The sequence below is a fragment of the Schistocerca gregaria genome, unplaced genomic scaffold, assembly GCF_023897955.1.
Source record: "Schistocerca gregaria isolate iqSchGreg1 unplaced genomic scaffold, iqSchGreg1.2 ptg000156l, whole genome shotgun sequence".
In the NCBI taxonomy this organism is placed as follows: Eukaryota; Metazoa; Arthropoda; class Insecta; order Orthoptera; family Acrididae; genus Schistocerca; species Schistocerca gregaria.
Window position 1 is genome coordinate 2,487,651 of NW_026061720.1, and position 72,089 is coordinate 2,559,739.

A 72,089-nucleotide genomic window follows, 5' to 3' on the forward strand; every position below is an offset into this window, starting at 1 on the left:
ACCCGTGGAGGAAAGTGCGCATGGTGACTGTTGTATTCAATCCCGATGCAATTTCTATTTTTTATCAACACTCTGATAGTCCACAGATTACAGAATGACTTCAGATGTGCATTTTAAACTACTACTGGTCTTCCAGGTAACGATCAAAGCGTAGACTGTATGAGACACTACTCCCATGGAGGAAAGTTCGCATGGTGACTGTTGTATTGAATCCCGATGCAATTTCTGTGTTTCATCAACACTCTGATAGAACACAGATTACAGAATGCCTTCAGATGTGCATCGGAAAATACTACTGGACTTCCAGGGAACGATCAAAGCGTAGACTCTTTGAGACATTACTCCCATGGAGGAAAGTGCGTAAGGTGACTGTTGTATTCAATCCCGATGCAATTTCTGTGTTTCATCAACATTCTGATAGTCCACAGATTACAGAATGCCTCCAGATGTGCATCGGAAACTACTTCTGGTCTTCCAGGTAACGATCAAAGCGTAGACTGTTTGAGACATTACTCCCATGGAGGAGAGTGCGCATGGTGACTGTTGTATTCAATCCCGATGCAATTTCTGTGTTTCATCAACACTCTGATAGTCCACAGATTACAGAATGCCTCCAGATGTGCATCGGAAACTACTACTGGTCTTCCACGGAACGATCAAAGCGTAGACAGTTTGAGACATACCTCCAGTCTAGGTAAGTGCTCATGGTGACTGTTGTATTCAATCCGGATGCAATTTCTGTGTTTCATCAACACTCTGATAGTAAACAGATTACAGAATGCCTCCAGATGTGCATCGGAAACTACTACTGGTCTTCCAGGGAACGATCAAATCGTAGACCGTTTGAGACATTACTGCCGTGGAGAAAAGTGCGCATGGTGACTGTAGTATTCAATCCCGATGCAATTTCTGTGTTTCATCAACACTCTGATAGAACACAGATTACAGAATGCCTCCAGATGTGCATCGGAAGCTACTAGTGGTCTTCCAGGTAACGATCAAAGCGTAGACTGTATGAGACACTACTCCCATGGAGGAAAGTTCGCATGGTGACTGTTGTATTGAATCCCGATGCAATTTCTGTATTTCATCAACACTCTGATAGTCCACAGATTACACAATGCCTTCAGATGTGCATCGGAAACTACTACTGGTCTTCCAGGGAACGATCAAAGCGTATACTGTTTAAGACATTACTCCCATGGAGGAAAGTGCGCTTGGTGACTGTTCTATTCAAACAAGATGCAATTTCTGTGTTTCATCAACACTCAGTTAGCCCACAGATTTCAGAATGCTTCCAGATGTGCATCGGAAACTACTTCTGGTCTTCCAGGGAACGATCAAAGCGTATACTGTTTCAGACATTACTCCCACGGAGGAAAGTGCGCTTGGTGACTGTTCTATTCAAACAAGATGCAATTTCTGTGTTTCATCAACACTCAGTTAGCCCACAGATTTCAGAATGCTTCCAGATGTGCATCGGAAACTACTTCTGGTCTTCCAGGTAACGATCAAAGCGTAGACTGTATGAGACACTACTGCCATGGAGGAAAGTTCGCATGGTGACTGTTGTATTGAATCCCGATGCATTTTCTGTGTTTCATCAACACTCTGATAGTCCACAGATTGCAGAATGTCTCCAGATGTGCATCGGAAACTACTACTGGTCTTCCAAGGAACGATCAAAGCGTAGACTCTTTGAGACATTACTCCCATGGAGGAAAGTGCGTAAGGTGACTGTTGTATTCAGTCCCGATGCAATTTCTGTGTTTCATCAACATTCTGACAGTCCACAGATTACAGAATGCCTCCAGATGCGCATCTGAAACTACTTCAGTTCTTCGAGGGAACGATCAAAGAGTATACTGTTTGAGACATTACTTCCGTGGAGGAAAGTGCGCATGGTGACTGTTGTATTCAATCCCGATGCAATTTCTGTGTTTCATCAACACTCTGATAGTCCACAGATTACAGAATGCCACCAGATGTGCATCGGAAGCTACTACTGGTCTTCCACGGAACGATCAAAGCGTAGACAGTTTGAGACATACATCCCGTCTAGGTAAGTGCTCATGGTGACTGTTGTATTCAATCCGGATGCAATTTCTGTGTTTCATCAACACTCTGATAGTCCACAGATTACAGAATGCCTCCAGATGTGTATCGGAAACTACTAGTTGTCTTCCTGGGAACGATCAAAGCGTAGACTTTTTCAGACATTACTCCCATGGAGGAGAGTGCGGATGGTGACTGTTGTTTTTCAATCCCGATGCAATTTCTGTGTTTCATCAACAGTCTGATAGTCCACAGATTACAGAGTGCCTCCAGATGTGCATCGGAAACTACTACTGGTCTTCCAGGGAACGATCAAAGCTGAGACTGTTTGAGACATTACTGCCGTGGAGGAAAGTGCGCATGGTGACTGTTGTAATCAATCCCGATGCATTTTCGGTGTTTTATCAACACTCTGATGGTAAACAGATTACAGAATGCCTCCAGATGTGCATCGGAAACTACTACTGGTCTTCCAGGGAACGATCAAAGCTTAGACTGTTTGAGAAATATACCCGTGGAGGAAAGTGCGCATGGTGACTGTTGTATTCAATCCCGATGCAATTTCTATTTTTTATCAACACTCTGATAGTCCACAGATTACAGAATGACTTCAGATGTGCATTTTAAACTACTACTGGTCTTCCAGGTAACGATCAAAGCGTAGACTGTATGAGACACTACTCCCATGGAGGAAAGTTCGCATGGTGACTGTTGTATTGAATCCCGATGCAATTTCTGTGTTTCATCAACACTCTGATAGAACACAGATTACAGAATGCCTTCAGATGTGCATCGGAAAATACTACTGGACTTCCAGGGAACGATCAAAGCGTAGACTCTTTGAGACATTACTCCCATGGAGGAAAGTGCGTAAGGTGACTGTTGTATTCAATCCCGATGCAATTTCTGTGTTTCATCAACATTCTGATAGTCCACAGATTACAGAATGCCTCCAGATGTGCATCGGAAACTACTTCTGGTCTTCCAGGTAACGATCAAAGCGTAGACTGTTTGAGACATTACTCCCATGGAGGAGAGTGCGCATGGTGACTGTTGTATTCAATCCCGATGCAATTTCTGTGTTTCATCAACACTCTGATAGTCCACAGATTACAGAATGCCTCCAGATGTGCATCGGAAACTACTACTGGTCTTCCACGGAACGATCAAAGCGTAGACAGTTTGAGACATACCTCCAGTCTAGGTAAGTGCTCATGGTGACTGTTGTATTCAATCCGGATGCAATTTCTGTGTTTCATCAACACTCTGATAGTAAACAGATTACAGAATGCCTCCAGATGTGCATCGGAAACTACTACTGGTCTTCCAGGGAACGATCAAATCGTAGACCGTTTGAGACATTACTGCCGTGGAGAAAAGTGCGCATGGTGACTGTAGTATTCAATCCCGATGCAATTTCTGTGTTTCATCAACACTCTGATAGAACACAGATTACAGAATGCCTCCAGATGTGCATCGGAAGCTACTAGTGGTCTTCCAGGGAACGATCAAAGCGTAGACTCTTTGAGACTTTACTCCCATGGTGGAAAGTGCGTAAGGTGACTGTTGTATTCAATCCCGATGCAATTTCGGAGTTTCATCACCACTCTCATAGTCCACAGATTGCAGAATGCCACCAGATGTGCATCGGAAACTACTACCGGTCTTCCAGAGAACGATCAAAGCGTAGAATGTTTGAGACATTACTCCCATGGAGGAGAGTGCGGATGGTGACCGTTGTATTCAATCCCGATGCTATTTCTGTGTTTCATCAACACTCTGATGGTCCACAGATTACAGAATGCATCCAGATGTGCATCGGAAACTACTAGTGGTCTTCCAGGGAACGATCAAAGCGTAAACTCTGTGAGACATTACTCCCATGGAGGAAAGTGCGCATGGTGACTGTTGTATTCAATCCCGATGCATTTTCTGCGTTACATCGACAGTCTGATAGTCCACAGATTACAGAATGCCTCCAGATGTGTATCGGAAACTACTAGTTGTCTTCCTGGGAACGATCAAAGCGTAGACTGTTTCAGACATTACTCCCATGGAGGAAAGTGCGCTTGGTGACTGTTGTTTTCAAACAAGATGCAATTTCTGTGTTTCATCAACACTCAGTTAGCCCACAGATTTCAGAATGTCTCCAGATGTGCATCGGAAACTACTTCTGGTCTTCCAGGTAACGATCAAAGCGTAGACTGTATGAGACACTACTCCCATGGAGGAAAGTTCGCATGGTGACTGTTGTGTTGAATCCCGATGCAATTTCTGTGTTTCATCAACACTCTGATAGTCCACAGATTACAGAATGCCTTCAGATGTGCATCGGAAACTACTACTGGTCTTCCAGGGAACGATCAAAGCGTATACTGTTTCAGACATTACTCCCATGGAGGAAAGTGCGCTTGGTGACTGTTGTATTCAAACAAGATGCAATTTCTGTGTTTCATCAACACTCAGTTAGCCCACAGATTTCAGAATGCTTCCAGATGTGCATCGGAAACTACTTCTGGTCTTCCAGGTGACGATCAAAGCGTAGACTGTATGAGACACTACTCCCATGGAGGAAAGTTCGCATGGTGACTGTTGTATTGAATCCCGATGCAATTTCTGTGTTTCATCAACATTCTGATAGTCCACAGATTACAGAATGCCTCCAGATGCGCATCGGAAACTACTACTGTTCTTCGAGGGAACGATCAAGGAGTATACTGTTTGAGACATTACTCCCGTGGAGGAAAGTGCGCATGGTGACTGTTGTATTCAAACAATATGCAATTTCTGTGTTTCATCAACACTCAGTTTGCCCACAGATTTCAGAATGTCTCCAGATGTGCATCGGAAACTACTAGTGGTCTTCCAGGGAACGATCAAAGCGTAAACTCTGTGAGACATTACTACCATGGAGGAAAGTGCGCATGGTGACTGTTGTATTCAATCCCGATGCATTTTCTGCGTTTCATCGACAGTCTGATAGTCCACAGATTACAGAATGCCTCCAGATGTGCATCGGACACTACTAGTGGTCTTCCAGGGAACTATCAAAGCGTAAACTCTGTGAGACATTACTCCCATGGAGGAAAGTGCGCATGGTGACTGTTGTATTCAATCCGGATGCAATTTCTGTGTTTCATCAACACTCTGATAGTAAACAGATTACAGAATGCCTCCAGATGTGCATCGGAAACTACTACTGGTCTTCCAGGGAACGATCAAATCGTAGACCGTTTGAGACATTACTGCCGTGGAGAAAAGTGCGCATGGTGACTGTAGTATTCAATCCCGATGCAATTTCTGTGTTTCATCAACACTCTGATAGAACACAGATTACAGAATGCCTCCAGATGTGCATCGGAAGCTACTAGTAGTCTTCCAGGGAACGATCAAAGCGTAAACTCTGTGAGACATTACTCCCATGGAGGAAAGTGCGCATGGTGACTGTTGTATTCAATCCGGATGCAATTTCTGTGTTTCATCAACACTCTGATAGTAAACAGATTACAGAATGCCTCCAGATGAGCATCGGAAACTACTACTGGTCTTCCAGGGAACGAGCAAATCGTAGACCGTTTGAGACATTACTGCCGTGGAGAAAAGTGCGCATGGTGACTGTAGTATTCAATCCCGATGCAATTTCTGTGTTTCATCAACACTCTGATAGTCCACAGATTACAGAATGCCTCCAGATGTGCATCGGAAACTACTACTGGTCTTCCAGGGAACGATCAAAGCGTAGACTCTTTGAGACTTTACTCCCATGGTGGAAAGTGCGTAAGGTGACTGTTGTATTCAATCCCGATGCAATTTCGGAGTTTCATCAACACTCTCATAGTCCACAGATTGCAGAATGCCACCAGATGTGCATCGGAAACTACTACCGGTCTTCCAGAGAACGATCAAAGCGTAGAATGTTTGAGACATTACTCCCATGGAGGAGAGTGCGGATGGTGACTGTTGTATTCAATCCCGATGCAATTTCTGTGTTTCATCAACACTCTGATAGTATACAGATTACAGAATGCATCCAGATGTGCATCGGAAACTACTAGTGGTCTTCCTGGGAACGATCAAAGCGTAGACTGTTTCAGACATTACTCCCATGGAGGAAAGTGCGCTTGGTGACTGTTGTTTTCAAACAAGATGCAATTTCTGTGTTTCATCAACACTCAGTTAGCCCACAGATTTCAGAATGTCTCCAGATGTGCATCGGAAACTACTTCTGGTCTTCCAGGTAACGATCAAAGCGTAGACTGTATGAGACACTACTCCCATGGAGGAAAGTTCGCATGGTGACTGTTGTATTGAATCCCGATGCAATTTCTGTGTTTCATCAACACTCTGATAGTCCACAGATTACAGAATGCCTTCAGATGTGCATCGGAAACTACTACTGGTCTTCCAGGGAACGATCAAAGCGTATACTGTTTCAGACATTACTCCCATGGAGGAAAGTGCGCTTGGTGACTGTTGTATTCAAACAAGATGCAATTTCTGTGTTTCATCAACACTCAGTTAGCCCACAGATTTCAGAATGCTTCCAGATGTGCATCGGAAACTACTTCTGGTCTTCCAGGTGACGATCAAAGCGTAGACTGTATGAGACACTACTCCCATGGAGGAAAGTTCGCATGGTGACTGTTGTATTGAATCCCGATGCAATTTCTGTGTTTCATCAACACTCTGATAGTCCACAGATTGCAGAATTTCTCCAGATGTGCATCGGAAACTACTACTGGTCTTCCAGGGAACGATCAAAGCGTAGACTCTTTGAGACATTACTCCCATGGAGGATAGTGCGTAAGGTGACTGTTGTATTCAATCCCGATGCAATTTCTGTGTTTCATCAACATTCTGATAGTCCACAGATTACAGAATGCCTCCAGATGCGCATCGGAAACTACTACTGTTCTTCGAGGGAACGATCAAAGAGTATACTGTTTGAGACATTACTCCCGTGGAGGAAAGTGCGCATGGTGACTGTTGTATTCAATCCCGATGCAATTTCTGTGTTTCATCAACACTCTGATAGTATACAGATTACAGAATGCCACCAGATGTGCATCGGAAGCTACTACTGGTCTTCCACGGAACGATCAAAGCCTAGACTGTTTGAGACATACCTCCCGTCTAGGTAAGTGCTCATGGTGACTGTTGTATTCAATCCCGATGCAATTTCTGTGTTTCATCAACACTCTGATAGTCCACAGATTACAGAATGCCTCCAGATGTGCATCGGAAACTACTGGTGGTCTTCCAGGGAACTATCAAAGCGTAAACTCTGTGAGACATTACTCCCATGGAGGAAAGTGCGCATGGTGACTGTTGTATTCAATCCCGATGCATTTTCTGCGTTTCATCGACAGTCTGATAGTCCACAGATTACAGAATGCCTCCAGATGTGTATCGGAAACTACTAGTTGTCTTCCTGGGAACGATCAAAGCGTAGACTTTTTCAGACATTACTCCCATGGAGGAGAGTGCGGATGGTGACTGTTGTTTTTCAATCCCGAGGCAATTTCTGTGTTTCATCAACAGTCTGATAGTCCACAGATTACAGAGTGCATCCAGATGTGCATCGGAAACTACTACTGGTCTTCCAGGGAACGATCAAAGCTTAGGCTGTTTGAGAAATATACCCGTGGAGGAAAGTGCGCATGGTGACTGTTGTATTCAATCCCGATGAAATTTCTGTGTTTCATCAACACTCTGATAGTCCACAGATTACAGAATGCCTTCAGATGTGCATTGGAAACTACTACTGGTCTTCCAGGGAACGATCAAAGCGTAGACTGTATGAGACACTACTCCCATGGAGGAAAGTTCGCATGGTGACTGTTGTATTGAATCCCGATGCAATTTCTGTGTTTCATCAACACTCTGATAGAACACAGATTACAGAATGCCTTCAGATGTGCATCGGAAACTACTACTGGACTTCCAGGGAACGATCAAAGCGTATACTGTTTCAGACATTACTCCCATGGAGGAAAGTGCGCTTGGTGACTGTTGTATTCAAACAAGATGCAATTTCTGTGTTTCATCAACACTCAGTTAGCCCACAGATTTCAGAATGTCTCCAGATGTGCATCGGAAACTACTTCTGGTCTTCCAGGTAACGATCAAAGCGTAGACTGTATGCGACACTACTCCCATGGAGGAAAGTTCGCATGGTGACTGTTGTATTGAATCCCGATGCAATTTCTGTGTTTCATCAACACTCTGATAGTCCACAGATTACAGAATGTGTCCAGATGTGCATCGGAAACTACTACTGGTCTTCCAGGGAACGATCAAAGCGTAGACTGTTTGAGACATTACTCCCATGGAGGAAAGTGGGCATGGTGACTGTTGTATTCAATCCAGATGCAATTTCGGTGTTTCATCAACACTCTGATAGTCCACAGATTACAGAATGCCTTCAGATGTGCATCGGAAACTACTACTGGTCTTCCAGGGAACGATCAAAGCGTATACTGTTTCAGACATTACTCCCATGGAGGAAAGTGCGCTTGGTGACTGTTGTATTCAAACAAGATGCAATTTCTGTGTTTCATCAACACTCAGTTAGCCCACAGATTTCAGAATGCTTCCAGATGTGCATCGGAAACTACTTCTGGTCTTCCAGGTGACGATCAAAGCGTAGACTGTATGAGACACTACTCCCATGGAGGAAAGTTCGCATGGTGACTGTTGTATTGAATCCCGATGCATTTTCTGTGTTTCATCAACACTCTGATAGTCCACAGATTGCAGAATGTCTCCAGATGTGCATCGGAAACTACTACTGGTCTTCCAGGGAACGATCAAAGCGTAGACTCTTTGAGACATTAATCCCTTGGAGGAAAGTGCGTAAGTTGACTGTTGTATTCAATCCCGATGCATTTTCTGTGTTTCAACAACACTCTGATAGTCCACAGATTACAGAATGCCTAGAGATGTGCATCGGAAACTACTACTGATCTACCAGGGAACGATCAAAGCGTATACTGTTTCAGACATTACTCCCATGGAGGAAAGTGCGCTTGGTGACTGTTGTATTCAAACAATATGCAATTTCTGTGTTTCATCAACACTCAGTTTGCCCACAGATTTCAGAATGTCTCCAGATGTGCATCGGAAACTACTAGTGGTCTTCCAGGGAACGATCAAAGCGTAAACTCTGTGAGACATTACTCCCATGGAGGAAAGTGCGCATGGTGACTGTTGTATTCAATCCCGATGCATTTTCTGCGTTTCATCGACAGTCTGATAGTCCACAGATTACAGAATGCCTCCAGATGTGCATCGGACACTACTAGTGGTCTTCCAGGGAACTATCAAAGCGTAAACTCTGTAAGACATTACTCCCATGGAGGAAAGTGCGCATGGTGACTGTTGTATTCAATCCCGATGCATTTTCTGCGTTTCATCGACAGTCTGATAGTCCACAGATTACAGAATGCCTCCAGATGTGTATCGGAAACTACTAGTTGTCTTCCTGGGAACGATCAAAGCGTAGACTTTTTCAGACATTACTCCCATGGAGGAGAGTGCGGATGGTGACTGTTGTTTTTCAATCCCGATGCAATTTCTGTGTTTCATCAACAGTCTGATAGTCCACAGATTACAGAGTGCCTCCAGATGTGCATCGGAAACTACTACTGGTCTTCCAGGGAACGATCAAAGCTTAGACTGTTTGAGACTTTACTACCATGGAGGAAAGTGCGCATGGTGACTGTTGTAATCAATTCCGATGCATTTTCGGTGTTTTATCAACACTCTGATAGTTAACAGATTACAGAATGAATCCAGATGTGCATCGGAAACTACTACTGGTCTTCCAGGGAACGATCAAAGCTTAGACTGTTTGAGAAATATACCCGTGGAGGAAAGTGCGCATGGTGACTGTTGTATTCAATCCCGATGCAATTTCTGTGTTTCATCAACACTATGATAGTCCACAGATTACAGAATGCCTTCAGATGTGCATTGGAAACTACTACTGGTCTTCCAGGTAACGATCAAAGCGTAGACTGTATGAGACACTACTCCCATGGAGGAAAGTTCGCATGGTGACTGTTGTATTGAATCGCGATGCAATTTCTGTGTTTCATCAATACTCTGATAGAACACAAATTACAGAATGCCTTCAGATGTGCATCGGAAACTACTACTGGACTTCCAGGGAACGATCAAAGCGTAGACTGTTGCAGACATTACTCCCATGGAGGAAAGTGCGTAAGGTGACTGTTGTATTCAAACAAGATGCAATTTCTGTGTTTCATCAACACTCAGTTAGCCCACAGATTTCAGAATGTCTCCAGATGTGCATCGGAAACTACTTCTGGTCTTCCAGGGAACGATCAAAGCGTAGACTCTTTGAGACATTACTCCCATGGAGGAAAGTGCGCATGGTGACTGTTGTATTCAATCCCGATGCAATTTCTGAGTTTCATCAACATTCAGATAGTCCACAGATTGCAGAATGCCACCAGATGTGCATTGGAAACTACTACTGGTCTTCCAGGTAACGATCAAAGCGTAGACTGTATGAGACACTACTCCCATGGAGGAAAGTTCGCATGGTGACTGTAGTATTGAATCCCGATGCAATTTCTGTGTTTCATCAGCACTCTGATAGTCCACAGATTACAGAATGCCTCCAGATGCGCATCGGAAACTACTACTGGTCTTCCAGGGAACGATCAAAGCGTAGACTCTTTGAGACATTACTCCCATGGAGGAAAGTGCGCATGGCGACTGTTGTATTCAATCCCGATGCAATTTCTGAGTTTCATCAACATTCAGATAGTCCACAGATTGCAGAATGCCACCAGATGTGCATCGGGAACTACTACTGGTCTTCCAGGGAACGGTTAAAGCTTAGACTGTTTGAGAAATACTCCCATGGAGGAAAGTTCGCATGGTGACTGTTGTATTGAATCCCGATGCAATTTCTGTGTTTCATCAATACTCTGATAGAACACAGATTACAGAATGCCTTCAGATGTGCATCGGAAACTACTACTGGACTTCCAGGGAACGATCAAAGCGTATAGTGTTTCAGACATTACTCCCATGGAGGAAAGTGCGTAAGGTGACTGTTGTATTCAAACAAGATGCAATTTCTGTGTTTCATCAACACTCAGTTAGCCCACAGATTTCAGAATGTCTCCAGATGTGCATCGGAAACTACTTCTGGTCTTCCAGGTAACGATCAAAGCGTAGACTGTATGAGACACTACTCCCATGGAGGAAAGTTCGCATGGTGACTGTTGTATTGAATCCCGATGCAATTTCTGTGTTTCATCAGCACTCTGATAGTCCACAGATTACAGAATGTCTCCAGATGTGCATCGGAAACTACTACTGGTCTTTCAGTGAACGATCAAAGCGTAGAATCTTTGAGACATTACTCCCATGGAGGAAAGTGCGCATGGTGACTGTTGTATTCAATCCTGATGCATTTTCTGTGTTTTATCAACACGCTGACAGTAAACAGATTACAGAATGCCTCCAGATGTGCATCGGAAACTACTACTGGTCTTCCAGGGAACGGTTAAAGCTTAGAATGTTTGAGAAATACTCCCGTGGAGGAAAGTGCGCATGGTGACTGTTGTATTCAATCCCGATGCAATTTCTGAGTTTCATCAACACTCTGATAGTCCACAGATTTCAGAATGCCACCAGATGTGCATCGGGAACTACTACCGGTCTTCCAGGGAACGATCAAAGCGTAGAATGTTTGAGACATTACTCCCATGGAGGAGAGTGCGGATGGTGACTGTTGTATTCAATCCCGATGCTATTTTTGTGTTTCATCAACACTCTGATAGTCCACAGATTACAGAATGCCACCAGATGTGCATCGGAAACTACTACTGGTCTTCCAGGGAACGATCAAAGCGTAGACCGTTTGAGACATTACTGCCGTGGAGAAAAGTGCGCATGGTAACTGTAGTATTCAATCCCGATGCAATATCTGTGTTTCATCAACACTCTGATAGTCCACAGATTACAGAATGCCACCACATGTGCATCGGAAGCTACTACTGGTTCCAGGGAACGATCAAAGCGTAGACTGTTTGAGACATACCTCCCGTCTAGGAAAGTGCGCATGGTGACTGTTGTATTCAATCCCGATGCATTTTCTGCGTTTCATCGACAGTCTGATAGTCCACAGATTACAGAATGCCTCCAGATGTGCATCGGAAACTACTACTGGTCTTCCAGGGAACGATCAATGCGTAGACTCTTTGAGACATTACTCCCATGGAGGAAAGTGCGTAAGGTGACTGTTGTATTCAATCCCGATTCAATTTCTGTGTTTCATCAACACTCTGTTAGACCACAGATTACAGAATGCCTCCAGATGCGCATCGGAAACTACTACTGGTCTTCCAGAGAACGATCAAAGAGTATACTGTTTGAGACATTACACCCGTGGTGGAAAGTGCGGAAGGCGATTGTTGTATTCAATCCCGATGCAATTTCAGTGTTTTATCAACACTCTGATAGTCCACAGATTACAGAATGCCACCAGATGTGCATCGGAAACTACTACTGTTCTTCCAGGGAACGATCAAAGCGTAGACCGTTTGAGACATTACTCCCGTGGAGGAAAGTGCGCATGGTGACTGTAGTATTCAATCCCGATGCAATTTCTGAGTTTCATCAACACTCTGATAGTCCACAGATTGCAGAATGCCACCAGATGTGCATCAGAAACTACTACCGGTCTTCCAGGGAACGATCAAAGCGTAGACTGTTTGAGACATTACTCCCATGGAGGAGAGTGCGGATGGTGACTGTTGTATTCAATCCCGATGCAATATCTGTGTTTCATCAACACTCTGATAGTCCACTGATTACAGAACACCACCAGATGTGGATCGGAAACTACTACTGGTCTTCCAGGGAACGATGAAAGCGTAGACTGTTTGAGACATTACTCCCATGGAGGAAAGTGCGCGTGGTGACTGTTGTATTCAATCCCGATGCATTTTCTGCGTCTCATCGACAGTCTGATAGTCCACAGATTACAGAATGCCTCCAGATGTGCATCGGAAACTACTAGTGGTCTTCCTGGGAACGATCAAAGCGTAGACTGTTGCAGACATTACTCCCATGGAGGAGAGTGCGGATGGTGACTGTTGTTTTACAATCCCGATGCAATTTCTGTGTTTCATCAACAGTCTGATGGTCCACAGATTACAGAGTGCCTCCAGATGTGCATCGGAAACTACTACTGGTCTTCCAGGGAACGATCAAAGCGTAGACTGTTTGAGACATTACTCCCATGGAGGAAAGTGCGCATGGTGACGGTTGTATTCAATCCCGATGCATTTTCTGTGTTTCATCAACATGCTGATATTAAACAGATTACAGAATGCGTCCAGATGTGCATCGGAAAATAATACTGGTCTTCCAGGGAACGATAAAAGCGTATACTGTTTGAGACATTATTCCCATGGAGGAAAGTGCGCATGGTAACTGTTGTATTCAATCCCGATGCAATTTCTGTGTTTCATCAACACTCTGATAGTCCACAGAGTACAGAATGCCTTCGGATGTGCATCGGAAACTACTACTGGTCTTCCAGGGAACGATCAAAGCGTAGACTGTTTCAGACATTACTCCCTTGGAGGAAAGTGCGCTTTGTTACTGTTGTATTCAATCAAGATGCAATTTCTGTGTTTCATCAACACTCAGTTGGCCCACAGAATTCAGAGTGCCTCCAGATGTGCATTGGAAACTACTTCTGGTCTTCCAGATAACGATCAAAGCGTAGACTGTATGAGACATTACTCCCATGGAGGAAAGTTCGAATGGTGACTATTGTATTGAATCCCGATGCAATTTCTGTGTTTCATCAACACTCTGATAGTCCACATATTACAGAATGCCTTCAGATGTGCATCGGAAACTACTACTGGTCTTCCAGGGAACGATCAATGCGTAGACTCTTTGAGACATTACTCCCATGGAGGAAAGTGCGTAAGGTGACTGTTGTATTCAATCCCGATGCAATTTCTGTGTTTCATCAACACTCTGTTAGACCACAGATTACAGAATGCCTCCAGATGCGCATCGGAAACTACTACTGGTCTTCCAGAGAACGATCAAAGAGTATACTGTTTGAGACATTACACCCGTGGTGGAAAGTGCGGAGGGCGATTGTTGTATTCAATCCCGATGCAATTTCAGTGTTTTATCAACACTCTGATAGTCCACAGATTACAGAATGCCACCAGATGTGCATCGGAAACTACTACTGTTCTTCCAGGGAACGATCAAAGCGTAGACCGTTTGAGACATTACTCCCGTGGAGGAAAGTGCGCATGGTGACTGTAGTATTCAATCCCGATGCAATGTCTGAGTTTCATCAACACTCTGATAGTCCACAGATTGCAGAATGCCACCAGATGTGCATCAGAAACTACTACCGGTCTTCCAGGGAACGATCAAAGCGTAGACTGTTTGAGACATTACTCCCATGGAGGAGAGTGCGGATGGTGACTGTTGTATTCAATCCCGATGCAATATCTGTGTTTCATCAACACTCTGATAGTCCACTGATTACAGAACACCACCAGATGTGGATCGGAAACTACTACTGGTCTTCCAGGGAACGATGAAAGCGTAGACTGTTTGAGACATTACTCCCATGGAGGAAAGTGCGCGTGGTGACTGTTGTATTCAATCCCGATGCATTTTCTGCGTCTCATCGACAGTCTGATAGTCCACAGATTACAGAATGCCTCCAGATGTGCATCGGAAACTACTAGTGGTCTTCCTGGGAACGATCAAAGCGTAGACTGTTGCAGACATTACTCCCATGGAGGAGAGTGCGGATGGTGACTGTTGTTTTACAATCCCGATGCAATTTCTGTGTTTCATCAACAGTCTGATGGTCCACAGATTACAGAGTGCCTCCAGATGTGCATCGGAAACTACTACTGGTCTTCCAGGGAACGATCAAAGCGTAGACTGTTTGAGACATTACTCCCATGGAGGAAAGTGCGCATGGTGACGGTTGTATTCAATCCCGATGCATTTTCTGTGTTTCATCAACATGCTGATATTAAACAGATTACAGAATGCGTCCAGATGTGCATCGGAAAATAATACTGGTCTTCCAGGGAACGATAAAAGCGTATACTGTTTGAGACATTATTCCCATGGAGGAAAGTGCGCATGGTAACTGTTGTATTCAATCCCGATGCAATTTCTGTGTTTCATCAACACTCTGATAGTCCACAGAGTACAGAATGCCTTCGGATGTGCATCGGAAACTACTACTGGTCTTCCAGGGAACGATCAAAGCGTAGACTGTTTCAGACATTACTCCCTTGGAGGAAAGTGCGCTTTGTTACTGTTGTATTCAATCAAGATGCAATTTCTGTGTTTCATCAACACTCAGTTGGCCCACAGAATTCAGAGTGCCTCCAGATGTGCATTGGAAACTACTTCTGGTCTTCCAGATAACGATCAAAGCGTAGACTGTATGAGACATTACTCCCATGGAGGAAAGTTCGAATGGTGACTATTGTATTGAATCCCGATGCAATTTCTGTGTTTCATCAACACTCTGATAGTCCACAGATTACAGAATGTCTCCAGATGTGCATCGGAAACTACTACTGGTCTTCCAGGGAACGATCAAAGCGTAGACTCTTTGAGACATTTCTACCATGGAGGAAAGTGCGTAAGGTGACTGTTGTATTCAATCCCGATGCATTTTCTGTGTTTCATCAACATTCTGATAGTCCACAGATTACAGAATGCCTCCAGATGCGCATCGGAAACTACTACTGGTCTTCAAGGGAACGATCAAAGAGTAAACTGTTTGAGACATTACTCCTGTGGAGGAAAGTGCACATGGTGACTGTTGTATTCAATCCCGATGCAATTTCTGAGTTTCATCAACACTCTGATAGTCCACAGATTGCAGAATGCCACCAGATGTGCATCGTAAACTACTACCGGTCTTCCAGGGAACGATCAAAGCGTAGAATGTTTGAGACATTACTCCCATGGAGGAGAGTGCAGATGGTGACTGTTGTATTCAATCCCGATGCTATTTCTGTGTTTCATTAACACTCTGATAGTCCACAGATTACAGAATGCCACCAGATGTGCATCGGATACTACTACTGGTCTTCCAGGGAACGATCAAAGAGTAGACCGTTTGAGACATTACTGCCGTGGAGAAAAGTGCGCATGGTAACTGTAGTATTCAAACCCGATGCAATATCTGTGTTTCATCAACACTCTGATAGTCCACAGATTACAGAATGCCACCAGATGTGCATCGGAAGCTACTACTGGTCGTCCAGGGAACGATCAAAGCGTAGACTGTTTGAGACATACCTCCCGTCTAGGAAAGTGCGCATGGTGACTGTTGTATTCAATCCCGATGCAATTTCTGTGCTTCATCAACACTCTGATAGTCCACAGATTACAGAGTGCCTCCAGATGTGCATCGGAAACTACTACTGGTCATCCAGGGAACGATCAAAGCTTAGACTGTTTGAGACATTACTCCCATGGAGGAAAGTGCGCATGGTGACTGTTGTATTCAATCCCGATGCATTTTCTGCGTTTCATCGACAGTCTGATAGTCCACAGATTACAGAATGCCTCCAGATGTGCATCGGAAACTGCTAGTGGTCTTCCTGGGAACGATGAAAACGTAGACTGTTTCAGACTTTACTCCCATGGAGGAGAGTGCGGAAGGTGACTGTTGTTTTTCAATCGTGATGCAATTTCTGTGTTTCATCAACAGTCTGATAGTCCACACATTACAGAGTGCCTCCAGATGTGCATCGGAAACTACTACTGGTCTTCCAGGGAACGATCAAAGCGTAGACTGTTTGAGACATTACTCCCATGGAGGAAAGTGCGCATGGTGACTGTTGTATTCAATCCCGATGCATTTTCTGTGTTTTATCAACACGCTGATAGTAAACAGATTACAGAATGCCTCCAGATGTGCATCGGAAACTACTACTGGTCTTCCAGGGAACGGTTAAAGCTTAGACTGTTTGAGAAATACTCCCGTGGAGGAAAGTGCGCATGGTGACTGTTGTATTCAATCCCGATGCAATTTCTGTGTTTCATCAACACTCTGATAGTCCACAGATTACAGAATGCCTTCAGATGTGCATCGGAAACTACTACTGGTCTTCCAGGTAACGATCAAAGCGTAGACTGTATGAGACACTACTCCCATGGAGGAAAGTTCGCATGGTGACTGTTGTATTCAATCCCGATGCAAATTCTGTGTTTCATCAACACTCTGATAGTCCACAGATTGCAGAATGCCACCAGATGTGCATCGGGAACTACTACCGGTCTTCCAGGGAACGATCAAAGCGTAGAATGTTTGAGACATTACTCCCATGGAGGAGAGTGCAGATGGTGACTGTTGTATTCAATCCCGATGCTATTTTTGTGTTTCATCAACACTCTGATAGTCCACAGATTACAGAATGCCACCAGATGTGCATCGGAAACTACTACTGGTCTTCCAGGGAACGATCAAAGCGTAGACCGTTTGAGACATTACTGCCGTGGAGAAAAGTGCGCATGGTAACTGTAGTATTCAATCCCGATGCAATATCTGTGTTTCATCAACACTCTGATAGTCCACAGATTACAGAATGCCACCAGATGTGCATCGGAAGCTACTACTAGTTCCAGGGAACGATCAAAGCGTAGACTGTTTGAGACATACCTCCCGTCTAGGAAAGTGCGCATGGTGACTGTTGTATTCAATCCCGATGCAATTTCTGTGCTTCATCAACACTCTGATGGTCCACAAATTACAGAATGCCTCCAGATGTGCATCGGAACCTACTATTGGTCTTCCAGCGAACGATCAAAGCGTAAACTCTGTGAGACATTACTCCCATGGAGGAAAGTGCGCATGGTGACTGTTGTATTCAATCCCGATGCATTTTCTGCGTTTCATCGACAGTCTGATAGTCCACAGATTACAGAATGCCTCCAGATGTGCATCGGAAACTACTACTGGTCTTCCAGGTAACGATCAAAGCGTAGACTGTATGAGAGACTACTCCCATGGAGAAAAGTTCGCATGGTGTCTGTTGTATTGAATCCCGATGCAATTTCTGTGTTTCATCAACACTCTGATAGTCCACAGATTACAGAATGTCTCCAGATGTGCATTGGAAACTACTAGTGGTCTTCCAGGGAACGATCAAAGCGTAGACTCTTTGAGACATTACTCCCATGGAGGAAAGTGCGTAAGGTGACTGTTGTATTCAATCTCGATGCAATTTCTGTGTTTCATCAACACTCTGTTAGACCACAGATTACAGAATGCCTCCAGATGCGCATCGGAAACTACTACTGGTCTTCCAGGGAACGATCAAAGAGTATACTGTTTGAGACATTACACCCGTGGAGGAAAGTGCGGAGGGTGACTGTTGTATTCAATCCCGATGCAATTTCTGAGTTTCATCAACACTCTGATAGTCCACAGATTGCAGAATGCTACCAGATGTGCATCGGACACTACTACTGGTCTTCCAGGGAACGATCAAAGCGTAAACTCTTAGAGACATTAGTCCCATGGAGGAAGGTAAGCATCGTGACTGTTGTATACAATCCCGATGCAATTTCTGTGTTTCATCAACATTTTGAAGCTCAACTGATTACAGAATGCCTCCAGATGTGCTTCACAAACTACTACTGGTCTTCCAGGGATCGATCAATGCATAGACTGTTTGAGACATTACTCCCATGCAGGAAAGTTCACAAGGTGACTGTTGTATTGAATCCCGATGCAATTTCTGTGTTTCATCAACACTCTGATGGTCCACAGATTACAGAATGCCTCCAGATGTGCATCGGAAACTACTACTGGTCTTCCAGGTAACGATCAAAGCGTAAACTCTTAGAGACATTAGTCCCATGGAGGAAGGTAAGCATCGTGACTATTGTATACAATCCCGATGCAATTTCTGTGTTTCATCAACATTTTGAAGCTCATCTGATTACAGAATGCCTCCAGATGTGCTTCAGAAACTACTACTGGTCTTCCAGGGATCGATCAATGCATAGACTGTTTGAGACATTACTCCCATGCAGGAAAGTTCGCAAGGTGACTGTTGTATTGAATCCCGATGCAATTTCTGTGTTTCATCAACACTCTGATGGTCCACAGATTACAGAATGCCTCCAGATGTGCATCGGAAACTACTACTGGTCTTCCAGGGAACGATCAAAGCGTAGACTGTATGAGACACTGCTCCCATGGAGGAAAGTGCGCATGGTGACTGTTGTATTCAATCCCGATGCAATTTCTGTGTTTCATCAACACTTTGATAGTCCACAGATTACAAAATGCCTCCAGATGTGCATCGGAAACTACTACTTGTCTTCCAGGGAACGATCAAAGCGTAAACTCTTGGAGACATTACTCCCATGGAGGAAGGTAAGCATCGTGACTGTTGTATACAATCCCGATGCAATTTCTGTGTTTCATCAACACTCTGATGGTCCACAGATTACAGAATGCCTCCAGATGTGCATCGGAAACTACTACTGGTCTTCCAGGGAACGGTCAAAGCTTAGACTGTTTGAGACATCACTCCCGTGGAGGAAAGTGCGCATGGTGAATGTTGTATTCAATCCCGATGTAATTTCTGTAATTCATCAACACTCTGATAGTCCACAGATTACAGAATGCCACCAGATGTGCATCGGAAACTACTACTGGTCTTCCAGGGAACGATCAAAGCGTAGACTGTATGAGACACTACTCCCATGGAGGAAAGTGCGCATGGTGGCTCTTGTATTCAATCCCGATGCATTTTCTGTGTTATATCAACACTCCGATTGTAAACAGATTACAGAATGCCTCCAAATGTGCATCGGAAACTACTACTGGTCTTCCAGGGAACGATCAAAGCGTAGACTGTATGAGACACTACTCCCATGGAGGAAAGTGCGCATGGTGACTGTTGTATACAATCCAGATGCAATTTCTGTGTTTCATCAACACTCTGATAGTCCACAGATTACAGAATGCCTCCAGATGTGCATCGGAAACTACTACTGGTCTTCCAGGGAACGATCAAAGCGTAACCTCATAGAGACATTAGTCCCACGGAGGAAGGTAAGCATCGTGACTGTTGTATACAATTCCGATGCAATTTCTGTGTTCATCAACATTTTGAAGGTCAACTGATTACAGAATGCCTCCAGATGTGCTTCAGTAACTACTACTGGTCTTCCAGCGATCGATCAATGCATAGACTGTTTGAGACATTACTCCCGCGCAGGAAAGTTTGCATGGTGACTGTTGTATTGAATCCCGATGCAATTTCTGTGTTTCATCAACACTCTGATGGTCCACAGATTACAGAATGCCTCCAGATGTGCATCGGAAACTACTACTGGTCTTCCAGGGAACGATCAAAGCGTAAACTCTTGGAGACATTACTCGCATGGAGGAAGGTAAGCATCGTGATTGTTGTATACAATCCCGATGCAATTTCTGTGTTTCATCAACACTTTGAAGGTCAACTGATTACAGAATGCCTCCAGATGTGCTTCAGAAACTACTACTGGTCTTCCAGGAAACGATCAAAGCGTAGACTGTTTGAGAATTACTCCCGTGGAGGAAAGTGCGCATGTTGACTGTTGTATTCAATCCCGATGCAATTTCTGTGTTTCATCAACACTCTGATAGTCCACAGATTACATAATGCCTCCAGATGTGCAGCGGAAACTAATACTGGTCTTCCAGGGAATGATCAAAGCGTAGACTGTTAGAGATATTATCCCCATGGAGGAAAGTGCGCATGGTGACGGTTTTATTCAATCCCGATGCATTTTCTGTGTTTCATCAACATGCTGATATTAAACAGATTACAGAATGCGTCCAGATGTGCATCGGAAACTAATACTGGTCTTCCAGGGAACGATCAAAGCGTATACTGTTTGAGACATTACTCCCATGGAGGAAAGTGCGCATGGTAACTGTTGTATTCAATCCCGATGCAATTTTTGTGTTTCATCAACACTCTGATAGTCCACAGAGTACAGAATGCCTTCGGATGTACATCGGAAACTACTACTGGTCTTCCAGGGAACGATCAAAGCGTAGACTGTTTCAGACATTACTCCCTTGGAGGAAAGTGCGCTTTGTTACTGTTGTATTCAATCAAGATGCAATTTCTGTGTTTCATCAACACTCAGTTGGCCCACAGAATTCAGAGTGCCTCCAGATGTGCATCGGAAACTACTTCTGGTCTTCCAGGTAACGATCAAAGCGTAGACTGTATGAGACACTACTCCCATGGAGGAAAGTTCGAATGGTGACTATTGTATTGAATCCCGATGCAATTTCTGTGTTTCATCAACACTCTGATAGTCCACAGATTACAGAATGTCTCCAGATGTGCAACGGAAACTACTACTGGTCTTCCAGGGAACGATCAAAGCGTAGACTCTTTGAGACATTACTACCATGGAGGAAAGTGCGTAAGGTGACTGTTGTATTCAATCCCGATGCATTTTCTGTGTTTCATCAACATTCTGATAGTCCACAGATTGCAGAATGCCTCCAGATGCGCATCGGAAACTACTACTGGTCTTCAAGGGAACGATCAAAGAGTAAACTGTTTGAGACATTACTCCTGTGGAGGAAAGTGCACATGGTGACTGTTGTATTCAATCCCGATGCAATATCTGTGTTTCATCAACACTCTGATAGTCCACAGATTACAGAATGCCACCAGATGTGCATCGGAAGCTACTACTGGTCGTCCAGGGAACGATCAAAGCGTAGACTGTTTGAGACATACCTCCCGTCTAGGAAAGTGCGCATGGTGACTATTGTATTCAATCCCGATGCAATTTCTGTGCTTCATCAACACTCTGATAGTCCACAGATTACAGAGTGCCTCCAGATGTGCATCGGAAACTACTACTGGTCATCCAGGGAACGATCAGAGCTTAGACTGTTTGAGACATTACTCCCAAGGAGGAAAGTGCGCATGGTGACTGTTGTATTCAATCCCGATGCATTTTTTTTCTGCGTTTCATCGACAGTCTGATAGTCCACAGATTACAGAATGCCTCCAGATGTGCATCGGAAACTGCTAGTGGTCTTCCTGGGAACGATGAAAACGTAGACTGTTTCAGACTTTACTCCCATGGAGGAGAGTGCGGAAGGTGACTGTTGTTTTTCAATCGTGATGCAATTTCTGTGTTTCATCAACAGTCTGATAGTCCACACATTACAGAGTGCCTCCAGATGTGCATCGGAAACTACTACTGGTCATCCAGGGAACGATCAAAGCGTAGACTGTTTGAGACATTACTCCCATGGAGGAAAGTGCGCATGGTGACTGTTGTATTCAATCCCGATGCATTTTCTGTGTTTTATCAACACGCTGATAGTAAACAGATAACAGAATGCCTCCAGATGTGCATCGGAAACTACTACTGGTCTTCCAGGGAACGGTTAAAGCTTAGACTGTTTGAGAAATACTCCCATGGAGGAAAGTGCGCATGGTGACTGTTGTATTCAATCCCGATGCAATTTCTGTGTTTCATCAACACTCTGATAGTCCACAGATTACAGAATGCCTTCAGATGTGCATCGGAAACTACTACTGGTCTTCCAGGTAACGATCAAAGCGTAGACTGTATGAGACACTACTCCCATGGAGGAAAGTTCGCATGGTGACTGTTGTATTCAATCCCGATGCAAATTCTGTGTTTCATCAACACTCTGATAGTCCACAGATTACAGAAAGCCTCAAGATGCGCATCGGAAACTACTACTGGTCTTCGAGGGAACGATCAAAGAGTATACTGTTTGAGACATTACTCCTGTGGAGGAAAGTGCACATTGTGACTGTTGTATTCAATCCCGATGCAATTTCTGAGTTTCATCAACACTCTGATAGTCCACAGATTGCAGAATGCCACCAGATGTGCATCGGGAACTACTACCGGTCTTCCAGGGAACGATCAAAGCGTAGAATGTTTGAGACATTACCCCCATGGAGGAGAGTGCAGATGGTGACTGTTGTATTCAATCCCGATGCTATTTTTGTGTTTCATCAACACTCTGATAGTCCACAGATTACAGAATGCCACCAGATGTGCATCGGAAACTACTACTGGTCTTCCAGGGAACGATCAAAGCGTAGACCGTTTTAGACATTACTGCCGTGGAGAAAAGTGCGCATGGTAACTGTAGTATTCAATCCCGATGCAATATCTGTGTTTCATCAACACTCTGATAGTCCACAGATTACAGAATGCCACCAGATGTGCATCGGAAGCTACTACTGGTTCCAGGGAACGATCAAAGCGTAGACTGTTTGAGACATACCTCCCGTCTAGGAAAGTGCGCATGGTGACTGTTGTATTCAATCCCGATGCAATTTCTGTGCTTCATCAACACTCTGATAGTCCACAAATTACAGAATGCCTCCAGATGTGCATCGGAACCTACTATTGGTCTTCCAGCGAACGATCAAAGCGTAAACTCTTTGAGACATTACTCCCATGGAGGACAGTGCATAAGGTGACTGTTGTATTCAATCCCGATGCAATTTCTGTGTTTCATCAACACTCTGTTAGACCACAGATTACAGAATGCCTCCAGATGCGCATCGGAAACTACTACTGGTCTTCCAGGGAACGATCAAAGAGTATACTGTTTGAGACATTACACCCGTGGAGGAAAGTGCGGAGGGTGACTGTTGTATTCAATCCCGATGCAATTTCTGAGTTTCATCAACTCTCTGATAGTCCACAGATTGCAGAATGCTACCAGATGTGCATCGGAAACTACTACTGGTCTTCCAGGGAACGATCAAAGCGTAAACTCTTAGAGACATTAGTCCCATGGAGGAAGGTAAGCATCGTGACTGTTGTATACAATCCCGATGCAATTTCTGTGTTTCATCAACATTTTGAAGCTCAACTGATTACAGAATGCCTCCAGATGTGCTTCGCAAACTACTACTGGTCTTCCAGGGATCGATCAATGCATAGACTGTTTGAGACATTACTCCCATGCAGGAAAGTTCGCAAGGTGACTGTTGTATTGAATCCCGATGCAATTTCTGTGTTTCATCAACACTCTGATGGTCCACAGATTACAGAATGCCTCCAGATGTCCATCGGAAACTACTACTGGTCTTCCAGGGAACGATCAAAGCGTAGACTATATGAGACACTGCTCCCATGGAGGAAAGTGCGCATGGTGACTGTTGTATTCAATCCCGATGCAATTTCTGTGTTTCATCAACACTTTGATAGTCCACAGATTAAAAAATGCCTCCAGATGTGCATCGGAAACTACTACTAGTCTTCCAGGGAACGATCAAAGCGTAAACTCTTGGAGACATTAGTCCCATGAAGGAAGGTAAGCATCGTGACTGTTGTATACAATCCCGATGCAATTTCTGTGTTTCATCAACACTCTGATGGTCCACAGATTACAGAATGCCTCCAGATGTGCATCGGAAACTACTACTGGTCTTCCAGGGAACGGTCAAAGCTTAGACTGTTTGAGACATCACTCCCGTGGAGGAAAGTGTGCATGGTGAATGTTGTATACAATCCCGATGTAATTTCTGTAATTCATCAACACTCTGATAGTCCACAGATTACAGAATGCCACCAGATGTGCATCGGAAACTACTACTGGTCTTCCAGGGAACGATCAAAGCTTAGACTGTTTGAGACATTACTCCCAAGGAGGAAAGTGAGCATGGTGGCTCTTGTATTCAATCCCGATGCATTTTCTGTGTTATATCAACATTCCGATTGTAAACAGATTACAGAATGCCTCCAAATGTGCATCGGAAACTACTACTGGTCTTCCAGGGAACGATCAAAGCGTAGACTGTATGAGACACTACTCCCATGGAGGAAAGTGCGCATGGTGACTGTTGTATACAAGCCAGATGCAATTTCTGTGTTTCATCAACACTCTGATAGTCCACAGATTACAGAATGCCTCCAGATGTGCATCGGAAACTACTACTGGACTTCCAGGGAACGATCACTGCGTAACCTCATAGAGACATTGGTCCCACGGAGGAAGGTAAGCATCGTGACTGTTGTATACAATTCCGATGCAATTTCTGTGTTCATCAACATTTTGAAGGTCAACTGATTACAGAATGCCTCCAGATGTGCTTCAGTAACTACTACTGGTCTTCCAGCGATCGATCAATGCATAGACTGTTTGAGACATTACTCCCGCGCAGGAAAGTTCGCATGGTGACTGTTGTATTGAATCCCGATGCAATTTCTGTGTTTCATCAACACTCTGATGGTCCACAGATTACAGAATGCCTCCAGATGTGCATCGGAAACTACTACTGGTCTTCCAGGGAACGATCAAAGCGTAAACTCTTGGAGACATTACTCCCATGGAGGAAGGTAAGCATCGTGATTGTTGTATACAATCCCGATGCAATTTCTGTGTTTCATCAACACTTTGAAGGTCAACTGATTACAGAATGCCTCCAGTTGTGCTTCAGAAACTACTACTGGTCTTCCAGGCATCTATCAATGCATAGACTGTTTGAGACATTACTCCCATGGAGGAAAGTGCGCATGGTGACTGTTGTATTCTATCCCGATGCAATTTCTGTGTTTCATCAACACTCTGTTAGTCCACAGATTATAGATTGCCACCAGATGTGCATCGGAAGCTACTACTGGTCTTCCAGGAAACGATCAAAGCGTAGACTGTTTGAGAATTACTCCCGTGGAGGAAAGTGCGCATGTTGACTGTTGTATTCAATCCCGATGCAATTTCTGTGTTTTATCAACACTCTGATCGTCCACAGATTACAGAATGCCTCCAGATGTGAATTGGAAACTACTGCTGGTCTTCCTGGGATCGTTGAAAGCGTAAACTCTTTGAGACATTATTCCCATGGAGGAAGATAAGCATCGTGACTGTTGTATATAGTCCATATGCTACTTCTGTGTTTCATCAACACTCTGATAGTACACAGATTACAGAATGCCACCAGTTGTGCATCAGAAGCTACTACTGGTTTTCCAGGGAACTATCAAAGCGTAGACTGTATGAGACATTACTGCCGTGGAGGAAAGTGCGCATGGTGACTGTTGTATTCAATCGCGATGCATTGTCTGTGTTTTATCAACAGTCTGATAGTAAACAGATTACAGAATGCCTCCAGATGTGCATCGGAAACTACTACTGGTCTTCCTGGGAACGATCAAATCGTAGACTGTTTGAGACATTAGTCCCGTGGAGGAAAGTGGGCATGGTAACTGTTGTATTCAATCCCGATGCAATTTCTGGGTTTCATCAACACTCTGTTAGTCCACAGATTACTGAATGCCACCAGATGTGCATCGGAAACTACTACTTGTCTTCCAGGGAACGATCAAAGCGTAGACTGTATCAGACATTACTCTCGTGGAGGAAAGTGCGCATGGTGACTGTTGTATTGAGTCCCGATGCAATTTCTGTGTTTCATCAACACTCTGATAGTCCACAGATTACATAATGCCTCCAGATGTGCAGCGGAAACTAGTACTGGTCTTCCAGGGAATGATCAAAGCGTAGACTGTTAGAGATATTATCCCCATGGAGGAAAGTGCGTATGGTGACTGTTGAAATCAATCCCGATGCAATTTCTGTGTTTCATCAACAGTGTGATAGTCCACAGATTACACAATGCCACCAGATGTGCATCGGAAACTACTACTGGTCTTCCAGGGAACGATCAAAGCGCAGACTGTTTGAGACATTACTCCCGTGGAGGAAAGTGCGCATGGTGACTGTTGTATTCATTCCCAATGCATTTTCTGAGTTTCATCAACACTGTCATAGTGCACAGATTACAGAATACCACTAGATGTGCATCGATAACTACTACTGGTCTTCCAGGGAACGATCAAAGCGTAAACTCTTGGAGACATTACTCCCATGGAGGAAGGTAAGCATCGTGACTGTTGTATACAATCCCGGTGCAATTTCTATGTTTCATCAGCACTTTGAAGGTCAACTGATTACAGAATGTCTCCAGATGTGCTTCAGAAACTACTACTGGTCTTATTAGGATCTATTAATGCATAGACTGTTTGAGACATTACTCCCATGGAGGAAAGTTCGCATGGTGACTGTTGTATTGAATCCAGATGCAATTTCTGTGTTTCATCAACACTCTGATAGTCCACAGATTACAGAATGCCTCCAGATGTGCATCAGAAACTACTACTGGTCTTCCAGGGAACGATCAAAACGTAGACTCTATGAGACATAACTCCCATGGAGGAAAGTTCGCACAGTGACTGTTGTATTCAATCCCGATGCAGTTTCTGTGTTTCATCAACACTCTGATAGTCCACATATTACAGATTTCCATCAGATGTGCATCGGAAGCTACTACTGGTCTTCCAGGAAACGATCAAAGCGTAGACTGTTTGAGAATTACTCCCGTGGAGGAAAGTGCGCATGTTGACTGTTGTATTCAATCCCGATGCAATTTCTGTGTTTCATCATCAACACTCTGATAGTACACAGATTACAGAATGCCACCAGATGTGCAACAGAAGCTACTACTGGTTTTCCAGGGAACTATCAAAGCGTAGACTGTATGAGACATTACTGCTGTGGAGGAAAGTGCGCATGGTGATTGTTGTATTCAATCCCGATGCAATTTCTGGGTTTCATCAACACTCTGTTAGTCCACAGATTACTGAATGCCACCAGATGTGCATCGGAAACTACTACTTGTCTTCCAGGGAACGATCAAAGCGTAGACTGTATCAGACATTACTCTCGTGGAGGAAAGTGCGCATGGTGACTGTTGTATTGAGTCCCGATGCAATTTATGTGTTTCATCAACACTCTGATAGTCCACAGATTACATAATGCCTCCAGATGTGCAGCGGAAACTAGTACTGGTCTTCCAGGGAATGATCAAAGCGTAGACTGTTAGAGATATTATCCCCATGGAGGAAAGTGCGTATGGTGACTGTTGAAATCAATCCCGATGCAATTTCTGTGTTTCATCAACAGTGTGATAGTCCACAGATTACACAATGCCACCAGATGTGCATCGGAAACTACTACTGGTCTTCCAGGGAACGATCAAAGCGCAGACTGTTTGAGACATTACTCCCGTGGAGGAAAGTGCGCATGGTGACTGTTGTATTCATTCCCAATGCATTTTCTGAGTTTCATCAACACTGTCATAGTGCACAGATTACAGAATACCACTAGATGTGCATCGATAACTACTACTGGTCTTCCAGGGAACGATCAAAGCGTAAACTCTTGGAGACATTACTCCCATGGAGGAAGGTAAGCATCGTGACTGTTGTATACAATCCCGGTGCAATTTCTATGTTTCATCAGCACTTTGAAGGTCAACTGATTACAGAATGTCTCCAGATGTGCTTCAGAAACTACTACTGGTCTTATTAGGATCTATTAATGCATAGACTGTTTGAGACATTACTCCCATGGAGGAAAGTTCGCATGGTGACTGTTGTATTGAATCCAGATGCAATTTCTGTGTTTCATCAACACTCTGATAGTCCACAGATTACAGAATGCCTCCAGATGTGCATCAGAAACTACTACTGGTCTTCCAGGGAACGATCAAAACGTAGACTCTATGAGACATAACTCCCATGGAGGAAAGTTCGCACAGTGACTGTTGTATTCAATCCCGATGCAGTTTCTGTGTTTCATCAACACTCTGATAGTCCACATATTACAGATTTCCATCAGATGTGCATCGGAAGCTACTACTGGTCTTCCAGGAAACGATCAAAGCGTAGACTGTTTGAGAATTACTCCCGTGGAGGAAAGTGCGCATGTTGACTGTTGTATTCAATCCCGATGCAATTTCTGTGTTTCATCATCAACACTCTGATAGTACACAGATTACAGAATGCCACCAGATGTGCAACAGAAGCTACTACTGGTTTTCCAGGGAACTATCAAAGCGTAGACTGTATGAGACATTACTGCTGTGGAGGAAAGTGCGCATGGTGATTGTTGTATTCAATCCCGATGCATTGTCTGTGTTTTATCAACAGTCTGATAGTAAACAGATTACTGAATGCCTCCAGATGTGCATCGGAAACTACTACTGGTCTTCCTGGGAACGATCAAGTCGTAGACTGTTTGAGACATTACTCCCGTGGAGGAAAGTGGGCATGGTGACTGTAGTATTCAATCCCGATGCAATTTCTGGGTTTCATCAACACTCTGTTAGTCCACAGATTACTGAATGCCACCAGATGCGCATGGTGACTGTTGTATTCATTCCCAATGCATTTTCTGAGTTTCATCAACACTGTCATAGTGCACAGATTACAGAATACCACTAGATGTGCATCGATAACTACTACTGGTCTTCCAGGGAACGATCAAAGCGTAAACTCTTGGAGACATTACTCCCATGGAGGAAGGTAAGCATCGTGACTGTTGTATACAATCCCGGTGCAATTTCTATGTTTCATCAGCACTTTGAAGGTCAACTGATTACAGAATGTCTCCAGATGTGCTTCAGAAACTACTACTGGTCTTATTAGGATCTATTAATGCATAGACTGTTTGAGACATTACTCCCATGGAGGAAAGTTCGCATGGTGACTGTTGTATTGAATCCAGATGCAATTTCTGTGTTTCATCAACACTCTGATAGTCCACAGATTACAGAATGCCTCCAGATGTGCATCAGAAACTACTACTGGTCTTCCAGGGAACGATCAAAACGTAGACTCTATGAGACATAACTCCCATGGAAGAAAGTTCGCACAGTGACTGTTGTATTCAATCCCGATGCAGTTTCTGTGTTTCATCAACACTCTGATAGTCCACATATTACAGATTTCCATCAGATGTGCATCGGAAGCTACTACTGGTCTTCCAGGAAACGATCAAAGCGTAGACTGTTTGAGAATTACTCCCGTGGAGGAAAGTGCGCATGTTGACTGTTGTATTCAATCCCGATGCAATTTCTGTGTTTCATCATCAACACTCTGATAGTACACAGATTACAGAATGCCACCAGATGTGCAACAGAAGCTACTACTGGTTTTCCAGGGAACTATCAAAGCGTAGACTGTATGAGACATTACTGCTGTGGAGGAAAGTGCGCATGGTGATTGTTGTATTCAATCCCGATGCATTGTCTGTGTTTTATCAACAGTCTGATAGTAAACAGATTACTGAATGCCTCCAGATGTGCATCGGAAACTACTACTGGTCTTCCTGGGAACGATCAAGTCGTAGACTGTTTGAGACATTACTCCCGTGGAGGAAAGTGGGCATGGTGACTGTAGTATTCAATCCCGATGCAATTTCTGGGTTTCATCAACACTCTGTTAGTCCACAGATTACTGAATGCCACCAGATGTGCATCGGAAACTACTACTGGTCTTTCAGGGAACGATCAAAGCGTAGACTGTATCAGACATTACTCTCGTGGAGGAAAGTGCGCATGGTGACTGTTGTATTGAATCCCGATGCAATTTCTGTGTTTCATCAACACTCTGATAGTCCACAGATTACATAATGCCTCCAGATGTGCAGCGGAAACTAGTACTGGTCTTCCAGGGAATGATCAAAGCGTAGACTGTTAGAGATATTACCCCCATGGAGGAAAAAGCGCATGGTGACTGTTGAATTCAATCCCGATGCAATTTCTGTGTTTCATCAACAGTCTGATACTCCACAGATTACACAATGCCACCAGATGTGCATCGGAAACTACTACTGGTCTTCCAGGGAACGATCAAAGCGTAGACTGTTTGAGACATTACTCCCGTGGAGGAAAGTGCGCATGGTGACTGTTGTATTCATTCCCAATGCATTTTCTGAGTTTCATCAACACTGTCATAGTGCACAGATTACAGAATGCCACCAGATGTGCATCGATAACTACTACTGGTCTTCCAGGGAACGATCAAAGCGTAAACTCTTGGAGACATTACTCCCATGGAGGAAGGTAAGCATCGTGACTGTTGTATACAATCCCGAAGCAATTTCTGTGTTTCATCAGCACTTTGAAAGTCAACTGATTACAGAATGCCTCCAGATGTGCTTCAGAAACTACTACTGGTCTTATTAGGATCTATTAATGCATAGACTGTTTGAGACATTACTCCCATGGAGGAAAGTTCGCATGGTGACTGTTGTATTGAATCCAGATGCAATTTCTGTGTTTCATCAACACTCTGATAGTCCACAGATTACAGAATGCCTCCAGATGTGCATCAGAAACTACTACTGGTCTTCCAGGGAACGATCAAAACGTAGACTCTTTGAGACATAACTCCCATGGAGGAAAGTTCGCACGGTGACTGTTGTATTCAATCCCGATGCAATTTCTGTGTTTCATCAACACTCTGATAGTCCACAGATTACAGAATCCCTCAAGATGTGCATCGGAAACTAGTACTGGTCTTCCAGGGAATGATCAAAGCGTAGACTGTTAGAGATATTACCCGCATGGAGGAAAGTGCGCATGGTGACTGTTGTATTCAATCCCGATGCAATTTCTGTGTTTCATCAACAGTCTGATAGTCCACAGATTACACAGTGCTTCCAGATGTGCATCGGAAACTACTAATGGTCTACCAGGGAACGATCAAAGCGTAGACTGTTTGAGACATTACTCCCATGGAGGAAAGTGCGAATGGTGACTGTTGTATTCAATCCCGATGCATTTTCTGTGTTTTATCAACACTCTAATGGTAAACAGATTACAGAATGCCTCCAGATGCGCATCGGAAACTACTACTGATCTTCGAGGGAACGATCAAAGCGTAGACTGTTTGAGACATTACTGCCATGGAGGAAAGTGCGCATGGTGACTGTTGTATTCAACCCCTTTGCAATTTCTTTGCTTCATCAACACTCTGATAGTCCACAGATTACAGAATGACTCCAGATGTGAATTGGAAACTACTACTGGTCTTCCTGGGAACGTTCAAAGCGTAAACTCTTTGAGACATTACTCCCATGGAGGAAGATAAGCATCCTGACTGTTGTATATAGTCCCGATGCAACTTCTGTGTTTCATCAACACTCTGATAGTACACAGATTACGTAATGCCACCAGATGTGCATCAGAAGCTACTACTGGTCTTCCAGGGAACTATCAAAGCGTAGACTGTTTGAGACATTACTGCCGTGGGGGAAAGTGCGCATGGTGACTGTTGTATTCAATCCCGTTGCAATTTCTGTGTCTCATCAACACTCTGATAGTCCACAGATTACAGAATGCCTCCATATGTGCATCGGAAACTAGTACTGGTCTTCCAAGGAATGATCAAAACATAGACTGTTAGAGATATTACCCCCATTGTGGAAAGTGCGCATGGTGACTGTTGAATTCAATCCCGATGCAATTTCTGTGTTTCATCAACACTCTCATTGTCAACAGAATACAGAGTGCCTCCAGATGTGCATCGGAAACTACTACTGGTCTTCCAGGGAACGATCAAAGCGTAGACAGTTTGAGACATTACTCCCACGGAGGAAAGTGCGCATTGTGACTGTTGTATTCAAACCCGATGCATTGTCTGTGTTTTATCAACAGTCTGATAGTAAACAGATTACAGAATGCCTCCAGATGTGCATCGGAAACTACTACTGGTCTTCCTGGGAACGATCAAATCGTAGACTGTTTGAGACATTACTCCCGTGGAGGAAAGTGGGCATGGTGACTGTTGTATTCAATCCCGATGCAATTTCTGGGTTTCATCAACACTCTGTTAGTCCACAGATTGCAGAATGCCTCCAGATGTGCTTCGGAAACTACTTCTGGTCTTCCAGGAATCGATCAAAGAGTAGACAATTTGCGACATTACTCCCATGGAGAAAAGTCCGCATGGTGCCTGTTGTATTCAATCCCGATGCAATTTCTGTGTTTCATCAACACTCAGAAGGTCCACAGATTACAGAACTCTTCCATATGTTCTTCGGAAACTAATACTGGTCTTCCAGGGAACGATAAAGACGTAAGCAGTTTGAGACATTACTCCCATGGATATAAGTACACATGGTGCCTGTTGCATTGAATGCCGACGCAATTTCTGTGTTTCATTAACACTTTGAAGGTCCACAGATTACAGAATGCCTAAAGATGTGCTTCGGAAACTACCACTGGTTTTCCAAGGAAGGATCAAAGCATAGACTGTTTGAGACATTACTCCCTTGGAGAAAAGTCCGCAAGGTGCCTGTTGTATTCAATCCAGATCCAAGTTCTGTGTTTCATCAACGCTTAGAAGGTCCACAGATTACAGAACGCCTCCACATGTGCTTTGGAAACTTCTACTGGTCTACCAGGCAACGATCAAACAGTACACAGTTTGAGACATTGCTCCCATGGAGAAAAGTTCGCATGGTGTCCGTTGTATTGAAAGCTGATACAATTTCTGTATTTCATCAACACTCTGAAGGTCCAGAGATTACAGGATGCCTCAAGATGTGCTTCGGAAACTACTACTGGTCTTCCAGGGAACGATGAAAGCGTAGACAGTTTGAGACATTACTTCCCTGGAGAAAAAACCGCATGGTGCCTGTTGTATTCAATGCCGATGAAATTTCTGTGTTTCATAAACACTCTGTGGGTCCACAGATTACAGAATGCCTCCAGATGAGCTTCGGAAACTACTACTGGTGTTCCAGGTAAAGATCAAAGCGTAGACAGTTTGAGAAATTGCACCCATGGAGAGAAGTCAGCATGGTGCCTGTTGTATTGAAAGCCGATGCAATTTCTGTGTTTCATCAACACTCTGAAGGTCCACAGATTACAGAATGCCTCCAGATGTGCTTCGGAAACTAGTACTGGTCTTCCAGGAAACGGTCAAAGCGTAGACAGTTTGAGACATTACTGCCATGGAGAAAAGTACGCATGGTGCTTTTTTTGTATTCAATCCCGTTGCTATTTCTATGTTTCATCAACACTCTGAAGGTCTACATATTACAGAACGCCTCCACATGTGATTCGGAAACTACTACTGTTCTTCCACGGAACGATCAAAGCGAAGACAGTTTGAAACATTACTCCCATGGAGGAGAAGTCCGCATGGTGCCTGTTGTATTCAATCCCGATGCAATTTCTGTTTGATCAGCACTCAGAAGGTCCACAGATCACAGAATGCCTCCAGATGTGCTTCGGAAACTTTTATTTTTTTACCAAGGAACGATCAACATAGACAGTTTGAGACGTTACTCCCTTCGAGAAAAGTCCGCATGGTGGCTGTTGTGTTTTATCCCGAGGCAATTTCTGTGTTTCATAAACACTCTGACGGTCCACAGAATACAGAATGCCTCCAGATGGTCTTCTGAAACTAGTACTGGTCTTCCAGGGAACGATCGAAACGTAGACAGTTTGAGACATTGCACCCATGGAGAAAAGGCCGCATGGTGCCTGTTGTGTTGAAAGCCGATGCACTTTCTGTATTTCATCAACACTATGAAGGTCCAAAGATTACAGAATGCCTCCAGATGTGCTTCGGAAACTACTATTGGTCTTCCAGGGAAAGATCAAAGCGTAGACAGTTTGAGACATTACTCCCATGTAGAAAAGTATGCATGGTGCCTGTCATATTCAGTCCCGATGCAATTAAAGTATTTCATCAACACTCTGATAGTCCACAGATTACAGAATGCCTCCAGATGTGCTTCGGAAACTACTACTGGTCTTCCAGGGAACTATCAAATCGTAGACAGTTTGAGACATTACTCCCTTGGAGAAAATACAGAGGGTGCGTGTTATATTCACTCCCCATGCCTTTTTAGTGTTTCATCAACACTCTGAAGGTCAACAGATTACAGAATGCCTCCAGATGTGCTTCGGAAACTAATACTAGTCTTCAAGGGAACGATTAAAGCGTTCACAGTTTGAGACATTACTCCTATGAAGAAAAAGCCGCATGGTGCCTGTTGTATTGAATCATGACGCAATTTCTGCGTTTCATCAACACTCTGAAAGTCCACATATTACAGAAAGCCTCCAGATGTGCGTCGGAAACTACTACTGGTTTTCCAGGGAACGATCAAAGCGTAGATAGTTTGAGACATTACTCCCATGGAGAGAAGTCCGCATGGCGCATATTGTATTCAATGCCGATGCAATTTTTGTGTTTCATCAACACTCTGAAGCTCCACAGATTACAGAATGAATCCATATGGGCTTCAGAAACTACTACTAGTCTTCCAGGGAACGATCAAAGCATAGAGAGTGTGTGATATTGGTCCCATGGAGAAAAGTCCTCCTGGTGCCTGATGTGTTCAATCTCGCTGAAATTTCTGTGCATCATCATCACTCAGAAGGTCCAAAAATTACACAATGCCTCCAGATATGCTTCAGAAACTACTACTGGTCTTCTAAGAATCGATCAAAGCGTAGACAGTTTGAGACATTACTCCCATGGAGAAAAGTCTGCATGGTGCCTATTGTATTCAATGGCGATGCAATTTCTGTGTTTCATCATCACTCTGAAGGTCCACAAATTACACAATGCCTCCCGATGTGCTTCAGAAACTACTACTGGTCTTCTTAGAATCGATCAAAGCGTAGACAGTTTAAGACAGTACTCCCATGAAGAAAAGGAAGCATGGTTCACGTTGCATTCAATCCCGAAGTAATTTCTGTATTTCATAAACACTCTGAAGGTCCACAGATTACAGAATGCCTCCAGATGTGCTTCGGAAACTACTACTAGTCTTCCAAGAATCGATCAATGCGTAGACAGTTTGAGACATTACACGCATGGAAAAAAATCCGCATAGTGCCTGTTGAATTAAATCCTGATGCAATGACTGTGTTTCATCAACACTCAGAAGGCTTCGGCAAATACTACTGGTCTTCCAGGGAACGATAAAGCGTAGACAGTTTGAGACATTACTCCCATGGAGAAAAGGAAGCATGGTGCATGTTGTATTCATCCCGACGCAATTTCTGTATTTAGTCAACACTCAGAAGGTCCACAAAATACAGAATGCCTCCAGACGTGCTTCGGAAACTACTACTGGACATCCAAGAATCGATCAAAGCGTAGACAGTTTGAGACATTACACCCATGGAGAAAAGTGCGCATGGTGACTATTGTAGTCAATGCCGATGCTATTTTTGTGTTTCATCAGCACTCTGAAGGTCCACAGATTACAGATTGCCTCCAGATGTGATCCGGAAACTACTACTGGTCTTCCAGGGAACGATCAAAGCGTAGATAGTGTGAGATATTGATCCCATTTTGAAAAGTCCGCATAGTGCCTATTGTAGTCAATGCCGATGCACTTTTTGTGTTTCATCAACACTCTGAAGGTCAACAGATTACAGAATGCCTCCAGATGTACTTCGGAAACTACTTCTGGTCTTCCAGGGAACGATCAAAGCGTAGACAGTGTGAGATATTGCTCCCATGGAGAAAAGTCCTCATGGTGCCTGTTGTATTGAAAGCCGATGCTATTTTTGTGTTTCATCAACACTCTGAAGGTCCACAGATTACAGAATGCCTCCAGATGTACTTCGGAAACTACTACTGGTCTTCCAGGGGACGATCAAAGCGTAGACAGTGTAAGACATTATTCCCATGGAGAAAAGTCCGCATAGTGAATGTTGTGTTCAATCTCGCTGAAATTTCTGTGTTTCATCTTCACTCTGATGGTCCACAAATTACACAATGCCTCCAGATGTGCCTCAGAAACAACTACTGGTCTTCTAAGGATCGATCAGAGCGTAGACAGTTTGAGACATTACTCCCATGGAGAAATGGAAGCATGGTGCATGTTGTATTCAATCCCGACGGATTTTCTGTATTTCATCAACACTCTGAAGGTCCACAAATTACAAAATGCCTTCAGATGTGCTTCGGAAACTACTACTGGACATCCAAGAAACGATCAAATCGTAGACAGTTTGAGACAATACACCCATTGAGAAAAGTCTGTATGGAGACTATTGTAGTCAATGCCGATGCAATTTTGGGTGTTTCATCAGCACCCTGAAGGTCCACAGAATACAGAATGCCTCCAGATGTGCTTCGGAAACTACTACTGGTCTTCCAGGGAACGATCAAAGCGTAGACAGTGTGAGATATTGATCCCATGGTGAAAAGTCCGCATAGTGCCTATTGTAGTCAATGCCGATGCAATTTTTGTGTTTCATCAGCACTCTGAAGGTCCACAAATTACACAATGCCTCTAGATGTGCTTCGGGTACTACTACTGGTCTTCCAATCATCGATCAAAGCGTAGACAGTTTGAGACATTACTCCCATGGAGAAAAGTCGGCATGGTGCCTATTGTACTCAATACCGATGGAATTTTTGTGCTTCATCAACACTTTGAAGGTCCACAGATTACAGAATGCCTCCAGATGTGCTTCGGAAACTACTACTGGTCTTCCAGTGGACGATAAAAGGGTAGACAGTGTGAGACATTATTCCATGGAGAAAAGTCCGCATGGTGACTGTTGTGTTCAATCTCGCTGCAATTTCTGTGTTTCATCATCACTCTGAAGGTGCACAAATTACACAATGCCTCCAGATGTGCTTCAGAAACTACAACTGGTCTTCTAAGAATCGATCAAAGCGTAGACAGTTTGAGACATTACTCCCATGGAGAAAAGGAAGCATGGTGCATGTTGTATTCAACCCCGACGCCATGTATGAGTTTCATCAAAACTCTGATAGTCCACAGACTACAGAATGCCTCCAGATGTGCTTCGGAAAATACTACTGAATTTCCAAGGAACGATCAAAGCGTAGACAGTGTGAGATATTGCTCCCAGGGAGAAAAGTCATCATGGTGCCTGTTGTATTGAAAGCCGATGCAATTTTTGTGTTTCATCAACACTCTGAAGGTCCACAGATTACAGAATGCCGCCAGATGTGCTTCGGAAACTACTACTGGTCTTCCAGGGAACGATCAAAGCGTAGACAGTGTGAGATATTGCTCCCATGGAGAAAAGTCCTCATGGTGCCTGTTGTATTGAAAGCCGATGCAATTTTTCTGTTTCATCAACACTCTGAAGGTCCACAGATTACAGAATGCCTCCAGATATGCTTCGGAAAATACTACTGGACATCCAAGAATCGATCAAAGCGTAGACACTTTGGGACATTACACCCATGGAGAAAAGTCCGCATGGTGACTATTGTAGTCAATGCCGATGCAGTTTTTGTGTTTCATCAGCACTCTGAAGGTCCACAGATTACAGAATGCCTCCAGATGTGCTTCGGAAACTACTACTGGTCTTCCAGGGATCGATCAAAGCGTAGACAGTGTGAGATATTGCTCCCATGGAAATAAGTCCTCATGGTGCCTGTTGTATTGAAAGCCGATGCAATTTTTGTGTTTCATCAACACTCTGAAGGTCCACAGATTACAGAATGCCTCCAGATGTGCTTCGGAAACTACTACTGGTCTTCTAACGATGGATCAAAGCGTAGACAGTTTGAGACATTACACCCATGGAGAAAAGGAAGCATGGTGCATGTATTATTCAATCCCGACGCAGTTTCTGTATTTCATCAACACTCTGAAGGTCCACAAATTACAGAATGCCTCCAGATGTGCTTCGGAAACTACTACTGGACATCCAAGAATCGATCAAAGCGTAGACAGTTTGAGACATTACACCCATGGAGAAAAGTCCGCATGGTGACTATTGTAGTCAATGCCGATGCAGTTTTTGTGTTTCATCAGCACTCTGAAGGTCCACATATTACAGAATGCCTCCAGATGTGCTTCGGAAACTACTACTGGGCTTCCAGGGAACGATCAAAGCGTAGACAGTATGAGATATTGATCCCATGGTGAAAAGTCCGCATAGTGCCTATTGTAGTCAATGCCGATGCAATTTTTGTGTTTCATCAACACTCTGAAGGTCCACAGATTACAGAATGCCTCCAGATGTGCTTCAGAAACTACTACTGGTCTTCTAAGAATCGATCAAAGCGTAGACAGTTTGAGACATTACTCCCATGGAGAAAAGGAAGCATGGTGCATGTTGTATTCAATCCCGACGCAACTTCTTTGTTTCATCAAAACTCTGATAGTCCACAGATTACAGAATGCCTCCAGATGTGCTTCGGAAAATACTACTGATCTTCCAAGGAACGATCAAAGCGTAGATAGTTTGACACATTACTCCCATGGAGAAAAGTCCGCATTGTGCCTATATTAGTCAATGCCGATGCAATTTTTGTGTTTCATCAACATTCTGAAGGTCAACAGATTACAGAATGCCTCCAGATGTGCTTCGGAAGCTACTACTGGTCTACAAGGAACGATCAAAGCGTAGACAGTGTTAGATATTGCTCCCATGGAGAAAAGTCCTCATGGTGCCTGTTGTATTGAAATCGGATGCAATATTTGTGTTTCACCAACACTCTGAAGGTCCACAGATAACAGAGTGCCTCCTGAAGTGCTTTAGAAACTACTACTGGTCGTCTAAGAATCGATCAAAGCGTAAACAGTTTGAGACATTACTCCCATTGAGAAAAGTAACCATGGTACCTATTGTATTCAATGCCGCTACAATTTTTGTGGTTCATCAAACTCTGAAGGTCCACAGATTACTGAATTACTCCAGTTGAGCTTTGGGAGCTACTTCTGTTCTTCCAGGAATCGATCAAAACGTAGACAGTTTGAGACATTATTCCCATATAGAAAAGTCCGCATGGTACCTGTTGTATTCAATCCCGATGCAATTTCTGTGTTTCATCAAAACTCTGATAATCCACAGATTTCAGAATGCCTCCAGATGTGCTTCGGAAACTACTACTGGTCTTCCAGGGAATGATCAAAGCGTAGATAGTTTGAAACATTACTCCCATGGAGAAAAGCACGCATGGTGCCTGTTGTATTCAATCTCGTTTCAATTTGTGTGTTTCATCAACACTCGGAGTGTCCACAACTTGCACAATGCCCCTAGATGTGCTTCGGATACTACTACTGGTCTTCCAAGTATCAATCAAAGCGTAGACAGTTTGAGACATTACTCCCATGGAGAAAAGTATGAATTGTGCCTATTGTATTCAATGCCGATGCAATTTTTGTATTTCATCAACACTCTGGAGGTCCAAAGATTACAGAATGCCTCCAGATGTGCTTCGGAAACTACTACTGGTCTTCCAGGGGACGATCAAATCATAGACAGTGTGATACATTATTCCCATGGAGAAATGTCCGCATGGTGAATGTTGTGTTCAATCTCGCTGCAATTTCTGTGTTTCATCATCACACTGAAGGTCCACAAATTACACAATGCCTCCATATGTGCTTCAGAAAATATTACTGGTCTTCTAAGAATCGTTCAAAGCGTATACAGTTTGAGACATTACTCCGATGGAGAAAAGTCTGCATGGTGCCTATTGTATTCAATGCCGATGCAATTTTTGTGTTTCATCAACACTCTGAAGATCCACTGATCACAGAATGCCCCCAGATGTGCTTCGGAAACTACTACTGGTCTTCCAAGAATCGATCAAAGCGTCGACAGTATGAGACATTATTCCCATGGAGAAAAGTCTGCATGGTGACTGTTGTGTTCAATATCGCTGATATTTCTATGTTTCATCATCACTCTGAAGGTCCACAAATTACACAATGCCTCCAGATGTGTTTCAGAAACTACTACTGGTCTTCTAAGAATCGATCAAAGCGTAGAAAGTTTGAGACATTACTCCCATGGAGAAAAGTCCGCATGGTGCCTGTTGAATTAAATCCCGATGCAATTTCTGTGTTTCATCAACACTCTGATAGTCCACAGATTACAGAATCCCTCCAGATGTGCTTCGGAAACTACTACTGGTCTTCCAGGGACGATCTAAGCGTAGACAGTGAGAGACGTTATTGCCATGGAGAAAAGTCCGCATGGTGACTGTTGTGTTCAATCTCGCTGCAATTTCTGTGTTTCATCATCACTCTGAATTTCCACAAATTACGCAATGCCTCCAGATGTGCTTATGAAACTACTACTGGTCTTCTAAGAATCGATCAAAGCGTTGACAGTTTGAGACATTAATCCCATGGAGTAAAGGAAGCATGGTGCATGTTGTATTCAATCCCGACGCAATTTCTGTATTTCATCAACACTCTGAAAAGTCCACATATTACAGAATGCCTCCAGACTTGCTTCCGAAACTACTGCTGGTTTTCCAAGAATCGATCACAGCGTAGACAGTTTGAGACCCTACACACATGGAGATAAGTCAGCTTCGTGCCTGTTGAATTAAATCCCGATGCAATCACTGTGGTTCATCAACACTCAGAAGGTCCATAGATTACAGAACGCCTCCACATGTGCTTGTTAAACTACTACTGGTCTTCCAGGGAACGATCGAAGCGTAGACACTTTGAGACATTACTCTCATGGAGAAAAGTCCGTATGGTGATTGTTGTATTCAATGCCGATGCAATTTCTGTGTTTCATCAACACTCTGATAGTCGACAGATTACAGAATGCCTCCAGATATGCTTCGGAAACTACTACTGGTATTCCAGGGAACGATCAATGCGTAGATAGTTTGAGACATTACTCCCATGAAGGAAAGTCCGCATGGTGCCTATTGTATTCAATGCCGATGATATTATTGTGTTTCATCAACACTCTGAGGGTACACAAATTACAGAATGCCTGTAGATGTGCTTCGGAAATTACTACTGGTCTTCCAGGGAACGATAAAAGCGTAGACTGTTTGAGACATTACTCCCATGGTGGAGCGTGCCCATGGTGACTGTTGTATTCAATCCCGACGCAATTTCTGTATTTCATCAACACTCTGAAGGTCCACAGATTACAGAATGCCTCAAGATGTGCTTCGAAAACTACTACTGGACTTCCAGCGAACGATTGATGCGTAGACACTTTGAGACATTACCCCCATGGAGAAAAGTCCGTATGGTGATTGTTGTATTCAGTGCCGAGGCAATTTCTGTGTTTCATCAAAACTAAAATAGTCCACAGACTACATAATGCCTCCAGATGTGCTTTGGAAACTACTACTGGTCTTCCAGGGAACAATCAAAGCGTTCACAGTGTGAGATATTGCTCTAATGGAGAAAAGTCCTCATGATGCCTGTTGTATTGAAAGCCGATGCAATTTCTGTTTTTCATCAACACTATGAAGGACCACAGACTACTGAATGCCTCCAGATGTGCTTTGGAAACTACTACAGGTCTTCCAGGGAACGATCAAAGCGTAGAAAGTTTGAGACATTACTCCTATGGATAAAAGTCAGCATGGTGCCTATTGTATTCCACGCCGATGCAATTGTTGTGTTACATAAACACTCTGAAGGTCCACAGATTACAGAATGCCTCCAGATGTGCTATGAAACTACTACTGGCCTTCCAGGGGACGATCAAAGCGTAGACAGTGTGAGACATAACTCCCAGGGAGAAAAGGAAGCACGGTGCCAATTGTATTCAATGCCGATGCAATTTTTGTGTTACATCAACACTCTGAAGGTCCACAGATTACAGAATGCCTCCAGATGTGCTATGAAACTACTACTGGCCTTCCAGGGGACGATCAAAGCGTAGATAGTGTGAGTCATTATTCCCATGGGGAAAAGTCCGCATGGTGACTGTTGTGATCAATCTCGCTGCAATTTCTGTGTTTCATCAACACTCTGAAGGTCCACAAACAACAGAATGCCTCAAGATGTGCTTCAGAAACTACTACTGGTCTTCCAAGAATCGATCAAAGCGTAGACAGTTTGAGACATTGCTCCCATGGAGAAAAGCTCTCATGGTGGCTGTTGTATTGAAAGCCAATGCAATTTCTGTTTTTCATCAACGCCCTGAAGGTCCACAGACTACAGAATGCCTCCAGATGTGCTTTGGAAGCTACTACAGGTCTTAAACGGAACGATCAAAGCGAAGATAGTTTGAGACGTTACTCCTGTAGAGAAAAAGCCACATGGTGACTGTTGTGTTCAATCTCGCTGCAACTTCTGTGTTTCTTCAATACTCTGATGGTCCACAAGTTACACAATGCCTCCAGATGTGCTTCGGAAACTACTACTAGTCTTTTGAGAATCGACCAAAGCGTAGACAGTTCGAGACATTACTGCCATTGAGAAAAGTCCGCATGGTGCATGTTGTATTCAATTCCGACGCAATTTCTGTATATCATCAACACTCTGAAAAGTCCACAGATTACAGAATGCCTCCAGACTTGTTTCCGAAACTACTGCTGGTTTTCCAAGAATCGATCACAGCGTAAACAGTTTGAGACACTACACACCTGGAGATAAGTCCGATTGGTGCCTGTTGAATGAAATCCCGATGCAATTACTGTGGTTCATCAACACTCAGAAGGTCCACAGATTACAGAACGCCTCCACATGTGATTCGGAAACTACTACTGGTCCTCTAAGAATCAATCAAAGCGTAGAAAGTTTGAGACATTACTTTCATGGAGAAAAGGAAGCATGGTGTCCATTGTATTCAATGCCGATGCAATTTTTGTATTTCATCAACACTCTGAAGGTCCACAGATTACAGAATGAGTCAAGATGTGCATCGGAAACTACTACTGGTCTTCCAGGGGACGATCAAAGCGTAGACGGTTTGAGACATTGCTCCCATGGAGAAAAGTCCTCATGGTGAGTGTTGTATTGAAAGCCGATGCAATTTCTGTTTTTCCTCTACACTCTGAACGTATACAGATTACAGAAAGCCTCCAGATGAGCTTCGGAAACTACTACTGGTCTTCCAAGAATCGATCATAGCGTAGACAGTTTCAGACTTTGCTCCCATGGAGAAAAGTCCTAATGGTGCCTGTTGTATTGAAAGCCGATGCAATTTCTGTTTTTCATCAACACTCTGAAGATCCACAGATTACAGAATGCCTCCAGATGTGCTTCGGAAACCACTACTGGTCTTCCAAGAATCGATCAAAGCGAAGTAGTGTGAGACATTGCTCCCATGGAGAAAAGTCCTCATGGTGCCTGTTGTATTGAAAGCCGACGCAATTTCTGTTTTTCATCAACACTCTGAAGGTCCACAGATTACAGAATGCCTCCTGATGTCCTTAGGAAGCTACTACTGGTCTTAAACGGAACGATCAAAGCGAAGACAGTTTGAAACATTATTCCCATGGGGAAGAGTCCGCATGGTGACTGTTGTGTTCAATCTCGCTGCAATTTCTGTGTTTCATCAACAATCTGAAGGTCCACAAGTTACACAATGCCTCCAGAAGGCTTCAGAAACTACTACTGTTCTTCTAAAAATCGATCAAAGCGTAGACAGTTCGTTACATTACTCCCATGGAAAAAAGGAGCATGGTGCCAATTGTATTTAATGCCGATGCAATGTCTGTGTTTCATCAACACTTTGAAGCTCCACACATTACGGAATGACTCCAGCTGTTCTTTGGGAGCTACTACTGGTCTTCCAGGGATCGACAAAGCGTAGACAGTTTGAGACATTACTCCCATGGAGAAAAGTGAGCATGGTGTCTATTGTATTCAATGCCGATGCAATTTTTGTGTTTCACCAACACTCTGAAGGTCCAGGGATTACAGAATGCCTCCAGATGTGCTTTGTAAACTACTACTGGTCTTCCAGGGGACGATCAATGCGTAGACAGTGTGAGAAATTATTCCCATGGAGAAAAGTGCCCATGGTGACTGTTGTATTCAATACCGCTGTAATTTCTGTGTTTCATCATCACTCTGAAGTTCCACAAATTACACAATGCCTCCAGATGTGCTTCGGATACTACTACTGGTCTTCCAGGAATCGATCAAAGCGTAGACAGTTTGACACATTACTCCCATATAGAAAAGTCTGCATGGTGCCTCTTGAATTAAATCCCTATGCAATTTCTGTGTTTCATCAACACTCTGATAGTCCACAGATTAGAGAATGCCTCCAGATGTGCTTGGGAAAGTACTGCTGGTCTTCCACAGATCGATCAAAGCGTAGACAGTTTGAGACATTACTCCGATGGACACAAGTCAGCATGGTGACTGTTGTATTTAATCCCGATGCAATTTCTGTGTTTCATCAACACTATGAAGGTCCACAGATTACAGAATGCCTCCAGATGTGCTTCGAAATTTACTACTGCTCTTCCAGGAAACGATCAAAACGTAGACAGTTTGAGACATTACTCCCATGGAGAAAAGTCCTCATGGCGTTTGTTGCATTGAATCCCGATGCAATTACTGTGATTCATCAACACTCCGAAGGTCCACAGATTACAGAATGCCTCTAGATGTGCTTCAGAAACTACTACTGGTCTTCCAAGTATCGATCAAAGCGTAGACAGTTTGAGACATTACTCACATGGAGATAAGTCAGCATGGTGCCTGTTGTATTCAATCCCGATGCAATTTCTGTGTTTCGTCGCAGATTACAGAATGCCTCCAGATGTGCTTCGGAAACTACTACTGGTCTTCCAGAAATCGATCAAAGCGTACACAATTTGAGACATTACTCCGATTTAGAAAATTCCGCATGGTGCCTGTTGTGTTCAATCCCGATGCAATTTCTGTGTTTCATCAACACTGTGATAGACCACAGATTACAGAATGCCTCCAGATGCGCTTCGGGATCTACTACTGGTCTTCCAGGGAACGATCAAAGCGTAGATCGTTTGAGACATTACTCCCATGGAGAAAAGCCCGCATGGTTCTTGTTTTATTGAATCCCGATGCAATTTCTCTGTTTGATCAACACTCTGAAGGACCACTGATTACACAACGCCTCCAGATGTGCTTCGGAAACTACTACTGGTCTTAAACAGAACGATCAAAGCGTAGATAGTCTGAGACATTACTCCCATGGACACAAGCCAGCATGGTGCTTGTTGTATTCAATCCCGATGCAATTTCTGTGTTTCATCAACACTATCAAGGTCCACAGATTACAGAATGCCTCCAGATGTGCTTCGGAATCTACTACTGGTCCTCCAGGGTACGATCAAAGCATAGACAGGTTGAGACATTACTCCCATGGAGAAAAGTCGCCATGGAGCCTGTTGTAATCAATCCCGATGTAATGTCTGTTTTCCATCAGCACTCTGAAGGTCCACAGATTACAGAAGGCCTCTAGATGTGCTTCGGAAACTACTACTGGTCTTCCAGGAATCGATCAAAGAGTAGATAGTTTGAGACATTATTCCCTCGGAGAAAAGTCCGCATGGTGCCGGTTGTATTCAATTCCGTTGCAATTGCTATGTTTCTACAATACTCTGTAGGTTCACAGATTACAGAATGCTCCAGATGTGCTTCGGATACTACTACTGGCCTTCTAGGAATCGATCAAAGCGTAGACAGTCAGAGACATTACTCACATGGAGATATGTCAGCATGGTGCTTGTTGTATTCAATCCCGATGCAATTTCTGTGTTTCCTCAACTGTCTCAAGGTACACCGATTACTGGAAGCCTCCACATGTGCTTCGGAAACTACAACTGATCTTCCAGGGCTCGATCAAAGCGTCGGCAGTTTGAGACATTACTCCCATGGAGAAAACTTCTCATGGTGCATGTTGCATTCCATCCCGATGCAATTACTGTGATTCATCTACACTCTGAAGGTCCACAGATTTCAGAATGCCCCTAGTTGAGCTTCGGAAACTACTACTGGTCTTCCAAGGATCAATCAAAGCGTTGACAGTTTGAGACATTACTCCCTTGGAGATAAGTCCGCATGGTGCCTGTTGTATTCAATCCCGATGAAATTTCTTTGTTTCATCAGCACTCTGAAGGTCCACACATTACATAATGCCTCCAGATGTGCTTCGGAAACAGCTAATGGTCTTCCAGGGCACGACCAAAGCGTAAACAGTTTTAGACATTACTCCCATTTAGAAAAGTGTGTATTGTGCTGTTGTAATCGATCCCGACACAATTTCTGTGTTTCATCAACACTCTGATGGTTCACAGATTACAGAATGCCTGCAGATGTGCTTCTGAAACTACTACTGTTCTTTCAGGAATCGATCAAATCGTAGACAGTTTGAGGCATTACTCCCATGGTGAAAAGTCCGCATGGGGCCTGTTGAATTAAATGCCGAGGCAATTACTGTGTTTCGTCAACACTGTGAATGTACAGAGATTACAGAACGACTCCACATGTGCTTCGGAAACTACTACTGGCCTTCCAGGGAACGATCGAAGCGTAGACAGTTTGAGACATTACTCCTATGGAGGAAAGTCCGCTTGGTGATTGTTGTATTCAATCCCGATGCAATTTCTGTGTTTCATCCACACTCAGATAGAACACAGATTACAGAATGCCGCCAGATGTGCTTCGGAAACTACTACTTGTGCTCCAGGGAACGATCAAAGCGTAGATAGTTTTAGACATTACACCGATGGAGAAAAGTCCGCTTGGTGCCTGTTGTATTCAATCCCGATGCTATTTCTATGTTTCATCAACACTCTGATAGTCCACAGATTACAGAATGCCTCCAGATGTGCTTCGGAAACTACTACTGGTCTTATAGGAATCGATCAAAGCCTAGACAGTTTGAGATATTACTCCCATGGAGTAAAGTCCGCATGGTGCCTGTTGCATTGAATCCCGATGCAATTTCTTGGTTTCATCAACACTCCGAAGGTCCACAGATTACAGAATGCCTCCAGATGTGCTTCGGAACCTACTACTGGTCTTCCAGGGAACGATCAAAGCGTAAACAGTTTGAGACATTACTCCCATTTAGAAAAGTCCGCATTGTGCCTGTTGTAATCAATCCCGACGCAATTTCTGTGTTTCATCAACACTCAGACGGTTCACAGATTACAGAATGCCTGCAGATGTGCTTCTGAAACTACTACTGGACTTTCAGGAATCGATCAAATCGTAGACAGTTAGAGGCATTACTCCCATGGTGAAAAGTCCGCATGGGGCCTGTTGAATTAAATCCCGATGCAATTTCTGTGTTTCGTCAACACTGTGAATGAACAGAGATTACAGAACGACTCCACATGTGCTTCAGAAACTACTACTGGCCTTCCAGGGAACGATCGAAGCGTAGACAGTTTGAGACATTACTCCTATGGAGGAAAGTCCGCTTGGTGATTGTTGTATTCAATGCAGATGCAATTTCTGTTTTTCATCAACACTCTGAAGGTCCACAGGTTACTGAATTCCTGAAGATGTGTTTCGGAAACTTCTATTCGTCTTCCATTCATCGATCAAAGCGTAAACAGTTTGAGACATGACTCCAATTGAGAAAAGTCCGAATGGTGCGTGTTGAATACAATCCCGATGCAATTTCTGTGTTTCATCAACACTCTGAGGGTCCACAGATTACAGAATGCCTCCAGATGATCTTCGGAAACTACTACTGGTCTTCCAGGGAACGATCGAAGCGTAGACAGTTTGGGACATTACTCCCTTGGGGAAAAGTCCGCACGGTGATTGTTGTATTCAATCCCGATGCAATTTCTGTGTTTCATCAACACTCTGATAGTCCACAGATTACAGAATGCCTCCAGATGTGCTTCGGAAACTACTACCTGTCCTCCAGAGAACGATCAAAGCGTAGATAGTTTGAGACAATACTCCCGTGGAGAAAAGTTCGCATGGTGCCTGTTGTATTCAATCATGATGCAATTTCTGTGTTTCATCAACACTCTGATAGTCCACAGATTCCAGAATGCTCCAGATGTGCTTCGTAAACTACTACTGGTCTCCCAGGAATCGATCAAAACGTAGACAGTTTGAGACATTACTCACATGGAGAAAATTCCTCATGGTGCCTCTTGAATTAAATCCTGATGCAATTTATGTGTTTCATCAACACTCTGAAGGTCCATAGATTACAGAACGCGTCCACATGTGCTTCCGAAACTACTACTGGTCTTCCAATGAACGATCAAAGCGTAGACAGATTGACACATTACTCCCCTGGAGAAAAGTATGCATGGATCCTGTTGTATTCAATCCCGATGCAATTTCTATGTTTCATCAACACTCTGATAGTCCACAGATTACAGAATGCCTCCAGATGTGCTTCGTAAACTACTACTGGTCTTATAGGAATCGATCAAAGCGTAGACAGTTTGAGACATTACTCCCATGGAGTAAAGACCGCATGGTGCCTGTTGTATTCAATCCCGATGCAATTTCTGTGTTTCATCAACACTCTGAATGTCTATAGATTACTGAACGCTTCCACATGTTCTTCGGAAACTACTACTGGTCTTCCAGGGAACGATCGAAGCGTAGACAATTTGAGACATTACTCCTATATAGACAAGTCTGCTTGGTGATTGTTGTATTAGATCCCGCTGCAATTTCTGCGTTTCATCAACTCTCTGATAGTCCACAGGTTACAGAATGCCTCCAGATGTGCTTCGAAAAGTACTATGGGTCCTCCAAGGAACGATCAAAGCGTATATAGTTTGAGACATTACTCCCATGGAGAAAAGTACGCATGGTGCCGCTTGAATTAAGTCCTGATGAAATTTCTGTGTTTCATTAACACTCTGAAGGTCCACAGATTACAGAACGCGTCCACATGTGCTTCGGAAACTAATACTGGTCTACCAGGTGACGAGCAAAGCGTAGTCAGTTTGAAACGTTACTCCCGTGGAGAAATTTCCTTGTGGTGCCTGTTGAATTAAATCCTGATGCAATTTATGTGTTTCATCAACACTCTGAAGGACCACAGATTACAGAACGCGTCCGCATGTGCCTCGGAAACTACTACTGGTCTTAAACGGAACGATCCAATCGTAGACAGTTCTAGACATTACTCCCATGGAGAAAAGTATGCATGGTGCCTATTGTATTCAATGCAGATGCAATTCTTGTGTTTCATCTAAACTCTGAAGGTCCGCAGATTATGGAATGCCTCCAGATGTGCTTTGGGAGCTATTACTGGTCTTCCAGGAATCGATCAAATCTTAGACAGTTTGAGACATTACTCCCATGGAGAAAAGTACGCATGGCGCCTGTTGCATTCAATCCCCATGCAATTTCTGTGTTTCATCAACACTCTGAATGTCTACAGATTAAGAATGAGAGCAGATGCTCTTCGGAAACTACTACTGGTCTTCCAGGGAACTATCAAAGCGTAGACAGTTTGAGATATTACTCCCATGGACAAAATTCCGCATGGTGCGTGTTGTATTCAATCCCAATGTAGTTTCTGTGTTTCATCAACACTCTGAAGGTCCACACATTACAAAATGCCTCCAGATGTGCTTCGGAAAGTACTACTGGTCTTCCAGGGAACGATCAAAGCGTAAACAGTTTGAGACATTATTCGCATTTAGAAAAGTCCGCATTGTGCCTGTTGTAATCAATCCCGACGCAATTTCTGTGTTTCATCAACACTCTGATGGTTCACAGATTACTAAATGCCTGCAGATGTGCTTCTGAAACTACTACTGGTCTTTTAGGAATCGATCATATCGTAGACAGTTTGAGACATTACTCCCATGGTGAAAAGTCCGCATGGGGCCTGTTGAATTAAATGCCGAGGCAATTTCTGTGTTTCGTCAACACTGTGAATGTACAGAGATTACAGAACGACTCCACATGTGCTTCGGAAACTACTACTGGCCTTCCAGGGAACGATCGAAGCGTAGACAGTTTGAGACATTACTCCTATGGAGGAAAGTCCGCCTGGTGATTGTTGTATTCAATCCCGATGCAATTTCTGTGTTTCATCCACACTCAGATAGGCCACAGATTACAGATTGCCTCCAGATGTGCTTCGGAAACTACTACTTGTGCTCCAGGGAACGATCAAAGCGTAGATAGTTTTAGACATTACTCCGATGGAGAAAAGTCCGCTTGGTGCCTGTTGTATTCAATCCCGATGCTATTTCTATGTTTCATCAACACTCTGATAGTCCACAGATTACAGAATGCCTCCAGATGTGCTTCGGAAACTACTACTGGTCTTATAGGAATCGATCAAAGCGTAGACAGTTTGAGATATTACTCCCATGGAGTAAAGTCCGCATGGTGCCTCTTGCATTGAATCCCGATGCAATTTCTTGGTTTCATCAACACTCCGAAGGTCCACAGATTACAGAATGCCTCCAGATATGCTTCGAAAACTACTACTAGTCTCCCAGATAACGATCAAAGCGTAGACAGTTTGAGACATTATTCCCAAGGAGAAAATCCCGCAAGGTGAATGTTGTATTCAATCCCCATGCAATATCTGTGTTTCATCAACACTCTAAAGGTCCACAGATTACTGAATGCCACCAGATGTGCTTCGGAAACTACTGCTGGTCTTCCAGGGAACGATCAAAGCGTAAACAGTTTGAGACATTACTCCCATTTAGAAAAGTCCGCATTGTGCCTGTTGTAATCAATCCCGACGCAATTTCTGTGTTTCATCAACACTCAGACGGTTCACAGATTACAGAATGCCTGCAGATGTGCTTCTGAAACTACTACTGGACTTTCAGGAATCGATCAAATCGTAGACAGTTTGAGGCATTACTCCCATGGTGAAAAGTCCGCATGGGGCCTGTTGAATTAAATCCCTATGCAATTTCTGTGTTTCGTCAACACTGTGAATGAACAGAGATTACAGAACGACTCCACATGTGCTTCAGAAACTACTATTGGCCTTCCAGGGAACGATCGAAGCGTAGACAGTTTGAGACATTACTCCTATGGAGGAAAGTCCGCTTGGTGATTGTTGTATTCAATGCAGATGCAATTTCTGTTTTTCATCAACACTCTGAAGGTCCACAGGTTACTGAATTCCTGACGATGTGCTTCGGAAACTTCTATTCGTCTTCCATTCATCGATCAAAGCGTAAACAGTTTGAGACATGACTCCAATTGAGAAAAGTCCGAATGGTGCGTGTTGAATACAATCCCGATGCTATTTCTGTGTTTCATCAACACTCTGAGGGTCCACACATTACAGAATGCCTCCAGATGTGCTTCGGAAACTACTACTGGTCTTCCAGGGAACGATCGAAGCGTAGACAGTTTGGGACATTACTCCCATGGGGAAAAGTCCGCACGGTGATTGTTGTATTCAATCCCGATGCAATTTCTGTGTTTCATCAACACTCTGATAGTCCACAGATTACAGAATGCCTCCAGATGTGCTTCGGAAACTACTACCTGTCCTCCAGAGAACGATCAAAGCGTAGATAGTTTGAGACATTACTCCCGTGGAGGAAAGTTCGCATGGTGCCTGTTGTATTCAATCATGATGCAATTTCTGTGTTTCATCAACCCTCTGATAGTCCACAGATTCCAGAATGCTCCAGATGTGCTTCGTAAACTACTACTGGTCTCCCAGGAATCGATCAAAACGTAGACTCACATGGAGACAATTCCTCATGGTGCCTCTTCAATTAAATCTTGATGCAATTTATGTGTTTCATCAACACTCTGAAGGTCCATAGATTACAGAACGCGTCCACATGTGCTTCGGAAACTACTACTGGTCTTCCAATGAATGATCAAAGCGTAGACAGATTGACACATTACTCCCATGGAGAAAAGTCCGCATGGTTCCTGTTGTACTCAATCTCGACGCTATTTATGTGTTTCATCAACACTCTGAAGGTCCACACATTACAGAATGCCTCCATTTGATCTTCGGTATCTACTACTTGTCTTCAACGGAACGATCAAAGCGTAGACAGTTTGAGACATTACTCCCATGGAGAAAAGCCCGCATGGTGATTGTTGTATTCAATCCCGATTCAATTTCTGTGTTTCTACAACACTCTGAATGTTCACAGATTACAGAATGCCTCCAGATGTGCTACGGAAACTACTACTGGTCTTCCAGGGAACGATCGAAACGTAGACAGTTTGAGACATTACTCCCATGGAGAAAAGTCCGCATTGTTCTTGTTGTATTCAATCTCGAGGCTATTTCTGTGTTTCATCAACACTCTCAAGGTCCACAAATTACACAATGCCTCCAGATGAGCTTCGGAAACTACTACTGGTGTCCAGGGAACGATCAAAGCGTAGATAGTTTGAGACATTACTTCCATCGAGAAAAGTCCGCATGGTGCCTGTTGTATTCAATCCCGATGGAATTTCTGTGTTTCATCAACACTCTGATAGTCCACAGATTACAGAATGCATCCAGATGTGCTTCGGAATATACTACTGGTCTTCCACGGAACGATCAAAGCGTAGATAGTTTGAGACATTACTGCCAAATAGAAAAGGCCGCATTGTGCCGGTTGTATTCAAAAAGATGCAATTTCGGTATTTCATCAACACTCTGATAGTCCACAGATTACAGAATGCCTCCAGATGTGCTTCGGAAACTACTACTGGTACTCCATGGAACGATCAAAGCGTAGATAGTTTGAGAATTAATCCCATGGAGAAAAGTCCGCATGGTGAATGTTGTATTCAATCCCGATGAAATTTCCGTGTTTCAGCAACACTCTGATATTCCACAGAATCCAGAATGTCTCCAGACGTGCTTCTGAAACAACTACTGGTCTTCCAGGAATCGATCAAAGCGTAGACAATTGGAGACATTACTTCCATGGAGAAAATTCCTCAATGTGTCTGTTGTATTCAATCCCGATGCAATTTCTTTGCATCAACACTCTGAAGGTCCACAGATTACGGAATGCCTCCAGATGTGCTTTGGGAGCTATTACTGGTCTTCCAGGAGTCAATCAAAGCGGTGACAGTTTGAGACCTAACCCCCATGGAGAATAGTCCGCATGGTTACTGTTGTATTCAATCTCAAGGCAATTTCTGTGTTTCATCAACACTCTGAAGGTCCACAAATTACATAATGCCTCCAGATGTGCTTCGGAAGCTACTACTGTTCTTTCAGGAATCGATAAAAGCGTAGACAATTTGAGACATTACTCCGATGGACAAAATTCCGCATGGTGTCTGTTGTATTCAATCCCGATGCAATTTCTTTGTTTCTTCAACACTCTGAAGGACCACAGATTACAGAATGACTCCAGATATGCTTCGGGTACTACTACTGGTCTTCCAGATAACGTTCAAAGCGTAGACAGTTTGAGTCATTACTCCAATGGAGAAAATTTCACATGGTGCCTGTTGTATTCAATCCCGATGCAATTTCTGTGTTTCATCAACACTTAAAGGGTCCACAGGTTACTGAATGCCTCACGATGGGCTTCGGAAACTTCCACTGCTCATGCTGGGAACGATCAAAGCGTAGACAGTTTGAAACATTACTCCCATGGAAAAAAGTCCGCATGGTGCCTGTTGTATTCAATCTCGACGTTATTTATGTGTTTCATCAACACTCTGAAGGTCCACAGATTACAGAATGCCTCCATATGATCTTCGGAATCTACTACTGGTCTTCAACGGAACGATCAAAGCGTAGACAGTTTGAGACATTACTGCCAAATTTTATTCAAAGCCGATGCAATTTCGGAATTTCATCAACACCATGAAGGTCCACAGATTACAGAATGCCTCCAGATGTGCTTCGGAAACTACTACTGGTCTTCCATGAAACGATCAAATCGTAGACAGTTCGAGACATTACTCCCATGGAGAAAAGTACCCATGGTGCCTATTGTATTCAATGCCGATGCAATTATTATGTTTCATCTGAAGTCTGAAGGTCCACAGATTTCGGAATGACTCCAGATGTGCTTTGGGAGCTATTACTGGTCTTCCAGGAATCGATCAAAGCGTAGACAGATTGAGACATTACTCCCATGTAGAAAAGTACCCATGGTGCCTATTGTATTCAATGCCGATGCAATTCTTATGTTTCATCTAAAGTCTGAAGGTCCCCAGATTTCGCAATGCCTCCAGATGTGCTTTGGGAGCTATAACTGGTCTTCCAGGAATCGATCAAAGCGTAGACAGTTTGAGACATTACTCCAATGGAGAAAATTCCGCATGGTGCCTGTTGTATACAATCCAGACGCAATTTCTGTATTTCATCAACACTCTGAAGGTTCACAGATTACAGAATGCCTCCAGATGTGCTTCGGAAAATAATACTGGCCTTCCAGTGAACGATCGAAACGTTGATAGTTTGAGACATTACTCCCATGGAGAAAAGTCCGCATGGTGCCTGTTGTATTCAATCCCGATGCAATTTCTGTGTTTCATAAACACTCTGATAGTCCACAGATTCCAGAATGCCTCCAGATGTGCTTCGGAAACTACTACTGGTCTTCCAGGAATTGATCAAAACGTAGACAGTTTGAGACATTTTCCCATGGAGAAATGTCCGCATGGTTCCTGTTGTATTCAATCTCGACGCTATTTATGTGTTTCATCAACACTCTGAAGGTCCACAGATTGCAGAATGCCTCCATATGATCTTCGGAATCTACTACTGGTCTTCCACGGAACGATCAAATGGTAGACAGTTTGAGACATTACTGCCAAATAGAAAAGGCCGCATTGTGCCGGTTGTATTCAAAGCCTATGCAATTTCGGTATTTCATCAACACTCTGAAGGTCCACAGATTACAGAATGCCTCCAAATGTGCTTCGAAAACCACTACCGGTCTTCCAGGAATCGATCAAAGCGTAGACAATTTGAGACATTACTCCCATGGAGATAATTCCGCATGGTTACTGTTGCATTCAATCCCCATTCAATTTCTGTTTTTCATCAACACTCTGAAGGTCCACAGATTACTGAATTCCTGACGATGTGCTTCGGAAACTTCTACTGGTCTCCCATTGACCGATCAAAGCGTAGACAGTTTGAGACATGACTCCAATGGAGAAAAGACCGAATGGTGCCAGTTGTATTCAATCCCGATGCAATTTCTGTGTTTCATCAACACTCTGAGGGTCCACACATTACAGAATGCCTCCAGATGTGCTTCGAAATCTACTACTGGTCTTCCAGGGGACGATCAAAACGTAGATAGTCGAGACATTACTCCCATGGAGAAAAGTCCGCATGGTACCTGTTGAAATAAATCCCGATGCAATTTCTGTGTTTCATCAACGCACTGAAGGTCCACAGGTTACAGATCGCCTCCAGATGTGCTTCGGAAACTACTACTGGTCTTCCACGGAACGATCAAAGCGTTGACAGTTTGAGACATTACTGCCAAGGAGGAAAGACCGCATGGTGCCAGTTGTATTCAAAAAAGATGCAATTTCGGTATTTCATCAACACTCTGATAGTCCACAGATTACAGAATGCCTCCAGATGTGCTTCGGAAACTACTACTGGTACTCCACGGAAAGATCTATGCGTAGATAGTTTGAGAATTAATCCCATGGAGAAAAGTCCGCATGGTGAATGTTGTATTCAATCCCGATGAAATTTCCGTTTTTCAGCAACACTCTGATATTCCACAGAATCCAGAATGTCTCCAGATGTGCTTCTGAAACAACTACTGCTCTTCCAGGAATCGATCAAAGCGTAGACAATTGGAGACATTACTTCCATGGAGAAAATTCCTCAAGGTGTATGTTGTATTCAATCCCGATGCAATTTCTTTGCATCAACACTCTGAAGGTCCACAGATTACGGAATGCCTCCTGATGTGCTTTGGGAGCTATTACTGGTCTTCCAGGAGTCAATCAAAGCGTTGACAGTTTGAGACATTACCCCCATGGAGAATAGTCCGCATGGTTAATGTTGTATTCAATCTCAAGGCAATTTCTGTGTTTCATCAACACTCTGAAGGTCCACAAATTACAAAATGCCTCCAGATGTGCTTCGGAATCTACTACTGGTCTTCCAGGAATCGATCAAAGCGTAGACAGTCTGAGACATAGTCCCATGGAGTAAAGTCCGCGTGGTGCCTGTTGTATTCAAAGCCGATGGATTTCTGTATTTCATCAACACTCTGAATGTCCACAGATTGCAGAATACCTCCAGATGTGTTTCGGAAACTTCTACTGGTCTTCCATTGAACGATCAAAGCGTAGACGGTTTGAGACATTGCTCCTATGGAGAATAGTCCGCATGGTGCCTGTTGTATTCAATCTCGAGGCAATTTCTGTGTTTCATCAACACTGTGAAGGTCCACAAATTACACAATGCCTCCAGATGTGCTTCGGAAGCTACTACTGTTCTTTCAGGAATCGATCAAAGCGTAGACAATTTGAGACATTACTCCGATGGAGAAAATTCCGCATGGTGTCTGTTGTATTCAATCCCGATGCAATTTCTTTGTTTCTTCAACACTCTGATAGTCCACAGATTACAGAATGCCTCCAGATGTGCTTGGGAAACTACTACTGTTCTTCCATTAATCGATCAAAGCGTAGACAATTTGAGACATTACTACGATGGAGAAACTTCCGCATGGTGTCTTTTGTATTCAATCCCGATGCAATATCAGTGTTTCATCAACACTCTCAAGCTCTACATATTACACAACGCCTCCACATGTGCTTCGGAAACTACTTCTGGTAATCCAGGGAACGATCAAAGCATAGTCAATATGAGATATTTCTCCCATGGAGAAAAGTATGCATGGTGCTTTTTGTATTTAATGCCGATGCAGTATTTGTGTTTCCTCTACACTCTGTAGGTCCACAGATTACGGAATGCCTCGAGATGTGGTTTGGCAGCTGTTCCTGTTCTTCCAGGAATCGATCAAAGCGTATACAGTTTGAGACATTACTCCCAAGGAGGAATGTCCGCATGGTGCCTGTTGTAACAAAGCCAATGGAATTTCTGTATTTCATCAACACTCAGAATGTCCACAGATTACAGAATGCCTCCAGATGTGTTTTCGAAACTGCTACTGGTCTTCCACGAATCGATCAAAGCGTATACAGTTTGAACCATTACTCCCATAAAGGAAAGTCCGCATGGTGCGTGTTGCATTCAATCCCTACGCCATTTCTGTGTTTCATCTACACTCTGAAGGTCCACAGATTACAGAATGCCTCCAAATGTGCTTCGAAAACCACTACTGGTCTTCCAGGGAACTATCAAATCGTAGACAGTTTGAGACATTTCTCTCATGGAGAAAATCCGCATGGTGCCTGTTGTATTCAAAGAAGATGCAATTTCGGTATTTCAACAACACTCTGAAGGTCCACAGATTACAGAATTCCTCCAGATGTGCTTCGGAAACTACTACTGGTACTCCAGGGAACGATCAAAGCGTAGATAGTTTGAGAATTAATCCCATGGAGAAAAGTCAGCATGGTGAATGCTGTATTCAATCCCGATGAAATTTCCGTGTTTCAGCAACACTCTAATTGTCCACAGAATCCAGAATGCCTCCAGATGTGCTTCGGAAACAACTACTGGTCTTCCAGGAATCGTTCAAAGCGTAGACAATTGGAGACATTACTCCGATGGAGAAAATTCCGCATGGTGTCTGTTGTATTTAATCCCGATGCAATTTCTTTGCATCAACACTCTGAAGGACCACAGATTACGGAATGCCTCAAGATGTGCTTTGGGAGCTATTACTGGCCTTCCAAGAGTCAATCAAAGCGTAGACAGTTTGAGAAATTACTCCCATGGGGAAAAGTCCGCATGGTGCCTGTTGTATTCAATCCCGATGCAATTACTGTGTTTCATCAATACTCTAAATGTCCACAGATTACTGAATGCCTCAAGATGTGCTACGGAATCTTCTACTGGCCTTCCAGGGAACGATGAAATGGTAGACAGATTGAGACATTACTCCCATGGAGAAAAGTCCTCATGGTGCCTGTTGTATTCAAAGCAGATGGAATTTCTGTAATTTATCAACACTCTGAATGTCCACAGATTACAGAATGCCGCCAGGTATGCTTCGGAAACTTCTACTTGTCTCCAGATAACGATCAAAGCGTAGACAGTTTGAGACATTACTCCCATGGACACAAGTCTGCATGGTGCCTGTTGCATTGAATCCCGATGCAACTTCTGGGTTTAATCAAAACTCTGAAGGTCCACAAATTACACAATGCCTCCAGATGTGCTTCGGAAGCTACTACTAGTCTTCCGGGAATCGATCAAAACGTAGACAATTTGATACATTACTCCGATGTAGAAAAGGCCGCATGGTGATTGTTGTATTTAATCCCAATGCAATTTCTGTGTTTCATCAACACTCTGATATTCTACAGTTTACAGAATGCCTCCAGATGTGCTTCGGAAACTACTACTGGTCCGCCAGGGTACGATCAAAGCGAAGATAGTTTGAGACATTTCTTCCATGGAGAAAAGTCCGCATGGTGCCAGTTGAATTAAATCCCGATGCCATTTCTGTGTTTCATCAACACTCTGAAGGTCCACAGATTACACAACGCCCCCAAATGTTCTTCGGAAACTACTACTGGTCTTCCACAGAACGATCGAATCATAGAGAGCATGAGACATAACTAACATGGAGAAAAGTCTGCATGGTGCCTGTTGTATTCAATCCCGATGCAATAACTGTGTTTCATCAACACTCTCAAGGTCCATAGATTACAGAATGCCTCCATATGTGCTTCGGAAACTGCTATTGGTCTTCCACGGAACGAATAAAGCGTAGACAGTTTCAGACATTATTGCCAAGAAGAAAATGCGGCATGGTGTCTGTTGTATTCAAAGCCGATGCAATTTCGGTATTTCAGCAACACTCTGAAGGTCCCCATATTACAGAATGACTCCAAATGGGATTCGGAAACTACTACTGGTCTTCCACGAATCGATCAAAGAGTAGACAGTTTGAACATTACTCCGTGGAGAAAAGTCCGCATGGTGCCTGTTGTATTCAATCCCGATGCAATTTCAGTGATTCATCAACACTCTGAAGGTCCACATATTACAGAATGCCTCCAGATGTGCTTCGGAATCTACTACTGGTCTTCCACGGAACGATCTAAGCGTAGACAGTTTGAGTCATTACTGTCAAGGAGAATAGGCCGCTTAGTGTCTGCTGTATTCAAAGAAGATGCAATTTCGATATTTCATCAAGACTCTGAAGGTCCACATTTTACTGAACGCCTCCAAATGTGCTTTGGAAACTACTACTTGTCTTCCAGGGAACGATTAAATAGTAGACATTTGAGACATTACTCCCATCGAGAAAAGTATGCATGGTGCCTGTTGTACTCAAAGCCAATGGAATTTCTATATTTCATCAACACCCTAAATGTCCACAGATTACAAAATGCCTTCAGATGTGCTTCGGAAACCTCTACTTGTCTTCCAGGGAAGGATCAAATCGTAGACAGTTTGAGACATTACTCCGATGGAGAAAAGTCCGAATGGTGCCTGCTGTAATCAATCCCGATGCAATGTTTGTGTTTCATCAGCACTCTGAACATCCACAGGTTACATAATGCCTCCAGATGAGCTTCGAAAACTACTACTGGAAACCCACAGAGCGATTAAATCGTAGACAGTTTGTGACAGTACTCCGACGGAGAAATGTCCGCATGGTGCCTGTTGTATTCAATCTCGAGGCTATTACTGTGTTTCATCAACACTCTGAAGGTCCATATATTACACAAAGCCTCCAGATGTGCTTCGGAAACTACTACTGGTCTTCCAAGGCACGATCAAAACGTAACAGTTTGAGACATAACTCACTTGGAGAAAAGGCCGCATGGACCTTTTGTATTGAATCCCGATGCAATTTCTTTGTTTGAACAACATTCTGAAGAACCAACGATTACACAACGCCGCCAGATGTCATTCGGAAGCTACTACTGGTCTTCCAGGGAACGATCAAAGCGTAGACAGTTTGAGACATCACTCCCATGGACACAAGTCCGAATGGTGCCTGTTGTATTCAATCCCGATGCAATTTCTGTGTTTTATCAACACTCTGAAGGTCTACAGATTACAGAATGCCTCCAGATGTGCTTCGGAAACTACTACTGGTCTTACACGGAACGATCAAAGCGTAGACAGTTTGAAACATTACTGCCAAGGAGGAAAGGCCGCATGGTGCCAGTTGTATTCAAAGAAGATGAAGTTTCGGTATTTCATCAACACTCTTAAGGTCCACAGATTACAGAATGCCTCCAGATATGCTGCGGAAACATCTACTGGTCTTCCAGATAACGATCAAAACGTAGACAGTTTGAGACATTACTCCCAAGGAGACAAGTCCGCATGGTGCCTGTTGTATTCAATCCCCATGCAATTTCTCTGATTCATCAACACTCTAAAGGTCCACAAATTACTGAATGCCTCAAGATGTTTTGGAAACTGCTACTGGTCTTCCAGGGAACGATCAAAGCTGTGACAGTTTGAGACTTTACCCCCATGGACAATATTCCGCATGGTGCCTGTTGTATTCAATCTCGATTCTATTTCTGTGTTTCATCAACACTCTGAAGGTCCACAAATTACACAATGCCTCCAGATGTGCTTCGGAAGCTACTACTTGTCTTGCAGGAATCGGTCAAAGCGTAGACAATTTGAGGCATTACTGCGATGGAGATAATTCCGCATGGTGTCTGTTGTATACAATCCCGATGCAATTTCTATGTTTCATCAACACTCGGAAGGTCCACAGATTACAGAAAGCCTCCACATGTGCTACGGAAACAACTACTGGTCTTCCAGGGTACGATCGAAGCGTAGACAGTTTTAGACTTACTCCCATGGAGAAAAGTCCGCATGGTGCCTCTTGTATTCAATCCCCATGCAATTTCTGTTTTTCATCAACACTCTGAAGGTCCACAGATTACTGAATGCCCCAAGATGTGCTTCGGAAACTTCTACTGGTCTTCCATTGAACGATCAAAGCGTAGACAGTTTGAGACATTACTCCCTTGGAGAAAAGTCCACATGGTGCCTGTTGTATTCAATCCCATGCAATTTCTGTGTTTCATCAACATTTTGAATGTGTACAGATTACAGTATGCCTCCAGATGTGCTTCGGAAACTACTACTGGTCTTCCAGGGAACGCTCAAAGAGTAGACAGTCCGAGACATTACTCCCATTGAGAAAAGTCCGCGTGGTGCCTGTTGTATTCAAAGCCGATGGAAATTCTGTATTTCATCAACACTCCGAATGTCCACAGGTTGCAGAATACCTCCAAATGTGCTTTGGAAACTACTACTGGTCTTACAGGGAACGATCAAGTCGTAAGCAGTTTGAGACATTGCTCCGATCTAGAATAGTCCGCATGGTGCCTGTTGTATTCAATCTCCAGGAAATTTCTGTGTTTCATCAACACTCTGAAGGTCCACAAATTACTGAATGCCCCAAGATGTGCTTCGGAAACTTCTACTGGTCTTCCATTGAACGATCAAAGCGTAGACACTTTGAGACATTACTCCCTTGGAGAAAAGTCGACATGGTGCCTATTGTATTCAAAGCCGATAGAATTTTTGTATTTCATCAACACTATGAATGTCCACAGTTACAGAATGCCTGCAGTTGTGCTTTGGAAATTGCTACTGGTCTTCCAGGGAACGATCAAAACGTAGACAGTTTGAGACATCACCCCCATGGAGAACAGTCTGCATGGTGCCTTTTGTATTCAATCTCGAGTCTATTACAGTTTTTCATCAACACTCTGAAGGTCAACTAATTACACAACGCCTCCAGATGCGCTTTGGAAGCTACTACTGCTCTTCCAGGAATCGATCAAGGCGTAGACAATTTGAGATACTACTCAGATGCAGAAAATTCCGCATGGTGCCTGTTGTATTCAATCCCGATGCAATTTCTTTGTTTCATCAACACTCTGAACGTCCACAGATTACAGAACGCCTCCACATGTGCTTCAGAAGCTACTACGGATCTTCCTGGGAACGATCAAAGCGTAGACAGTTTGAAAAATTAGTCCCATTGAGAAAAGTCCGCATGGTGCCCGCTGTAATCAATCCCGAAGCAATTTCTGAATTTCATCAACACTCTGAAGGTTCACAGATTACAGGACGCCTTCAGATGTGCTTCGGAAACTACTACTGGTCTTCCAGGGAACGCTCAAAGAGTAGACAGTCTGAGACATTACTCCCATGGAGAAAAGACCGCGTGGTGCCTGTTGTATTCAAAGCCGATGGAAATTCTGTATTTCATCAACACTCTGAATGTCCACAGGTTACAGAATACCTCTAAATGTGCTTTGGAAACTACTACTGGTCTTCCAGGGAACGATCAAGTCGTAAGCAGTTTGAGACATTGCTCGGATTTAGAATAGTCCGCATGGTGCCTGTTGTATTCAATCTCGAGGTAATTTCTGTGTTTTATCAACACTCTGAAGGTCCACAAATTACTGAATGCCCCAAGATGTGCTTCGGAAACTTCTACTGGTCTTCCATTGAACGATCAAAGCGTAGACAGTTTGAGACATTACTCCCATGGAGAAAAGTCCGCGTGGTGCCTGTTGTATTCAAAGCCGTTGAAAATTCTGTAATTCATAAACACTCTGAATGTCCACAGGTTACAGAATACATTCAGATGTGCTTCGGAAACTTCTACTGGACTTCCAGATAACGATCAAAGCATAGACAGTTTGAGACATTACTCCCAAGGAGAAAAGTCCGCATGGTGCCTGTTGTATTCCATTCTAATGCATTTTCTGTGTTTCATCAACACTCTAAAGGTCCACAGATTACTGAATGCCTCAAGTTGTGTTTCGGAATCTTCTACTGGTCTTCCAGGGAACGATGAAAGCGTAGACAGACTGACACATTACTCTAATGGAGAAAAGTCCTCGTGGTGCCTGTTGTATTCAAAGCCGATGTAATTTCTGTAATTTATCAAACACTCTGAATGTCCACAGATTACAGAATGCCTCCTGATGTGCATTGGAAGCTGCTACTGGTCTTCCAGAGAACGATCAAAACGTAGACAGTTTGAGACATTACCCCCATGGAGAACAGTCCGTATGGTGCCTGTTGTATTCAATCTTGAGGCTATTTCTGTGTTTCATCAACACTCTGAAGGTCCACAGATTACACAATGCCTCCAGATGTGGTTCGGAAGCTACTACTGCTCTTCCAGGAATCGATCAAAGCGTAGACAATTTGAGATACTACTCCGATGCAGATAATTCCGCACGGTGATTGTTTTATTCAATCCCGATGCCATTTCTGTGTTTCATCAACACTCTGATAGTCCACAGATTACAGAAAGCCTCCACATGTGCTACGGAAACAACTACTGGTCTTCCAGGGTACGACCGAAGCGTAGACAGTTTGAGACATTACTCCCTTGGAGAAAAGTCCACATGTTGCCTGTTGTATTCAATTCCATGCAATTTCTGTGTTTCATCAACACTTTGAATGTGTACAGATTACAGAATGCCTCCAGATGTGCTTCGGAAACTACTACTGGTCTTCCAGGGGACGATCAAAGGGTAGACAGTCTGAGACATTACTCCCATGGAGAAAAGTCCGCGTGGTGCCTGTTGTATTCAAAGCCGATGGAAATTCTGTATTTCATCAACACTCCGAATGTCCACAGGTTACAGAATACGTCCAAATGTGCTTTGGAAACTACTACTGGTCTTCCAGGGAACGATCAAGTCGTAAGCAGTATGAGACATTGCTCCGATTGAGAATAGTCCGCATGGTGCCTGTTGTATTCAATCTCGAGGCAATTTCTGTGTTTCATCAACACTCTGAAGGTCCACAAATTACTGAATGCCCCAAGATGTGCTTCGGAAACTTCTACTGGTCTTCCATTGAACGATCAAAGCGTAGACAGTTTGAGACATTACTCTTATGGAGAAAAGTCCGCGTGGTGCCTGTTGTATTCAAAGCCGTTGGAAATTCTGTAATTCATCATTACTCTGAATGTCCACAGGTAACAGAATATCTTCAGATGTGCTTCGGAAACTTCTACTGGTCTTACATTGAACGATCAAAGCGTAGATAGTTTGAGACATTACTCCCTTGGAGAAAAGTAGACATGGTGACTATTGTATTCAAAGCCGATAGAATTTTTGTATTTCATCAACACTATGAATGTCCACAGTTACAGAATGCCTGCAGTTGTGCTTTGGAAATTGCTACTGGTCTTCCAGGTAACGATAAAATCGTAGACAGTTTGAGACATCACCCCCATGGAGAACAGTCTGCATGGTGCCTTTTGTATCGAATCTCGAGGCTATTTCTGTGTTTCATCAACACTCTGTAGGTCAACAGATTACAGAATGCCTCCAGATATGCTTGGAAACTACTACTGGTCTTCCAGATAACGATCAAAGCGTGGACAGTTTGAGACATTACTCTCAACAAGGAAAGTCCGCATGGTGCCTGTTGTATGCAATCACGATGCAATTTCTCTGATTAATCAACACGCTGAAGGACCACAGATTTCAGAACGTCTCCAGATCTGCTCCGGAAACTACACTAGTCTTCAAGGAAAGGATCAAAGCGTAGACAGTTTGAGATATTACTCCCATGGAGAAAAGTCCACATGGTGCCTGTTGTATTGAAGGCCGATGGAATTTCTGTATTTCATCAACACTCTGAATGTCCACAGATTACAGAATGTCTCCAGATGTGCTATGGAAACTGCAACTGGTCTTCCTTGAATCGATCAATGCGTAGACAGTTTGAGTTTTTACTCCCATAAAGAAAACACCGCATGGTGCCTGTTGCATTCAATCCCGACGCAATTTCTGTGTTTCATCTGCACTCTGAAGGTCCACAGATTACGGAATGCCTCCAGATTTGCTTTGGGAGCTATTACTGGTCTTCCAGGAATCGATCAAAGCGTAGACAGTTTGAACATTACTCCCATGGAGAAAAGTCCGCATGGTGGCCGTTGAATTAAATCCCGATACAATTTCTTTGTTTGATCAACACTCTGAAGGACCAAAGATTACACAACGCCTCCAGATGTGCTTCGGAAACAACTACTGGTCTTCCAGGGAATGATCAAAGCGTGGACAGTTTGAGACATTACTCCCAAGGGGAAAAGTCCGCATGGTGCCTGTCGTATTCAATGCCCATGCAATTTCTGTGTTTCATCAACACTCTGAAGGACCACAGATTACACAACTTCACCAGATCTGCTCCAGAAACTACACTGGTTTTCCAGTGATCGATCTAAGCGTAGACAGTTTGTGACATTACTCCCATGGAGAAAAGTCCACATGGTGCCTGTTGTATTCAAAGCCGATGGAATTTCTGTATTTCATCAACTCTCTGAATGTCCACAGGTTACAGAATGTTTCCAGATGTGCTTTGGAAACTGCTACTGGCTTCCAGGAATCGATCAAAGCGTAGACAGTTTGAGACATTACCCCCATAGAGAAAAGTAAACATGGTGCCTGTTGCATGCAATCCCGACGAAATTTCTGTGTTTTATCAACACTCTGAAGCTCCACATATTACAGAATGCCTCCAGATGTGTTTCGGAAGCTACTACTGGTCTTCCACAGAACGATCAAAACGTAGACAGTTTGAGACACTACTGCCAAGAACAAAAGGCTGCATGGCGCCTGCTGTATTCAAAGCCGATGCAATTTCGATATTTCATCAACACTCTGAAGGTCCACAGATTACAGAATGCCTCCAAATGTGCTTCGGAAACTACTACTGGTCTTCCAGGGAACGATCGAATCGTTGAATGTTTGGGACATTACACCCATGGAGAAAGTTCCGCATGGTGCCTGTTGTATTGAATCTCGAGGCTATTTCTGTGCTTCATCAACTCTCTGAAGGTCCACAAATTACACAATTCCTCCAGGTGTGCTTCGGAAGCTACTACTGGTCTTCCAAGAATCAATCAAAACGTAGACAGTTTGAGACATTACTCCCATTGAGAAAATTCCTCATCGTGACTGTTGTTTCAATCCCGATGCAATGATTGTGTTTCATCAGCACTCTGGAGGTCCACAAATGACACAATGCCACCAGATGTGCTTCGGAAACTACTACTGGACTTCAGGCAACGATCAAAGCGTAGACACTTTGAGACTTTACTCCCTTGGAGAAAAGTCAGCATGGTGCCTGTTCTATTCAATAACGATGCAATTTTTGTGTTTAATCAACACTCTGAAGGTCCACAGATTACAGAATGCCTACAGATATACTTCGGAAAATACTACTGGTCTTACAGGGAACGATCGAAGCGTAGAGAGTTTGAGACATTACTCCCATGGAAAAAGCCTGCATGTTGCCTTTTGTATTCAAAGCCGATGGAATTTCTGTATTTGATCAACACTCAGAATGTTGACAGATTACAGAATGCCTCCAGATGTGCATCGGAAACTACTACTGGTGTCCATTGAACGATCAAAGCGTAGACAGTTTGAGACATTACTCCCATGGAGAATAGTCCGCATGGTGATTGTTGTATTCAATCTCGAGGCAATTTCTGTGTTTCATCAACACTCTGAAGGCCAGCAAGATGACAGAACGCTTCCACATGTGTTTCGGAAACTACTACTGATATTCCAGTGAACGATCAAAGCATAGACAGTTTGAGACATTTCACCCATGGAGAATGGTCCGCATGGTTCCTGTTATATTCAATCTCGAGGCCACTTCAGTGTTTCATCTACACTCTGAAGGTCCACAAATTACAGAATGCCTCCAGGTGTGCTTCGGAATTTACTACTGGTCTTCCAGGAATCGCTCAAAGCGTAGATAATTTGAGACATTAATCCCATGGTGAAAGTTCCGCATGGTTACTGTTGTATTCAATCCCGATGCAATTTCTTTGTTTCATCAACACTCTGAAGGTCCCCACATTACAGAACGCCTCCACATGTGCTACGGAAACAACTACTGGTCTTCCATTGAACGATCAAAGCATAGACAGTTTGAGACATTGCACCCATGGAGAAAGGTCCACATGGTGCCTGTTGTATTCAATCCCGATGCAATTTCTGTATTTCATCAACACTCTGAAGTTCCACAGATTACAGAATACCTCCAGATGTGCTTCGGACACTACTACTGGTCTTCCAGAAATCGATCAAAGTGTAGACCGTTTAAAACTTTACTCCCTAGGAGAAAAGTCCGCATGGTGCCTGTTGTATTCAATCCCGATGCAATTTCTGTGTTACATCAACACTCTGAGCGTCCACTGATTACAGAATGCCTCCAGATGTTTTTCCTAAACTTCTGCTAGTCTTCCAGGGAACGATCAAAGCGTAGACACTTTGAGACATTACTCCCCTGGAGAAAAGTCAGCATGGTGCCTGTTGCATTGAATCCCGATGCAAATTCTGGGTTTCATCAACCCTCTGAAGGTCCACAGATTACAGAATGCCTCCAGATATGCTTGGAAACTACTACTGGTCTTCCAGATAACGATCAAAGCGTGGACAGTTTGAGACATTACTCCCAAGAAGGAAAGTCCGCATGGTGCCTGCTGTATGCAATCACGATGCAATTTCTCTGATTAATCAACACGCTGAAGAACCACAGATTTCACAACGTCTCCAGATCTGCTCCAGAAACTCCACTAGTCTTCCAGGAAAGTATCAAAACGTAGACAGTTTGAGACATTACTCCCATAGAGAAAAGTCCTCATGGTGCCTGTTGTATTTAATCCCGATGCAATTTCTGTATTTCATCAACACTCTGAAGGTCGACAGCTTACAGAATGCCTCAAGATGTGCTTTGGAAAGTACTACTGGTCATCCAGGAATCGTTCAAAGCGTAGACTAAGAAATTACTCCCACGGAGAAAAGTCCGCATGGTGCCTGTTGTATTCAATCCCCATGCCATTTCTGTGTTTCATCAACATTGTGAAGGTCCACAGATTGCAGAACGCCTCCACATGTTCTTTGAAATTACTACTGGTCTTCCAGGGTAAGATCGAAGCGTAGACAGTTTGAGACATTACTCCCAAGGAGAAAAGTCAGCATGCTGCCTGTTGTATTCAATCCCCATGCAATTTCTGTGTTTCGTGAACACTCTAAAGGTCCACAGATTACAGAATGCCTCTAGATGTGCTTCGGTATCTACCACTGGTCTTCCAGGAATCGATCAAAGCGTACACCTTTTAAGACATTACTCCCACGGAGAAAAGTCCGCATGGTGCCTCTTGTATTCAATCCCGATGCCCTTTCTGTGTTTCATAAGCACTCTGAAGGTCCAAAGATTACGGAACGCCTCGAAATGTGCTTCTGAAAATACTAGTGGTCTTCCACATAACGATCAAAGCGTAGAAAGTTTGCGACTTTACTCCCAAAGAGAAAAGTCCGCATGGTGCCTGTTGTATTCAATCGCCATGCAATTTTTGCGTTGCATCAGCACTCTAAACGTCCACAGATTACAGAATGCCTCTAGATGTGCTTCGGAAACTACTACTGGACTTCCAGGGAACGATCGAAGCGTAGACGGTTTGAGACTTTACTCCCATGGAGAAAATTCGGCTTGGTGTCTGTTGTATTAAATCCCGAGGCAATTTCTGTGTTTCATCAACACTCTGAAGGTCCACAAATTATAAAATGCCTCCAGATGTGCTTCGGAAACTTCTACTGGACTTTCAGGAATCGATAAAGCGTAGACAATTTTCGACATTACTCCCATGGAGAAATTTCCGCATGGTTACTGTTGTATTCTATCCTGATGCAATTTCTTTGTTTCATCAACACTCTGAAGGTCCACAGATTACATAACGCCTCCAGATGTGCTTCGGAAACTACTGTTGGTGTTCCAGGGGTCGATCAAAGCGTAGATAGTTTGAGACAGTACTCCCATGGAGAAAAGTCCGCATGGTGCTTGTTGTATTCAAACCCGATGCAATTTCTGTGTTTCTACAACACTATGAATGTCCACAGATTACAGAATGCCTCCAGATGTGCTTCGGAAACTACGACTGGTCTTCCAGGAATCGATCAAAGCGTAGACAGTTTGAGACATAACTCCCACTGAGAAAAGTCAGGATGGTTCCTGTTGTATTTAATCCCGATGAAATTTCTGTTTTCATCAACACTCTGAATGTCGACAGTGTACAGAATGCCTGCAGATGTGCTTAGTAAATTACTACTGGTCTTCGACGAATCGATCATTGCTTCGACAGTTTGAGACATTACTCAAATGGAAAAAAGTCCGCATGGCGAGTGTTGAATAAAATCCCAATGCAATTTCTGTGTCTCATGAACACTCTGAAGGTCCAGCGATTACAGAACAACTCCACATGTGCTTCGGAAACTACTACTGGTCTTCCAGGGAACGATCAAAGCGTAGCCAGTTTGAGACATTACTCCCATGGAGAAAAAGTCCTCATGGTGCCTGTTGTATTCTATCGCGATGCAATTTCTGTGTTTCATCAACACTCTGAAGGTCCACAGATTACACAACGCCACCAGATGTGCTTCGGAAACTACTATGGGAGTTCCAGGGAACGATCAAAGTGTAGACAGTTTCTGATATCACTCCCATGGAGAAAAGTCTGCATGGTGCCGGTTGCATTGAATCCCGATGCAATTTCTGTGCTTCATCAACACTCTGAAGGTCCACAGATTACAGAATGCCTCCAGATGTGCTTCGAAATCTGCTACTAGTCTTCCGGGGAACGATCAGAGCGTAGACAGTTTGGGACATTACTCCCATGGAAAAAATTACGCATGGTGCTGTTGCATTGAGTCCCGATGCAATTTCTGTCTTTCATCAAAACTGTGACCGTCCACAGAATACAGGAAGCCTCCAGATGTGTTTCGGAAACTACTACTGGTGTTCCAGGAATCGATCAAAGCGTAGACAGTTTGAGACATTACTCCCATAGAGAAAAGCCCTCATGGTGCCTGTTGTATTGAATCCCAATGCAATTTCTCTGTTTCATCAAAACCCTGAAGGTCCACGGATCACAGAATGCCTCCAGATGTGCTTCGGAAACTACTACTGGTCTTCCAGTTATCGATCAAAGCGTAGACAGTTTGAGACATTACTCCCATGAAGAAAAGTCAGCATGGTGCCGGTTCTATTCAATCGCTATGTAATTTCTGTGTTTCATCAACACTCTGAAGGACCACAGATTACACAACACCTCCAGATGTGCTTCGGAACCTACTACTGGTCTCCCAGGGAACGATCAAAGTGTAGACATATTGAGACATCACTCCCATGGAGAAAAGTCCGCATGGTGCCTCTTGCATTGAATCCCGATGCAATTTCTGTGTTTCATCAACACTCTGAAGGTCCACAGATTACAGAATGCCTCCAAATGTGCTTCGGAAATTACTACTGGTATTCCAGGGAACGATCCAATGACAGACAGTTTGAGACATTACGCCCTTTGGAGATAAGTCCGCATGGTGCCTGTTGTATTCAATCTCGAGGCTATTTCTGTGTTTCATCAACACTCTGAAGGTCCACAAATTACACAATGCTTCCAGATGTGCATCGGAAACTACTACTGGTCTTCCAAGAATGGATCAAAGCTTAGACAGTTTGAGACATTACTCCCATGGAGCAAAGTATGCATGGTGCCTTTTGTAATCAATACCCATGCAATTTCTGTATCATCAACACTCTGAATGTTGACAGACAACTGAATGCCTGAAGATGTGCTTCGGAAACTTCTACTGGTCTTCCTGGGAACGATCAAAACCTAGACAGTTGGAGACAATACTCCGATTGAGAAAAGGCCGGATGGTGACTGTTGTATTGAATCCCGATGTAATTTATGAGTTTCATCAACTCTCTGAAGGTCAACAGATTACAGAATGCCTCCAGATGTGTTTCGGAAACTACAACTGGCCTTCCAGCGAACGATCAAAGCGTAGACAGTTTGAGACATTACTCCCATGGAGAAAAGTCCACATGGTGCCTGTTGAATTTAATCCCGATGCCATTTCTGTGTTTCGTCAACACTGTGAAGGTTCGCAGATTACAGAACGCCTCCTTATGTGCTTCGGAAACTACTACTGGTCTTAAACGGAACGATTAAAGCGTAGACAGTTTGAGACATTACTCGCATGGACATAAGTCCGAATGTTGCCTGTTGTATTCAATCCCGAGGAAATTTCTGTGTTTAATCAACACTCTGAAGGTCCACAGGTAACAAAACGCCTCCAGATGTGCTTCGGAAACTAATACTGGTCTTCCAGAGAACGATCAAAGCGTAGACAGTTTGAGACATTACTCCCTCGGAGAGAAGTCCGCCTGGTGCCTGTTGTATTTAATCGCGATGAATATCTCTGTTTGATCAACACTCTGAAGGACCAAATACTACAAAACGTCTCCAGATGTTCTTCGGAAACTACTACCGGTCTTCCAGGGAACGATCAAAGCGTAGACAGT